General features: G+C 55.1%; 3 protein-coding genes across 5 annotated transcripts in view; all 3 read right to left on the bottom strand.

Annotated features, from left to right (window-relative positions):
- Window positions 1–3,897: 3,897 nt before the first annotated feature.
- On the bottom strand, window positions 3,898–24,620 carry HNF1B (HNF1 homeobox B; the record flags this gene model as incomplete). 2 transcript variants are annotated; one of them, XM_080356944.1, is made up of 9 exons in its annotated part: window positions 3,898–3,918; window positions 6,369–6,487; window positions 7,148–7,339; window positions 7,458–7,590; window positions 10,559–10,722; window positions 17,431–17,672; window positions 18,187–18,451; window positions 19,667–19,866; window positions 24,283–24,620. In XM_080356944.1, 9 exons carry the CDS (start codon window positions 24,618–24,620, stop codon window positions 3,898–3,900), a joined length of 1,674 nt encoding a protein of 557 aa, XP_080213070.1. The 2 variants fall into 2 exon arrangements, with proteins under 2 accessions (XP_080213070.1, XP_080213071.1); XM_080356945.1 differs by having other exon boundaries at window positions 18,187–18,373.
- A 10,053-nt stretch (window positions 24,621–34,673) lies between these two features.
- On the bottom strand, window positions 34,674–49,315 carry HEATR6 (HEAT repeat containing 6). Its single transcript, XM_080357335.1, has 20 exons — window positions 49,128–49,315; window positions 48,503–48,610; window positions 47,964–48,104; window positions 46,934–47,049; window positions 46,463–46,577; window positions 46,111–46,212; window positions 45,565–45,702; window positions 44,154–44,443; window positions 43,605–43,782; window positions 43,148–43,354; window positions 42,437–42,536; window positions 41,891–42,237; window positions 40,862–40,984; window positions 40,223–40,309; window positions 39,793–39,927; window positions 38,509–38,631; window positions 37,532–37,656; window positions 36,770–36,866; window positions 36,119–36,323; window positions 34,674–35,681 (listed from the first exon to the last, which is right to left on the bottom strand). The coding sequence occupies exons 1-20, from the start codon at window positions 49,311–49,313 to the stop codon at window positions 35,131–35,133; spliced, it is 3,474 nt and encodes a 1,157-aa protein (XP_080213461.1). The 5' UTR covers window positions 49,314–49,315; the 3' UTR covers window positions 34,674–35,130.
- Window positions 49,316–58,390: 9,075 nt separating this feature from the next.
- The window catches only part of DYNLL2 (dynein light chain LC8-type 2), a gene marked incomplete at its 5' end in the record, with an annotated part of 7,077 nt that continues 4,519 nt past the window's right edge, over window positions 58,391–60,948 (bottom strand). For both annotated transcript variants that reach the window (XM_080357113.1, XM_080357112.1), the window contains one exon: window positions 58,391–60,265. In XM_080357113.1, coding sequence (XP_080213239.1) covers window positions 60,128–60,265 — 138 coding nt within the window. In that variant the 3' untranslated portion in view covers window positions 58,391–60,127. The remainder of the gene's footprint in view (window positions 60,266–60,948) is intronic.

Below are 60,948 nucleotides of genomic sequence, written 5' to 3'. Positions count from 1 at the left end.
TCTCCCCAGGAGGTGAAGGAGAGGTGACACTCCTGCCCAGCCCTCCCACATCCCACCTCCACACCTGCCTACTTCCCGGGCCCTCCCCTTTTTGCCTTTGCACCCACATCCGCACTTCAAATTAAACGTGGTGGTGTCCCTGCGTTGTGCCGTGAAGGAGGCTGAAGTTTGTTATGAACACGAGTGCCCAGTAAAGCCTCGTGGCAGCCCATAGATCCTCCCGTGCAAGGAATTCCCTTGGAACAGCTTTGAACTGTAAAATAATCACCCAGCCCTGTAAAACTGTACTGCCCATAAACGAACTTTGTCATGTTTCTGCTAGTTTCTTTGCTCCATAACAACTGTATCGCAAACACAACGTGCCCAACAGCAACAGGAGGGAAAAAAAAACCTCTTCCAGGTGCCTCATTTGATGTTACATCCTATTTTCCAACAAGTTAATGAGACAGCCAGGGCATCTGCAGGAGCAAACACCCCACCCAGTGCTTCTCCAGTACAAGGTGAGGTCTGGGCAGGGACAGCCCCAGCCCAGCTGCTCAGAGAAGCCGTTCTGGGTGGTACTTCCATGGGCAGAAAGGTTTCCTCAGCCAGAGGTTAAATCCAAATCAGAGGAAGCTTTTTGCCAATGAACGCATTGGTATGTGTAGCACCCACACCCTCTGTCATGCTTTCTACCTTCCCATGTCCTGCTACCCAGGGGTGGGTGACAGCACACCTGCCTGCTCTGTCCCACACTCTGCTCCATGGTAGCCACCTTCTCCTTTTGTTGCTTTGCTCAGATGCGTTTTTGGTCCTAGTTTTCTTTTGGCACAGTTCCCCCTCCCCTCTCTGGTGGGGCTGCATCTCAGAGTCTCCCCAAGGTTTTCACTTACCTTCTCTGCAGAGATTTCTGTAGGGCAGCACTGTTATCAGGCCACTCATCAAACAATGATTCACACATAGTTTTCACACCCTGTGCCTCTCAGTCTGTGTCTATTTTAAGGAAATCAGGCCCCAAAAGGCGCTGCTCCCCTTGGAGCATCAGCTCCGCTGCTGCAGGTTCTCCCGTCCTCCCCACTGGGTCACCACTCCTCTGCAGCACCAAACCAACCTGATGCTGGATGTACATCAGCTGGAGCAAGCTGAGTCCAGGTGGCTTCACGAGCCACTCATGGAGCTAAACATAGTTGGCATAAGGAGAAGAATCCAAGTCATTTTACCTTGACAGGTGAGAATGCAATATTTAGGAGCAGAATTTGAAAAGGGCTCAGCCTGGCACTCAGGAGCAGGAAGGTGCAAAGGGGATCTCAGAATAAAATCTGCATCTTTGAGATCTCCAGCTTTACACTTCCAGTTTCTGTCCGCAGTAGCTAAAAATCACATAAACAAAGAAACTCGGTGGGAAGGATTTTATCAGTGTCCTGCCCCGGCTAGAAAGGGGAGCACCAGATGGCTGCTCTGAAGCAGCCCACACCTAACTTATGAAAAAAAAATGGGTGCCAAACCAAAACCAGACACTTTTGAAGGTGATCCAAATGCCTGCCCATCATCAGAAGGGCCGCCCTTTCCTGCCGATGTGCTCTGAGTCACTCAGCTGTGTTAGCTCTTCGCAATCAAAGATCTTCAAAAGCTTTACCGTGCCTGCCGTGCTCCCTCCCGCCCACCTTGTGCTTTACGGACCCCCAGGCTCAGTATCCAGAACGAAGGGGGTTTGGCTTTGTCTGGCACTCAGCTCCTAATTGGTTTGCTTAACACTCTGCTGCTAAACTCAGCAGAGGATGAGGAATAAAGTGCGCTGGACTAAGGGCAACATCATTAGTGCATCATCAGGAGGGCAAAGACACAGGTCTCCCAACCTCCCAGAGCCTCTTGCTGGTACCTGGGGCTTCATATGAACCGCTTGACTCACCACATTGAGGCAGGGGAAGCCTGGACCAGCACTGCAGGGGACAGCAGGGGACATGTCACCACTGCCAGCCTGCGTCCCGCCTGCCGAACCACGGCAGGTGAGGGCTGGGGAATTTACAGACCACGTCGCAGCAATGAGTCAGAAAAAGTGGTATTTAATTATGGTATACATTAAATTAAATGTCATTCTGAATATTGGTCTCCAATTCATGATGACTTATTCACCATAGGGCAACTCCTATTAGTCCCAGCAAGGGTTAGGGTCCCACTGCACGAGGCATTGTACAAACACAGAGCAAAAGAGCCTTTCTTGACCCAAAGACAGCATCCAGTGGTTTTCTTTTTAGCAGTGGTCATCCATCCATAGGCACCTCTGCTGCTCTCCACCTCTCCAAGTCATTCTTAGCAGTCAGCACAAGCTGCCATTCCCAAAAACTTTGCACAACTAGGGAGCATTAGATGCACTTCTGAAGGGCCGTGGGTACGGAGGAGCTTGTGTCTCATGGGAGGGGGGCGATGCCTTTTGCAGCTTCTGCAGCTCCGGGAGGCAGGACACGGGCACCCAAACACCGCGGGGCTCTGGCCGGGGGGATGGAGCCCCGTGTCCTCACCGCAGAGCGGGGCTCGCTCACAACCTGGACATCTCACTGCAAAGCTTTTCCTCCAGGAGCCGCTGCCAGGTGGGGACCGTGGGCTGGGGGGGTCACATCAGAGCCCAGCGCTTGTCCTGCTGTCCATCTGCAGCCCAGAGGTGACACCACGAGGACGGGAGCATCGTGTTTTTCCATAAGGATGGAGCCAGCAAGGCTCATCATCAACCGGCTAATGGAAAACGCTAGCGGTGGGAAATAAGCCACCCATACTGGCCATTTACTGGGCAGAAGATAAGGCAGTAACTGGGCACCCAGTCCCTTCCACACCCCAAGGAGGGGAGGACAGGGCGACGGTCTCTGAACTCCATTTGAGGAAGATCCTACCAGAATTTCTTGCGGCCTCACTCCTCTCTATAGCAGCAAATGCTACCGGCTCACCTGCGAACAGCCAAAGCTGAACGGTCTGGACGTGTCAAGCGGGCTGCCGAGCGCTTCCCGACCCCGCGACAGCCCACGTCAGAGTCTCCAAAAGCAGAAGAGTCCCTTGGGATCATCCAGGACCCGCCGGGGCTGCGCTCGGCTCACCCCGCACCCCTCCTTCCCGCGGGACGTCACCGTGGGGGACACGCGTCTGCCTGTCCCCCCGCAGAGCCCAGACCGGTGCTGCCTGCCCGGCCCCGTGCGTAGGCCCAGCTCTTTGAACTAACTCATTTAAAGTAAAAAAGAGAAATACAAAACCATCCTTAGCTCTGACCTTTACCAAAGGAAAAAAAAAAAGGAGAAAGCGAAGAGATTTCGGGAACAATATATACAGACGGGGGAATTGCACTTAATTACAGCAGTTTACATCCATTAGACAAAATTTACCTCTTTTATATAAATCTCTATGTATAGGAGTGGGGAAGGGTGAGGATGGAGCAGACTGTACCTATATTTACAGTTTAATTGGCTCAGTTCGACAGCACACGCTATTTCTCCTTCCAAATGCCAAGTAACAGACCCAAGTCTCTCTCAGTCCGTCGGGTGGAGGAGTACAACTTAAATATTATCCAGCTTCCCCTTCTGCCAGGTCCCAGCACAGCTTGTTCCTCGCTCTCGGGAGAGCCAACGGCCTCTTGGAAGGCGAATACTTATGAAAGGAAAACCAAAATCCCCAAGACACGTCTTGGAAATACTGCGCGGAGGGAAGGAGAGGCAGGGCCCGCGGCACCCCACGGGTCCGGGCTCGTCCCTGCGGGATGCGGCAGAGCGACGGGGCGTCCGGAGGCGCCGGCCCCGCTCGGGGTCGCCGGGCTCCTGGCTGCGGCGCTGGGCTTCGCTGCGGCGACCCCCCCGGGCTCGGCGCACGGGTCTCCAGCAGCACGTTGGGGAAAATCAGGTCCCGTTGCTATGAGCGAGAGCAGCGAGGTGTGGAGCATCACCAGGCTTGCAGGGGACACTGCGGAGGGAGAGAGCAGCGCGGTGACTGGTGGGCAGGTGGTGGCAGGACTATGGGGGGTCCAGGGACACCGCAAAGTGTTTGGAGGCATCACCTCTCACACCACCCCGGGACATTGGTGGTGCCACACGAGCCCTGCTTGGACCTGAGCCCTCCCCAGCACCCATGAGGGGGACACAATGGGAAAGTACTTTCTGAGCCAGATATTACCACCCCCTCCCTAAAATAATAATAATACAAAAGGGCCTGTTTGTGCCCAGCTGTGGCGGAGATGGTGCCGCGCAGCCCAGCGGCGCTGCCAAGAGCAGCCAGGTGTGAGGCTGAGCCCAGGAGCTCATGCTGGGGTGGGAGCGGGGCTGGGGACCACGGGCATCGCTGTCCCCCAGCTGCTGCCACCGGCGGGGACAGAGCTGAGCAGCCTCCGCCATCGCATCCGTCCCACCGCAGCAGCTCCTTCTCCCTCCCTCGAGATGGGCCCCCCACCTGGGGTCCCCCCCAATCACCAGGGGTAGGGGGCTGGGGGTGACCTTGCGGGCTGGAGCACACAGCAAACATCGTAACGTGGAGATAAGGAGACGCCAGGAGCCTCCTGCGACATGTCATTAGGGACGGGCCGCGGCTATCAGGTGTTTGCTAACGTAATAAAAATGGTGGCTTGGCCTCAAGCGTTGTCAAAGGAACCAGGAGGTATTTGCCCCTTTCAGGTCTAAACAACAACATCTGATAAGCGACCCCGCAGCATCAGGCTGTGAGGGGACAGCCGGGGGGACTGCGATGTCCTTCCAGCCTCTGTCCCCGCCAGCGGGACCGGGAGCAGCCGGGTTTGCAGGGTCTGGTGCGGGAGCTGCAGGTGCAGAAGAGCTGCTGGAGAATGATGGAGGCTTCGCTCTGTGCTTTGCAGGAGGATCCCTCTCCTCTTGCAAAGCGGGGTTGCTCAGGAGCAGCACCCCAGGACCCAGGGCTTGGGGTTTCGTGTGGGCAGTGCAAAAATATTTGGGCATTTGAGCCACTTGGGGGCTGAGGAGCATTTGCAGGGCAAGTTTGCTAACAAAAGGGGCAACTGCTGGGAAAAAAATACAAATCAGTGTTCAGGGATGCATTTTTCCAGCTTTAGCTTGAACATGGAATGGTTGGTAGGAAAAGAGGCCCCAGGGGCTGGGAGGCTGCGCTGGAGGACACAACCCCAGCTCCCTCTGTTGCCCTGTGCAGGGGGACAGGAGACAGATGCTGCCCCAGCACTTGCAGAACCAGCCTGCGCTCATTTGTCACGTACAAGGGGCTATGGGGGTGTCCCTGTGGCATTTTGCACCCACCCATTACAGCAGCCACAGGGGTCTGGCCCCAGCTCCCCCCTCCTGAGCCGCCAGACCTCCTCCTGCTTTAATTAAAGTGCAAAAGTGTGATGGAGGGGGAAAATCGAGGGAGCCTCCATCACCCCGGGCAGTGCTGGCGTCAGGGTCGGCTGATCGCCGGGCAGCGGGGATGGCCGGGCGCTGTCACCCAGCCAGGGACATTTCCTGAGCGCCCTGGGCTCCTTTGGGCCGGTCCCGGCATCAAAGGCCGCCCGTGGTGGGGGGGACACGGTTAATCAGGGGTGGTTCGGGCTGAGCGCCCAGCAGATGGGCCGATAAAGCCGAGCGGAGGAAATGGTGCTGCCGAGGAGCCGGGCCTGACCGCCTCCCGACCCAGCGCCAGATAAATGTCACCGCAAAGCGCTGGAGCCCCATCCCAGCTGGGAACAGTGGTGTTCATCACCCCTTCCCCGGCACGCCAAACCCCCGGGCAGCTCCCCTTCTCCCCTTTGCAGCCCCAGCCTCTTCCGCGGAGGGGGCTCTCACAGCAATCCCACACTGTATTTACTCTGTGGTCATTGCAGACATTTTTTTCCTCTCCCCTGTCAAACCCTGGTAAGAAAGTTTATCTGAATGCAAGTTCAAGGCTCTCTCTTATTTATCTAGCAATCAATAAGGGCCACATATTTCCCACAGTCCCCAGAGGTGGCTTTTAGAAAGGGACTATTGTCTGAGCAAGGCTTCGCACACCTGATTTGAACCAGGATAAGTCCTGCCTTATGTCCTGCCTTATGGGCTGGGGAAGTCGGGGCACATCGCAGCCCAGCTCCTCCACTCAACTCCAACCGGGGTCGATTCACCCTGAGCACAAAGGCACCAAACCCTGCTTGGTCCTGACCTTCCCAGCCCAATCTGAACCCCAGTAGGATGCTCCCACGCTGGGGAAGTGGCCCCAGGGATGAGCATGGTGCAGCCGATACCACCACCACAAGTCCCCACTGTCCAGCACGGGTGGACCATCACCGCAGTCCCCATTACGCCATCCCCAAGCAGATTTTCAGACACCATGAAGGGGCTGGGATGAGGTTTTCAGTGCTGGAAAAGCAGAAACAGCCCCGCTCCACCTCCACACACCATTCTGCGCACCCCGGCCATTACCTGCTTACTGGAAGACATATTGGTCAGTGTGCTGATGCTGCTGGTGTCTGTCACCACCATCGCCGAGGGGAAGCGGGAGGTATGGGAATACTGGGGAGGCTCCTGTTTGTGTGCATACACTGCGGAGAGGAGGAGACAAGCAGCCGTCATGGAAAAGCAGGGGCAGAGCATCCAAGCGCCACACTATGTATGGCAGGTTGCAGGGTGCTGGGAGGGAACGAGCATCGCGGGGACATGAGCGAGATAAAATGAGCCACTGAGAGAAACCACCACCTGCCTGTAAGCCACCAATTTCTCAGCTACCAGCTCGGCCCAGCCTGGTGCTGGAGCAGGGCTGGGGTGACGGATGAGCCCAAGGGGTAAAGCCAGATCCCTTCAGGGCACAGCAGGGAAGCGTTTGCTTTGCAGGGAGTACAATGGGCCTGGCCGCCTCCTTCGGCAAAGCATGTGTTATAGCAATAGGAACTCAGAAGGAAAAATGAAGTTTGTACAAAAAACACCGGTGGGGGCTGCAGCCCACCTGCGGGACAGCAGCGGGGCCCTACAGGGGATGTGACACGGTGGTGGCTCAGGGGAAGGAGAGGACAGGGCGAGATGTGGCCACCCTGCACCGCCTGCATCCCGCTCGCAGCCCCGCGCTGGCCAGTATCCGCGGGAGAAAGGCGGCAGCCAAGGGCATGAGCTCAGGCAGGAGACAGCAAGAGGAGAGCACAAGCCTGTTTTCCATCTGAACTTATTTCCCAAGCTTTTCCCTTCATAGCTACTGCCCGAACCCTTACTGTGCGAGTTCTGCAGCTGGGTCACGGTGGCCATGAACGGCTGCTGCGTCATATGGCTGGGCGACTGCTGCATGAGCGGCTGCTGGTGCGGGCTGTGCAGCTGCTGGGAGAACTGCACCGGCTGCAGGGCCGCCAGGCTGCCGGCAACGCTGTTGATCACGGGCACGCTCTGCGCCTGCGAGGTGTTCAGACCTGGGAGCAGGGGGAGAGCAGAGCAGGGATGTCAGCGCTGGTGGGAGCAGATGGGGTGTCCCCATCCCGCCGTGGGAAGGGGGCCCACGCGGGGCTGAGCTCGGGGTGCAGCGCTTACTCTGTGCGATGGCCATGACTCCTGAGAGCGGCGTCATGATGAGGTTCTGGGACTGCTGTGGGTTGTGGTGGGACAAGCTGTGGATGTTGGTCAGGGTGCTCACCGGGGGCAGCCCACCCCCTGAAACGGGGATCTGCCAAAGGAACAAGGCAGGACAGCCCCCATCAGAGCCGCAGCCGCGGGGATGCTCCCGGCCTCCTGCCCTGCCTGCCTCGGCAGGGACATTGCGGGGGGTCAGGAACAAACCCTCTTGAGAGGCAGGACGGCTGCAGCCTCGCTGGGACACCCCAGTGCAGCTCCCACCGCCCGGGGCTGCAGGGCCCGGCTGAGATGCTGAGCCTCACGTTAATCACCAGCAAAGCAGCAGCAGCAGGAAGGATTTTGCTGGCACCGGCTTCCAGCTCCATCAGAGCATGGCGCCAGGACACAGCACATCCCGAGACTTTGCCTTTTTGTTCCCCAAGTCCAAGCGCCCACTCTCGGGGACAGCTGAGGACTCTCAACATTCAACTTCCCACCCTCACAGTTGTAAAGTGGGAAGTATGAACGTGGACAGGTAAAGAAAAAAGACAGAAAGCAGATAGAAAGCACCTCACAGCGATGTTCCTCATCATCACTTTTGCCAACAGGCAGGGTGCTGGTGGGATGGGGCAGGCGCGCTTGGCCAGAGCCAGCTGCTGGGATCTCGGGTCAATGTTCAGGGATCGGACACACAAAGGCACTCGGAGTGTGTTCAGGGGACTGGAGCTGGTCCCCACCACAAACAGGGGCTAAGTGCCTGATTTCTTTAATTGCTGCACATTCTCCTAGTCCCTTTAATTAGACCCCTTGCACTGCACAACCTCGATCTCGAGCCATCCTTTCAGCTCTTCGTGTGACACTTCTGGACACCAGCCCCAGCGCCTTGTTTATTTTGCCCATGTGAGTTGGAGATAGCCCCGTTGCAATTGAAACAAATCCATCAATAAATTCCAAAGCCCAGGAGTGACTCATATTTCCTGATCCGGTATTTTCCACTTTCAAAGTTTCTTCAAGGCCAGGTTACACCACACTTGGCTGCACAAGTCAAACAGCTCGCGGCAAGTGCGCGCTGCTCGCCCGCAGCCTGGGCTCGTTTCGCGGTGGGTTTAGACCCAAAGCACTGAGCCCAAAAGAAACTGTCCAGAGACTGCACGACTAGAGAAGACCCTTCAGTCCCTGCATCCTGGACGGAGACCCTCCGGCACCACCACGGCTCAGAGCAACACCGGGGTGTGAAAGAGTGAACCACCAAAGCTTTCTGCAGCCTCAGTAACGCTCCTCCCTGCACAAAGCCATTGCCTTCAGAGGCTGCAACTTCCTTGGCAGCTCTTGGTTTCATGTGGGGTATTAAAGGCACATGTTTACTTACTAGAAACCACAGCCTACAGCATATTTTTATTAAATCACTAGCAAGCACTAGCTAGCCCTGCCTGAAGATCAGAGATAAGCTGGCAGAGCTGCATGCGGCCGAGGACCGGCGCGGTCCCATCGGGTGCTGTGCAACGCCCGTGCAGGAGGGACAACTCTGCACTTTTGCTGCTGCATGTCTGCCTACCGCACTGCAACAGGCCGCTTTCCCAGCTTAATCCGCTGCTTTTCCCAGTTTAACCCGCTGCATTTCCCCACGGCTTTCTCCCGTGCTGCCCAGCTGCTGTGAGCTCCCCCGGCCCCATCCGAGGGTCCCTCCAGCAAAACCCCCTCAGACGTGGGCCATGCAAAAGGAGCTGCCAGGGGGGTGCTGGCAGCCCCCGCCACCGAGCTCTGCATCGCTTCGTCCCCAGGTCCCCCACCCTGGGCGCTCACTGCCTCCTGCTGCCTTTAATCCTGACTCATTTTATGACTCCAAGGCTCAGGGTTATGAGGCTCAACACACCCCTGGGGAGATACGGGTGCTCTCGGGGTGGAGGGAGCGTGTGGGAAGGTTGGGGTTTCGCTTGGCAACATCCCCCTGCTTGGTGGGGGACGCTTGGCTCTGCAGGGTCAGTGTCGGAGCCTGAGGGGCTGCATGGGGACCCTCGTGAGTCAGGGAGCAGCAGAAGGAGAAGCAAAATTAAATCCCGCCATACTGAGGGAGGGGATGCCGAACCCGCCGCAGCCACCCAGCTGTGCCAGGAGACAGATGCGACAGCCCAAGAGGGCCAACCCTCCGAAAATGGAAGTGAAAACCGAGGAAGAGCGGGCTCGCCCCGTCACCCAGTGCCATGTTTGACTTTCGCTTTCAGCACAAAACCTCCTCCCGGAAAAAGCAGCGGCCGCACGCAAAGCTCCGGCAGCCAGCTCCGAGGAAGGGCTGCGCTCCCGGCCCGTCCTCCCCGTCACCTCCGGCCCCTCCTCGCCCCGCTCCCTCAGGACTCCTGCAAAGGGCGTTGTGCCAGCCAGGCACCCACAGAAAGGAGCAGCCCGAGCGCTCGGGCATTGCAAACCCAGCCCAGACCTGCACCCACAACCACTTTTTTGCAGTGGTTGTGCAGCACCCGTCATGGGAGGCATCAGGCACCCTGTGGGGATGGCAATGTCCCATCTCTGCCGCCTGTCACCACTGGTGTTTGCCCAGCAAAGCCCTCGCAGCAGAGCCCGAGCAGGCGGGGATGGGGACGGGGACAGGCGGGAGGTCTGGAGCTGGCAGTACCGAGTCAGATGCCCTGGGACAAGAAGGTCCCTGCTTGCAAGGAAAGTGCTTCCCCGGAGAGACTCCAGACTTGGGAAGGGCTCCGGGAAAAAATAATGAATGAGCATTTTATCAATACCCATGTCATTGGCAGGAGAAAACAAACAGTGATCCACCCAGCACACATTCAATCCGCGAGGCATGCAATCAATAAACCCCGAGCGGGGCTCTGTCAGATTTATGGGCTGCGCTCGGAAAACACGCCGTTGCCCGCCGGGGCGCGCGGGGGCCAAGTGCCGCCTTTGAGGCGGGCGGTGGGGACGGTCGCACACCCGCGCCGCGTCCCCGTCCCCACAATGCCCCATTGTTCGGCTCGGGCCGCGTGTGAAACCCGGGGAAAGCGTGTTTGCTTTGCCCGCTGGGCCCTCTTATCTTATCAGCGCCGCCGCCACAATAGCCCAGGTGTACTCACCATTTTGCCGTCGGGAGAGAGCAAACCGTGGCCCGGGTCCAAGCCGGCCGGGGAGACCTGCTGCAGGACCGCCTGGCTGGTGGTGACCATGGCACCGCCGCCATGGTGGCTGATGGCCCCGGAGGACGCGGCCGCCTCACCGCTCGCCTGGCTGTACCGCACCCCTGCAAAACATCACCAGGAGCTGCAATCACCCATGGGCACCTTGGTGAGGGTGCCCTGGCTGTGCCAACAGCCCAAAAGTGGCCCTGCCAAGGGGAACCCCCCAACCCTCCCCAGCTCCCTGATGTGCGCAGCACAAGGATGCAAAACAAATGGGTGAGCTCCTAAACGACACCTTTGAATGACAAGGGATGGCACCAGACAACATGTCCCTCCCTTTCCAGCTTCACCCAAACCCCATCTTCTGAAATTACAGCCAGAAAATGACAGTGAGGGGTGCTGAGCGCCCACGCTGCCCATGGGTCCCCACGCTGCCCATGGGTCCCCATGCCGTGGGGTGGAAAGAGCTGCTCCCCAGGAAGCCCAGCCTGGGCCAGGGACACCCGCCCTCATCCCTTGTGCTTTTGTTTGCAGCCATGGTGCAAATCCCTGTGATGTCCCCACAGCTCTCGCACACCATCCCGGGGACCCTGAGCCCTGGGGAGCGACTCTGCACAGAGCTCTTTCCTCGCAAGGCCAGCGCTGCCCAGCTCCCTACAGTGACTCCTCTCGCTTTCTTCTCAGGCCCTTCTGCATCCGATTTCCCTCTCGACAAGTGTATGATTAACAGGTTACTGCAGGAAAACAGAGGGACCAGACACATACAAACCTTCAATCAGAGCACAGCCCACCACTGCCGAGAAGGGAAATCTGGCTCAAGCACAGGTCTTCTGTACAAATATATTTAATTTGGCTAAAACGCCGTGCACTGATAACCATGTGATCAGCCATGTGTCATGGAAAGGCATCTACAGATCACAAATAATTAACTGAGGAAAACCCACGGGAAACAAAAGCATCTTTTAAGAGACTGCCTTGATGACTACAGTGAAAAGCCATTTATTACGAGGAGTCCAGCGCTGTGCTTGCGGCTGGGTTCACTGAACTGCCCCGGGATCGAAGCAGATGATGGACAGGCAGACAGCCCGCTGCTCTCCTGGGAAAGAAACCCATGGGGTGAAGCCCACCCTGCCAACCGAGACCACCAAGAGCATCGCCCACCCATGAACCTGGCCGCTGCAGAGTGGCATTGGGGATGTTTCCCCAAAATGACCATCAGCCAGAATAGTTCTGCCTATGGCAGAAGCTGGTGGCTTCTCGGCTGCCCCAGCACAGCTCCCAAACCCGCCCCGGTAAAGGATGTTCCTCCTGGGATTTGGGGGGCTCCTTCTCCCAGGTGCGCGAGGGGAAGGGCGGCCGCAGGCTGGCTTGGCAGAGGATGCTCTAAGGGCTACTCTGATAACCGCTGAATTGAGGAACAGGAAAGAAGTAAGAACTTGAGTCCAGAAGCTTCCACAAGCTCCAAAAGCACCTGCCAAAGTGCAGATGGCTACTCACACCCTCCACCAAAACTACAGCAAAGTCACTCTTTAATCACCTCCAAATTTTCCCCATCAGCTAGTTAAACATGCCCCACAGATAGGAATCTCCCCGCGATGTCTGGTTCCTGATCATTTCCCAGCAGACCCCTTTTATCCCTGATAATAAAAGAATGTCCTCTGGCAGGTGGATATTTGCCGGTCCGAGTGGACGTCCCTGCCACGCGCAGGGTAAACATTACCCAACCGGGGCACTGTCACGCATTCCTCCCGCGGCCCCGGCCCCGTGCAGCGTGTGCTGCGGCCGCTGCCGCCCGACGTCCCGCAGCGCGGCTTAAACAATGCGGGGAGATAAAATAAAGCCCTTTCTTCTGAGCATGATCTTCAAGATAGACAAGGAGCACAGGCGGCTCCTCTTGGAAAGAAAATCAGAGTTCTGCTCAATCTTCAATCTCTTTTGGGTTCAGTGAAGCTTTCAGTTAAAAGAAAAGCCATTTGAATCCCCAGATCGTGGTTTACCCAACTGAGGATGCTTGTAACCCACGAGCCAAGACACCCGAAGTCATCAAGTTGTCTTTAAAACATACGCAAAGTTAAAAGCTGATGTTAAAGCTTTTCCCTGCAAGCCAAAGGACTACGCTGTTATTGTGTGAGAAACAATAACCAACGCTGGGATTGCCAGATAATCGGGTGACCGAGATTTTGGTTCTCCAGATAAAACCACTGAAGACTCCGAGTCTTGATGAAGATTAACCCTCCTGAGCAGCGCGAGGTCGGGCTCCAGGCACGGCAGGGGTGCCCAGCCCTGGGAACCAGCTGTCCCCCACCATGGGGGGGGACAACCCCTTGTCCCCACCATGGGACCCCCTGGGATGGGGCGAACACGTGGGGACGGCCCTGGTGGTTCACAGGGGGACACAGGGGTTTCCTCCTGGGGCTCTCACAACCAGTGATGCCCAACACAACTGTTCTCCCACCCCGCGCGAAGAGATTTACTCCTCCTCAGCCTCTCCCCGCAGCCACCGGGAGAGGAGCCTGGATGGGGATCAGCGGGAACGGCCCTGGCAGCAGAGCCTTTCCTCTTTAAGGCTTTTCTGGTTTTTACTGGAGCTACAGCCGTAATATAAAAGTCTGTTTATGGGACCCAGCTATTGTGCGGCCCCTGAGCTGCACTGCCCGTGAAATGTTTTACTGCTTTCCCGTGTTTCCAGACAAGCCGCAGGGTCCAGCTCCGGAGCCTTAACCCTGTGTTTGAGCCAAGGGGGATGGGGACAGGCAGCGTGACCCCCAGCTGGTTGGGGGTCCCATGCACCCACAGCTCCCAGCAGCCAACCCCAGCACCCTCTGACTTCTCAGAGGTGCCCAACCCAGCTTTTGTGGTGGAGAGAGCAATGGGGGGATTTGGGGCAATGATCAATAACTTTGCTGTTTTCATTGCAAGCTTGTGCCATTTTCTAGGTAGACACCAGCCTGGTGTCTTTGGCAAGCGAAAGCAAAGAAGCAGCTTCGTTCTCTTCTTTAATTCATATTGCTATGATTAAATTGTACTTCAAAAAAAACCCAAAGCAAAACCAAACCTCACTGTACTTGTAAATGTATTTCCCATGCAGCAGGAGCCCTGGCCATTGCATGGCACGTCCCAGCCTCTGCTACTCACCAGTGTCTGGCTGCACTTTTGCCTGCAGCTTTGCAAACATCCCGCAAATCACCAGTGATACCCAACCCCACAACGGCCCAGGGCGCTCCACGCCTGCTCAGTGGCCGCAGGGACTCAGGGACTGCCCCCCGACTTGGGGGAAAAAGGCCATTTTGGGGGTCACGCTGGACTCAGTGATGCTGCAGCTATTGACATGGTGGGAGCAGCCGGGTGGGTGACGGGACCACTTCACCGTCCCAAACGCAGGTCCAGGCACCTCTGATTTCAGGCTGCCACTCAAATTGTCCCTAAAGTGTTAATCTTGCTAAGTTACAGAGGTGCATAGTTTATATCCATTATAAACCTGTTTATGGGGACTGGACCCTCCCATTTTGCTGCTGTCATAAAGTCCTAATTACCCCCCATAAAACGGGGAAAAGCTCCTAACAGTGCACTGTACCCACCAAGCCCCACAATGTGCCCGACAGTAAAATATTACAACCACTGGCACCGGGTCCACAATCAGAACCAGCACATACCCCAAGGAACAACGTGTAGGATCCAGATAGAAACTGAAGCACCTCTGGACCGAGGGTTTATTGACAGGCTTTTCTTTAAGAGAAAGTCAAGACGCTTAAGTTGGCCTTTGGGTTTAGAAAGAATCTCAGGGTGGTACCGAGTTATTTTTGTTATCTACATCTACAGAGATATCTAAAAAATATAGATAAATGCTGTACATTCATATGTGTGTGTGTGCACTGATTGCTCTGATACTCTGATACTGCAGCGTAGGTGCTGCTGGACAGAGGGATGCCTTGAGCACATTTGGGTGTAGGACCCCCCAGGAGGCGCTGGTGGCGACACCGTGACCCCCAACCACGGGGATGGGGATTCGGGGGGTCCAGTGGGCACCGGGCAGCCCTTTGTATGCAGGACGAGGCGGGGGGTGGCTGGCGAGCGGGGTGGCGTGTCACCTAATCTCGTCAACGCGCTGATTGTCTGCGGGGCTCTTGAAGATAAAAATGGCATAAGCCAGAGTCTACGGCACCAAGATAAAGCCCCAAGTGACCTTCAAATCAAACGGAACCAAGATCACTGATAATACCCCCTAGGAAGGGAAAAGTCCAGAGTCTGAGAGAAGCCTCCAAGATAGATAGGCTTTAAGTATTTACCTCCAAATAGTTAAAAACTACGGCTCCAGGCCTGACAGATGGGTCTCCCAGAAGAGGTTGGGAAGATGTTTGACTTTTACAGCTCTCACCCCTGCCTGGCCGTCATTGTGCCCTTTTGCAAGACCCCGCTGACGTCCCGAGGAGCGGGCGATCCCTTTGTCTGCGGGCACCGGAGCGGCTCTGCGCTGCCCCCCACCACCAGCCCCATCGTTTTGTGCCGGGGGACATCCCGGGGGGGACAGGGCAGGACGTGGGCAGCGTCCCAGCACCGTCATTAAGCTGTTAAGGCATTGAGCGCCCCAGCCGCGCGGTGCAAGGGCAGTTCAAATCCCAGCATGGGCAGCCCCGGTGGGGTCAGGCAGGCAGTGGGGACAGCCCCAGCACAGCCTGCACCCCCAGGCAGCGGGTCCCCCACCACTGCAAACGTCTCTTGGAAGAGGTTTTAGCGGCGATGGACTCAGTGATGCTTTGGGAGCTGCAAGCCCGCCAGACCCCGCTTGGACCAAATGACCCCAAAGCGTCGCCACTCAGCTCTGCCCCTGCCCGTCACCCCCAAACAAGACCTACAACCCCATGGGCACCCTCACCATGCTCACCTACTCCTCCTCAGCGAGGCTGATGGATACGACCACCAGCCACCAGTAAATTCCTACGGCCGAGCCCTCCTGACCCCTCCACTGCTGCCGCGGCCATCACTCCTGCCCTGCTCAAAAGCCCCTCCGAATGGGCTGTCACCGGCCCTATAGCCGCGGCCGGCTCCTGCTGGCCACCGCTCCAGCGGGAAAATAAAGGTTGGGGCTTAACGGCCCTCCAGCCCCGAGATAAATGCCCGCGGTGACGGGAATTGCCATCCCCTAACAGCAGAAAACAAAGGCTCGCGAGGGGTGCCTGCATGGGCGCTGCCAGGACGGGGCACATCAAAGGCAGGGGGGTTCGTTCAAAGCCCCGGCTTAATTGTCAATTAAGCATGCACGGGGGGGCGGACAACGCCATGACAACGCGGGGCTGCATGCTGGTGGGGTATTGTAAAACCCGCCGGCCGACACTGAAAACAGCTGATTTTGCTGACAATGTGCTTGTAGGGCACCTTGTAAGCAATCAGCCGGTGACAGGAGGGCAAACGTCCTCCCTGTCCCCACCATTGTGCGGGGCATTCCTGGGGCAGGGTCACATTTTGGTCACCGCCGGCTGGCCATATGTGATGAGCGGTACCCGGGAGCGGGGTCGGATGCTGCCTGTCCCCCACGGGTGGCAGCGGGGTCGGATGCTGCCTGTCCCCCACGGGTGGCAGCGGGGTCGGATGCTGCCTGTCCCCCACGGGTGGCAGCGGAGTCGGATGCTGCCTGACCCCCACGGGTGGCAGCGGGGTCGGATGCTGCCTGTCCCCCACGGGTGGCAGCGGGGTCGGGTGCTGCCTGTCCCCCACGGGTGGCAGCGGAGTCGGATGCTGCCTGTCCCCCACGGGTGGCAGCGGGGTCGGATGCTGCTTACCCACCCAGCGCTGCTGCATCCCCCGGGTACCACTTCAGGAGCTGCTCTCACTTGCTAAGGGCCAGGGACCCCCGTCCAGCCACGGACTGGCACTGTCCCCAGCTCCCAGCCTCCCCTCCCCAGGCTCCTTGCCCTTCCCTCAGGGACTCTTTGCCACATGGGGTTATTTTAATTTGCCTTTGTAATGAGCTGGGTGTGTGTAACGAGCCAGGCAGGGTCATTTCCAAGAGGCGGCTGGTTTGAGCCTCCCCGGCCGGGCTGTGCCGGTGCCGTGGCCGAGGGGGGATGTGGGGGCAGTTGGGGTGCAGCCCACACGCTGACCCCCCTGCAGCCACCTTGGCGGCAGAGGGCAAGAAGGGGGACAATGGGGATTGTTCTCCCAACAATGCCTCTCGCCCCACGGCGCGCCACCCCCACCCACCCTGATTAGCCCCCTCCCCGGGCGTTATCTCCTGCTTAAATCCCTCGGGAGATGTCTGCTCTCCCCAGCCAGCTCCTCGCTATGGGGCTGGACCACGGCGGGGAGAGGTGAAGGTTGGGGTGAGCCCTGCACCCCCCAAGTAGCTTTCTTCACCCACCTCCTCCTGCTCCAGCATGGGGACGGTGCAGCACTGCACACCCATCAATGCTGGGACACGCTGCTGCAGCTTCCTACGGGCTTTGCAGCATCACCTGCACACTCTCCCACCCAAAACCAGTGCTCACCAGTGGGCTGCACCCCAAGGCCCCAGCGCCAACACGTCAGCCTGCCTCCCTGCCCTGCCCAGCACAGCCTGCACGGGGACTCCACTGAATTCGACCAACCAAGCAAATGCTGATTTATCCCTGGCAGGGTGGAAATCCAGCCCCCGCCATGTGGCTGGCCCAGCCGTAACGCTGCAGCCACAGCCCTTGCTCCTCTCCACACCAGCATCACTTGTTTAAGCTGCAGCAGGGACCAGGATGACCATCTCCCTGCCTTGAAGGCCACCCATGCATGGCCCCAAGGGCTCAGCACCCCTTTCCCCAGCAGAAACAGGAGCCAGCGCCTGAGCAGCCCCGCCGAGGTCTCACCTGGCATTTTGCTGGGAGGCGAGGCGCTGGGCTGGTTGTGGTGGGGGGAGCCGTGGGACAGCAGCAGGTTCATGCTGTGCGGGGGCTGGCCCGAGCTGTAGGCGTCCATGGCCAGCTTCTGGCGGAAAGCCTCCTCCTTCCGCCGGTTGGCAAACCAGTTGTAGACGCGGACCTCCGTCACCAGGTTGGAGCCGAGCCCGTGCGCCTTGGAGGGTGACACCCCTCGCTGCAGACACTCAGCCCTGCGGGGGCAAGGGGACACGCTGGAACAGGGTGCTGCCGGGGGGTCCTCTGCCAGCACCACTGGGACGGGGCTTCGGGGAGGACAGGTGAATTTGGGGGCATTTAAGCTCTTCCTAAGAGCCTGCCTGCTCTTTGGAGCTACATACATTCTGTAAAAGCCAACCCTGCACCCTCTGACTTTGCTGTAACGCTGCAGCAACCCCACAGCATCCCTGAGCATCCCTGAGCATCCCTGCAGCATCCCCGCTTCAGCCTCATGGTATTCCCATGGCACCCTTGCTGCATCCCAACAGCATCCCCATGGCATCCCTGGCACAGCATGAAGCTCACTTAGCCCTGGCCACCACTCAGGTGGAGAAAACAAGACAAAAAGGGGCCAGGAAGTTCAACAAAGCCGAGCTGCGAGCTGGCAGCCCGGGGCTGCACACCAAAAGCCCAGCATCATATGCAGTTTTCAGAACAAAGGCTGCGGGGCAGGCGTGGAGGCGGCAGAAGGTGCGGGACAGCCGTTACCTGTTGCATTCCTCCACCAGAACCTCACGCTCCTCCTTGCTGGGGTTCTTTTGGCGGTCGTAGGCTTGGTACAAGATTTGCTGGGAGGCCGGCCCCCACTTGAACCGATTGCGCCGCATCTTCTTGCTGGGGGTTTCGGAGCAGACGTCGTCGAGCTGGGCAGCCCCTTGGTTCTGCTGATTGAACTCTGGAAAGAGAAACAGCAGCTGATCCTGAGTGCTTTTGTCTGTCCTATTTCCACACCCCTGGACTGTCTGGTTGAATTCTGAAAGAGAAAGGAGCAGACGTGAGCCGGCCTGTCGCCGCTGCTCGGAGGCACTGTCCCGCACCCCCGTGTCCCGTCCTGCAGCACCCCCAGCCCACAGCCCTGGCATGGTCTGGAGTGAGTGCAGTGCCCCCCACACCGGCTCTCTGCCCCCCAGTGCGTGTGGAACCCCAGGAAGGGGGTGAGGGAGTTGTCACCGTCCCTTGGGGACAGTGTTTAACAGGGAGGCAAGTGCAGCACATGCATATTCACGGGCTGGGTCTCTGACACTGTGCACTTGTTTCGGGTGGGTTTTTGGAAGCCGGGAGCCAGGCGGGACAACAGCAAAGTCCCCCGAGAGGGAACGTCTCCCGCTCCCGTCCCAGCGCGGTGGGACACGGCCCCGCGCCCGGGCAGGCACCAGAGGTGACCTTCCCCGGCGTCCCGCCTCAGAACCGGCGCTTGTCACCGCGGCAGTAAACGGAGATTAATGGGAGGGTTTTATTATTCTCAGTTTTGCAGGGGAATTCTCCCTCTTTTTATAATGGCTTTTCCCCCTGTGACAAGGGGCGAAACGAAGGGCAAGGCTGGAGCGGGCTCTGTTTGCTCTAACGTCTCAAGGTGTGTTTTCAAAGCGATGGTATTTGGTGCTAAATCCTTTTCTGCACTTCCCATCCGCTGTATTTTGCATCCTTTAGGAAGAGGGGGGCAGAGCCCTTTGCAGGGGGGTCAGGGCCCCAACCTGCAGCTCAGTCAAACACCGGCTGCTTCCAGCAACAGGGACCGACCCAGGGCAGGTGGTGGGAGAGGTGCACAAGAGCAACAGTTTGTGTACTTGGTCAAAATCATCTGCATTTCAAATAGCACATGCTGCCCCAAGACCGTGCTACACATAGGAGTAATTTACAGGGGTTTTTTTCCCCTTTTCTGTCTCTCTACTTTTTTTGCAAGTAGTTGCAGAACATGAGCAGTTTTAAGAAACAGAGAGGAAAAGGGGGCAAAGGTGGGAAAGGCATCTAACCGCTTTCCCAAATAGAATACTGTGACCAAGAGGGGCTCTGCCCTGGTTTTCCTGCACCTTAAATGCATTCTACTTGTAAAACCGTTAAGGGGAAGATGCTTGGCTGCTCTTCACCCAGCTCCGGATACATCGGGTGCCCACGGGCAGGACGGGGACACGGGGACCTCCTCTCCCCCCTCCATCTCCAAAGGGCGAGCGCTGGTGCGGGTACTTACGGCGGAGGATCTCCCGCTGCTTGCGGACGTACCACGTGTACAGAGCGGCTCTTTTCTGCGTCTTCATGGGGGTGCCCTTGTTGAGGTGCTGGGAGAGGTGGGACTGGTTGAGGCCGGTGACATCCACCACCTCCCGCTGCGGGATGTTGTGCTGCTGCATGTAGCCCTTGATCATCTTCGCCGCCCGCCACGGGTCCTCGCTGCGGGGAGGGAAACAAAGGGTTAATCTCTCCTGGGGGGAGAAAGACACCTGGTATTTGCTTCTTCCCATGATGGAAACCCATTATTATTATTCTGAAATGTCTTTCAGGACACAAGATCCTTCAAGCGCGTGTCATGGAATCAGGGACCCCCGTGCGGCCACCAAACCCCAGTCACCCACTTGCCGCTTTACCTTCTCCCTCCCATTCCTGCAGGGAAAACCATCTAAAAATCTCAATATTCATGTGAAAGAGACCCTATTTCCACCCTCCCGCAACTGCAAAACGTAGACACGGGCCATATGCAAAGGGCTGAGAAGCAAAGGTCAAACCAGGAACACAAACCCAGGCAAGTCCCTGAATGGAAAACCAAAACCAGCCTCCCCCCCAATAACTTTAACTCGTTCTTGAATATTTTTAAACACTTGAATTTGGCTCCTGCAGGATCCAGATGTAAAATGACTCTTTCCTAAATCTGCATTGCTTCGGTGTCTTTGGGGTAACTTACACCAATTTAGGGAATAACTGAAATACAACCAAAAATCAAAACGCTGCCTGCGCCTTTAGCTCCACCGAGAGCACAGCGCGGGGGCAGAGGAACCCGCCAATGCACCTGCGCTGCATTCAGGAGCCCCAGATTTATTCTGCAGGACACTGGACTAAAACGAAACGTTTTAATGCCAAAAAATCGGAGTGGAGCCTGAACCTGGTCACAGTCATGCACTCAAATAATGCGATACTGTATCGCTGCGCTTGGAATAACCGTCCGACCGCTCTCCCAATTCATCACTTATTTTGGATCCTTCAGCTTGTCACGGGAAAAGACAAAAAGAAGAAGTATATTTCTTACTTTTTTGTCCCGAATGCAGCATGAAAACAAAGCTGGTTGGATGCAAAGCAGAAGCACCCGAGAAGAGCCAGCGCGGCGGGGGCTTCGTCACACCCCCAGGCAGGAGGGGCCGGGGGCTTCTAGAGATGCTGTCCCTGCGCTCCATCCCGCATCCCCCATGCAGGGGAACCCTGCTACACAGCGTTGCAGAGCTGCACAGACACACGGACACAGCGACTCCCGGACGCCCGGCTGGGTTGAGCACGGCGCAAACAGAAAAGCCCGTTCCTGTCCCCAAAACGCCCGGCAGCGCGTGGCGGGGACACCGGCGCTGCCGTCCCTGTGCCCAGGGGCTGCCCGCGGCTTCTGCCCTGAGTGGTTCGTGTCACCCAACTGATCCGGCTATTTACTGATTAATAATAAGTTAATGGAACGGAGCTCATTAGCGTTTCTAACAGCGGGCTGCTTCACAGCTAAGCCAAGGGCATCGCTTTCCCAGCGTTAAGTCTCGAGCCAGTGCAATAGAGCACGCTTAAAAATTTAAAACAAGTAACTTGGGGTTACAGACATGATTTCCAAATTGAAATAAAATTGAGAAGCGTTTTGGCTGTAAAAAAACATGTGAGAATTAGGAAAAAAACCCCAAATTTTCCTTCATTTTCTTAAGAAAGGCTTCACCTTGATATGTCCAGCTTTTCACACTTACATTTTCAAAACAATTATTCAAGTCTTCATTTCTCAGCAGTGATTTCTCTTTACAAATCAAATTGACCGTATTCAAAAGGGTTAAACAACCTGAAACCAAACCCAAACATTTTGTTTCATGTTAAACAAAATGTTTGGACTTGACCCAAAATGAAATGTTTGAGTGTTTGTTTGGCCCTTTTTTTTTTTTTCCTTTTCTTTTTTGGTTAACCTAAAAAGCCAGCGGGGAAAACCTTTTGATTCAACACAAGCCCATTTTTTTTGGTTCTGTCACCAAAATGGAAAAAAGCCCATTAATTGTCCAATCTTTACCAGGAATTTAAGTGCAAAAAAAAATTCAAACATCCAAGCCGGGAGCGCTTTGTAATAGGGTAAAACCAGTTCAAAGCCCTGGCTCCGCACTCATTGTCCACCGAAAGCAAGGAAAAGCTCTTTTTCCTCGCACAAAATGAATCCCAACGAAGCGCAGCCACAGCGCAGCCCGAGAAAGGGGCATTTCCCACCCCACGCACGGGTCGGGGCAAAGCCCGTCCCAATCCCCAGGGACTCCCAGCCCCACTCACCCCCTTTGTCAGCCTTGAAAACAGGTAAATACACTCCACATCCTCGGAGAAATATGCCAAGAATTTATACAGATGGATTATAAACCCGCTCCCTACAGAAATGATCTATCTAATCTGCATCTCCCTGTGCACACAGGGAATCGGCGCGGGGAGCTTTGCTGCGCCCGCCGCTCCCCACACATTTCGCAGCCGCCTTGGGGTATCTGTGGCCACGTCCCCAGCAGCGGGCGGCTTTCCCGCGGCCCCCGGGATCTGGGTGCTCCTGGGATCTGTGTCCGAGCCGCGGCGGGTGGGACGGGGCAGGGAGGGAGCCGTGGGGCGTCTCGCCCCAGAGCCGGGCTCCATGTGCTGCCGGCACCTCTGGTCGGGCTGTGCAAGAACCCGCCGTGCCAGCCCGCGGTGCGGCTGCGGCCTCTCTGCCCCCGCATCGGCTGAAGCCCTTTAGGCACCGTGAACGAGCCCAAGCAAAGGTGCCGCTCGCTGAGGAGCCGCGGCAAAGCGCTCAGGACCGCGGCACCATGGCAGGCAGCTCCTGCCCATGCAGTGGGTGGGTGGCCAAGCCTGGACCACGCTGCAGTCTTAGGAAAGGGCAGCGTGGACACAGAAACAGCCCAAGACCGAGCTGGCCCTGGGGTCAGGAGGCTGACACCAGGGGAACAGGGGCAGAGGGGGTTTAGCCCCTGTGCGTGGCTGCAATAAATGGTTCCTGAGTCCCCTACCCAGCTCCCTCTCCAAGTACAAAGGCCTCTCTTAGAGCAAACACGAGCTCTTTGCAAAGGCTCCTCAGGGACATGTGCCTGCTCTTGTTTGCACCAAAGGCAAACTTTGCACAGAAACACCTGTGGGAGCGCAGCCACCCCAGGACAGATCCTGTGCACCCCCACTGCCAGCCTGGGCACCCCCGGGGACAGACGCAGGCAGCAAGAGGAGGGACTGGGGACAGGCAGGAGCACCCAGGGGTGCAGGGCTCAGGCTACGCAGGTGGGGTGGGAACCCAGCGGACAAGGCCTGCAATGATTTCTCCCTTGCACAGAGGCTCTTTAGCACCCAGCGTGTCACAGCTGAGCCCCTCGGCAGACACGGGTGCTGCTCCCCAGCCCTGTCCCCAAAAGGCACCATCTGTGCTGCCAGTACCGGGGCAGGCCTGGAGACAAGCACCGTCCACACCACACACCATGGCGGCGTCCCCGTCCCCTGCCAGGCCCTGACATGGCACTGCCGGGGCACCAGGGACAAGACCCGGCGCTGAGCCTGGGCTTTGCGGGCTGGCAGAGGGTACGGGCAGGATCAGTGCTGCAGTCTGGCTGCCACTGGGGCATCAAGACAGGTATAAAAACTGCAGTGCCAGGTGAGGAGGAACACAGAGGTGCCCCCACTGCACCCGGGAACGGCCCCCGACCTGCTTCTACCGTCCCCGGGTGCGCTGTGGGGCGACCCGTGATCGCCCCGGTGCCCCGGCTGCGGGAGAAGCGCCGGCTGCCCCGGCCCCGCTCCTCACCCCGGGCACGGCGGGGACCCGCTGCCGCCCGCGCCCCGACAGCCCCGGAGCTGCTCCGCCGCGCCCCGACGGCGGCCGCGCTCCCTGCGGCACGGCCGGGACCGGAGCGGCATCCCCGGGACCGGAGCGGCATCCCCGGGACCGGCAGGAGCCCAGCCCGCCGCCGTTGGGGGTTTCCTCCTTCCCCCCTCCCCGCCCGGTTTACAACTTCGGCAATGAATAACCCGCCGCTCCGCTCGCCCTAATCGCGGCCCTTTGTGTATTTTTCTGTTGATGATTTATAGAAATAAATTAATAACACTCCGGGCTCCACGTGCTGCAGTTTATGTTTTATCTCCCGGCGCGGACGGAGGGCGGAGGGACGGAGCCGGCGGCCGCTCCGAGTCTCCGCAGCCCGGTACCCCCGGCCCCACCGCGACGGCCGGGCTTGCAGCACCCGACGGGCCGGGAGGACGCGGCCGGCGGGCACCGGCCTCCCTGCCCCAGACGCGGCCCCTCTTCCTGCCGCTCCCCTCGGCAGCCGGTTCCCGGCGCCTCCGGCTCCCCGACACCGCGGGGACCGCGGCACAGCCCCGCCGGGCCAGGGCGCACCGGGACCTGCCACCGGGATTAACCACGGGGCTGGAAGGGCGCACTGGGACCCACCACTGGGATTAACCACGGGGCGGGAAGGGTGCACGGGGACCTGCCACCGGGCAGGACGCACCGGGAACGATCCCCAGGGAGGGCGCTTAGTGCCAGGGCCGTCGGATCGGGCACCTGCGGTCCGAGTCCGGCGCGCTGCAGAGTGCGCCCCGTCTCCATCCTGTCCCCACCGGTACCTGATCATCCTGTCCACCTCGGCCCGCTGCTCCACGGCCTCCTCCGTGTTGAGCGCCTGCAGTTCGCGGAGGATTTGCGGTGTGTCGAAGTCGTCGCCGTCCTCCGAGCCCTCGTCACCGGAGAGCTTGCCCTTGCCGTGCCCGTTGGCCAGCGGCGGGAAGGCGGCCTTGCCGTCGGGCGGCCCGCCGGGGGACAGCGGCAGGCTCTCCAGCTTGACGCCGAAGCCGGCGGCGGGCACCATGTCCTCCAGGGCACGGATCAAGCCTTCCTTGGTGGCTCCGGAGCTGAGCAGGGCACCCAGGAGCTCCCGTTGCAGGGCGCTCAGCTGGGACACCATCCTCCCGGGCGCCGGCGGCGCGGCCCCGCCGCTCGCCCCGCGCCTCCCGCCCTCCCTGCGGCCGCTGCCGCTCCGCCCCGGCCGGCGGGTGCTGCGGGGCGCGGGCCGCCCTCTACCAAGCCATGACCGCCACCATTAGGCAATATACCTTATGCAAATCAGCGCCGACAGGCCTCTCCTCCGGCCGCCGCCCGGGCCCCCGCGCCCCCGCCCCGGCCCGGCCCTTATCGCCCGCGCTGGGACGGACTTTGCCCGCGGCCGCCGGAGGCCCCGGAGGAGCGGTGGGGAGGGACGGGACGGTGGCCCTGAGCGCTGGAGCCCCCGCTGCCGTCGGGGGGCACGGTCCCGGTAGCAGCCGCCCGCCCGGGATGGGGCCGCACTCTACCCTCCAGCACCGCGGGCATCCCCCGCCCCGCACCGGCACCGCTCTGCCCGCACCCCCGGGCCGGGCTGCAACTCCACAGGGGGCTCAGCTCCCTCAGGTGCTGCACCCCACGCTGAGAGGGGTCCAAGTTGAGAAAACTCCCGCCAGACCCCACAAGGGAGTTTTCTCCATCCACCACCATGCAGGGACCCCCACCCAAGTGGGTGTAGGCTCTAAATCACAGGAGAGCACCCCGAAGACAGGGGTTTGCAATAGGGGTCTTGGCCACCACTGCAGACCAACTCTGGGGACAGGCGCAGCACAGGCTGACCAAAGTTTAGCTGTACAGAGCACAGAAGGATTCTCAGCAAGTGAGCAAAGGGGACCCTGCAGGGACAGGGGTGCTCCAGGGACACGACGTCCCCATTGAACCTTGGCAAGCATCTGGGACGGGAGCAGGGACCAGGGTTGGAAGTGGGCAGAAGAAAAGACACAAGCTGGGCTCTGGGATCTGAGTGCAAACTGCTTTTCCTGATGCTATAAACTCACTGAGGTTCCCCCTCACAAAAAAATCAACAAATTCACTTAAATCAAAGCAGGCATGAATATAAGAGACACCACCACACTCAGAATACAACTCAGAATACACACGGGCCTGTGACTCTGCAGGGGAAGGCAGGGCCAGTATCCAAAATCTCCGGTCATGACTCCCCAGCCTCCCAAAGCACTTTTAGTTCGGTAGCCCAGGTCCCTGTCACTTTTGGCTGGCACCTGGATGTCACCCTGGCTGAGGACAACAGCTTTAAACCGGCTTTTCCAGCCCAGATTCAGACTTCTACGAGATACCAAGAACTGTAGTTACTTGCCCATCTCAAAAGCCCTCAGAAAATCCTGCCAGCCACCAGCACCCATGGCAGAACCCGAGTGCTTCGCAGTGTGGCCCTGGAGCCCCACGGGAGCTGTGGGTCTCTGCCACTGCTGGCCATGTGTCCCCCTCCTGGCAAAACACTTTAGGGAGCTGGTGGCACTTTGGCTTCCAGCAGAGCCAGGGAGAGCAAAGGGAAAAGCTCTGCAGCCCATCTGGGAGCCCATCTGGGAACAGCCTGTGGGAGCGAGCGCGTTGGGAGCTGCACAGTTTGAACACCCTGGTGCGGGGTCAGAGGAAACTGTTCCTGCTCCGTGGAGCAGCGCAGCACCATCAGAGCCCCTTGCCTTTCGAGGGTAGCCAAAACTGGGCAAGAATCCTCTCTGTGTGCTTGGGAGGGAGTTTGTGGACAAGCACATGTTGGCACACAGAGCACCACCCATGGAAAACAGCACTGAAAAGCCCCCCCAGCTTGCAGCCTGGAGCCCCCAGCCTGGACACCCCTGTTCCCCAGCTCTGCTCCCCTGAGCTGGGGGCTGCACAGTTGGGGAGGTGAAGGCGTCTCCACTCCTGTCCTGCACCAGGTGAGCCCTTGCGCTGCGGCGCCCGTGGCGAGGTGGGGCCTCTACCATGCCTAGTGCTGACAAGTGGATCCTCTCCTGATTCCGGCCCTGCTCCAAAGGAGCTCAGTGCGCAGATGGGGGAGCTTCCCTCTGTCTATAGGATGCAGGGACCAAGGTGCTGGGTGAGTGTCCCCACTATATCCAGCTGTCTCACCCATGAGGGCAAGCAAGCAGCATATGCCCACCAGGTCCCTTGCACCCATAGGTACTCTCATCCTTCAGACCGTGGCGAGTCTCTGATCACCCCAAAGCTCCCCAGATCCCAGGTGAGATATCAAACCACCCCCATCTGTGGGTCCACACAGAGCTGCTGCTGTCCCTGAGCAACAACACGATGCCACCAGGACGTGGGCTCAGTCCCGCTGTGCCCCCCGGGCTGCCCCCTTCACAGTCTCCTGCCCAGGGCAGAGCTTGTGGGAGGTTCTGTGGGTGCTGGGGGTGAGCAGGAGCCGGGCTGCATGCCCAGACCCCCCAGCACGGGCTGCACCCACCTGCAGATACCCCCCACCCTGCACCAGCCTGGGAACAGCCTGGCTCTTGTTCTGAGAACGTCCCCTCTCCCTTTCAAGTGGGCTGGTGAGCTTTGACTTGGTCTTTGCACAGGCTTCATGGCATCGCATGATAATAATGTTCTGCCACAGTGGGTGACCTGGACCTTGTCCTGTTTCCACACATTTGGAGCCACCTGGCTAATGAAGTGGATATCGTTTTCTGGTCCATCTCTCTCACCCTATTGCTCTTCCCCCTTCCTCCACGCCCAGCTCCTCCGAGCAGCGCAGGCCCCTCTCTGCAATCCACCTTTTCCCATCGTTGTCCGGCACAGCTCATTAACTCCTCTCAGCAGAGGAGCGTGGCCATTCCGGCTCGGGGGGCCGATGGGTGCCCCGCAGGGCTGGGAGCACATAGTTTCCCAGCCCAGGGAAGGCACCAGCCCGAGCTTTCGCCAGGAGGTGCCTGTGGCTGGGAACACAGGACAGCTGCACAGCCTTCTTGTTTTTTGGGGTTTTTTTGGTTTTCAAGCTGAACATGGTCTGCTCTGCTCCCCAGCCCCACGAAGCCGCCTGGTTTGCAGCCAGCCCGTGTGCACTGTGGCAGAGTCGGGCTGGCCAGTGCTGGCCTCCAGCTCCTGCAGATGGAGGTGGCCTCACCACTTGCTCCCCATCGCTCACAGCACCAGACGTTCCCCAATACCAAACTGGAAACCCATCCCCTTGCAATCACTGCAAGGGAATAACTGTCCTGGTGCAATTCCCTCAGTCAGACAATCCCCCACCTGCAGCCACAGCCTCCCCCGTCACCCACAGAGGGACCAGCAGCATTTGCCCTGAGCGCGGGCAGCGGCTCCCACTCAGGCAGCAAAGCCACTCGTGCCACACGTGGCCACCACAGCCACCCCGCGGGATCAGGCATGTGCAAGGCTGTGTCACGGGGGACTTTGCTCCTGCCACCACACGGCTGCACCTCTGGCAGAGGAAACCTTGGGGCAGGTGAGGACACCTTGCCAGGGCACCCCCATGTCTCTACCAGGACATGGGACCTGGGGACCAGCGGGGATTTCTCCCACGAGCCACCATGGCGGCCAGTCGGGCTCGGCCGTGACTCACCAGCGCCGGGGGATTTCTGCCACGGACGCGCTTACGCATTTCGTATATACCTCATTTTTTTCTTACAGTTTCATTTAACGGCTGAGCGCGTGCAGACACACCGCCTCTGACCTCGCGGGCAGTGGGCAAGAGAGTTCCCACCAAAACAGGGCCATTAAATCCCCTCGCTGATATTTTTTTTCTCCTCTGCCCCCACTTGCGCTGAGATTTTCGCATTCCCTGCCTGCCTCCGCCTCCCCCACACCGAGGTGACGTAATGTTTTGAAGCCTTGTCCCATCCCCACCTTTATTAAATATGACCCGTGGTTGATCCCGCGCGGGGCGAAGGGAAGCTGTGGTTTCGGGAGGGATCAGACATGAAAGGCAGAGCTGCCCGGCCCGCGCGGGGCTCGCCCGGCACGGCCATGGGGACCCACGCGCCCCAGCCACCCCAACATTTGCAGCCCCCCAGCATCACAGTGGCACGGAGGCCACTGTCACTGTCTGAGGGTGGCTGGGTCTGTTGGCACTTTGGTTTGGGATGTAAACGCTCTCACTCATCTTCTCCCTCCCAGACGATGGCCCGAGCCGTGGCTCTCCCCTCCGAGAACGTCTTGAGCTCAGTTGCAGGCGTTTGGTTCCACATCCCCCAGCACATCTCCTGGCCACGGCCATCAGCTGTCACCCACTGTCCCCAGCACAGAGACCCCACCGGCACCAACACCCCGCGGTCACCCCATTGCTGGCCGTGCTGCTCAGCCACCTCAACGGCACCAAATTTCTCCCTTTCTATTTTCCAGCATGATCTCGCCTGACGGCAGCACCCGCTCAGGGCTGCAGCACCCGCTGGGCTTTGCCACCAGTGCTTCTCCCACCCTGCAGGTCCCACTGCACAGCAGAACATCAGCACTGGGGACGCTATGGGGAGGCCCCCATGCTGCCCCCCAGCTGCACCCATGCTGGTCCCATCCATTGCCCCGGCCCACCACCCAGGGACAGAGGGGACACGAGGCAGGAGCTGGGGACAGCGGGGCCGGAGGGACAGGGGTGCGGGTGCCACGCAGGGCTTGCCGGGAGCTGCCGGGCCCGGGCGGAGGGGTGGGCAGGAGGACACCCGGCAGCGGCGTTTGTCTGTCACGCCGATAATTAATGCTTCTCCCTTACACTTTGCAAATAACTCGCGACTCTCTTTGTCTGGTGATAAATGGCCCCTTTGAAGTTCTCCTTTCTCAAAAGCAAAGCAAAGAAACACTTTCATAATCCGGCTTCACCCTCCTGTCCTTTGCCGAGGCTCTGGGGGGGCACAGGGGTGCTGGTGGCCCCTCGCCTGCAGGTGGGACCCTCCAGGGCTGCCCCGTGTCCCCTCGCTCTGCCGAGGGCACAGGCAGGGGGGCTTAGCACCACTTTGGCATGTCCCATGGCCATGGCAGCGCGTCCTTCCGCACTGGTGTCCTGGCCACTGCGTCCCCTCCCTAGCAGCACGCTCCCAGCTTACTCTGGGACCCCCCAAAATCCCAGACCCATCATTTTCAGAGCCTGGGGGCTTCCTTCAGCCTCCCCAAGGCTCAAGCTGGAGGCAGCAGGGGGCTTCAGGACCTGCTGTGGGGACATTTGGGGGGACAGGGCACTAACATGCCCCAGAACCCACTGCGAGCCACCCTCGTGTTCCCCCGCGGCTCCAGCCCGCGCTCGGGTTCTGCTTCGCTGCCACAGCAAAACAAGTTCTGCTGGGCTATAAAAAGGCGCAGGGAGCGGGGCAGGCCGGGAGCCACGGCCGGAATCCATGCCAGAGCGCTGGCAGGTTGTCACCGGCTTACGTGTCAGGGCAAACAATGCTATCTGCCCAGGAATCACGACACCAGGAACACCACAACAGCACCCCGGCCCCAAACACGGGGCACAGGGCAGCAGATCCCGGAGAGGAGCTGGGGACGCGGCTCCATCCCACGCGAGGCCGTGGCAAACAGGGGAGCGTGGCAGCGGCACGGCTGCTCCCCAGGCAGGGCGGACATTGCGCAGATGCCATTCTGCTTTCCCGAGCTGCCGCGCGTCCTCCGACTTGTTATTAATTTTAAGACTAAGAGGAGGGAAGTGAGCTGGAACCAGCGCGGGAGGTGGGGTTGTTTTCTGGGAAAACAAAAGCAGCGCGGTGGCGCGGCACAGCCCGGGGGACGCTGGAGGAGCTGCCCACCGATGGGGGACACAACCCTGGGGGCAGCTCTTGGGTACCCCAACCCAAACCCTGGCCAGTCCCACCGCCCCGTGTCTCGCACCACGGTTACGGTGCCCGTCTGCGCATCGTCGCCCCTCCGCGCAGGGACGGTGGCACCGGCTGGGCGCCGGGCAGGGGCCACCGCTGAGCGCGAGAGCTGCCATGCTGGAAAAAGAGAAATAAACCCCAGCTCGCCATCGGCAGCACAAGGAGGTGCAGGGGGAAGAGGGATTTTGGAGGCAAGCAAACGCTGCCGGAGGTTTGCAAACGGCTTCGCACTTGCTCGCGGGCCCTTTGTGGGCACAGCCGCGCCGGCCAAGCACCCCCGGCCCCAAACGCGTTTCCCCCATCGCCCTCCCCAGCGGGGTCTGGCCCCCAGCGGGGTCTCTGCCGGGACGTGGGGGGAGCCGGGAGGGTAAAAATCAAAAGCAAATTGCAGGAGTCAATGGTGCGGAGCCACGGGCGGCCTCAGCGGCTGCCGTGTGACTTTGATTCCCCTATCATAACCCCGAATTAAAAATTCAAGCAATTACTTGCATGGCTTCCCTCCGATTAGGCTGGGCCTCGCGTTCATTAATGCAAGCGCACAGAGAAAAGCCATTAGGGCGGGTGGTTGGGACGGTTTCGCTGAGAACAGTTCCGCTCCAGGAAGGAGCCGGGCCAAAGCCAAATTTCACACATCTCGGGGGCCGCCCAGGCACGGCCAGCCCCGCCGGGGCCCTGAAAGGCGCCTTTGTCCCCCCGGCCCGTCCCCGGGCGGGTGGCACACGGAGCAGCATCACCGGGTGGTAAAAGCATCATCCCAGTCCCCACAGCACGGAGGAGAAGGGACTGAGCCCCGAACCACCGCGACGTTTCCGACATCACCAACCTGGTCGCCCCCCCAAATTATTTACCCAGCCCAACCCCAGCGGGTGTGCAGGGCCGGGGCCACATGCAGTACAGCAGGAACGGCGGTGGCAGCTCAATAAAGCTTTTCACACCAGCCTGGTACAGCCCAGGCCAACGCTCTAGCAAGATGCAGCAAGTTTTGCCCCCAGCAAGCCTGGTTTTATGAGCAAATGTCAAGTTTCACATAGTTTTCCCTCCCCTCGCAGCGCAAAGGTTTCTGCTGCCTCTCCAGGAGCAGGGAGCGGGCACACGGCAGGACTCGGCCCGTCCGTCCCCCCCATGTCTCCGTGGGAACCCCCACCCTGCAGCAGCCACCGGTGCCCGTGCCCTGAGCATGCTCGTCCTTGGCCATCAAGGAAATGTGCGGGACTGAAAACATACCAGCACGTCTAGACTGAAATACCAGTCTGGGCTCCCGGGGAGCTGGAGGACCCCCCCGGGGAGCTGGAGGACCCCCCCGGGGAGCTGGAGGACCCCCCCGGGGAGCTGGAGGACCCCCCCGGGGTGGCACAGACTCCACTTTCTCGGGGGTGGCACAGGGAGAAGTGACCCCAGGCTGTCCCCACTCGCCAGGTCCCACCAAGCCTCTTTATGTCCTCTGTCCCCATCCCTGATGGCACCGCCTGTGTCCCTGGGCTGCCTCGTGGTTTTGCTGAGCACCCTTTCCCCCATTGCCTGTGCTGGGCTGTCAAGCATTGCCCCAAAGCAGGGGTTGGTACCACGGCCGGGTCAGACCGTGCCGAAAACCCCCTCCCCGGCCGCCGCCTCCTCCCGCGGGCGCTGCCGGGGACCATCCATCAGCGCGACCCCGCAGCCGCCCCAGGAGGAGTGACGGGAGGTTGCGGAGGGGAGAGAAGGGAAACAGACAGGATAAAAATCACCGAATTAGCGGGTCCTAGGGAGGGATGGCCTGCAAGATAGCCCTGAGCTATTTTTTACGGGAGAGACAGCAGGCATGAACACAGGATCAGCCTCTTCCCGCTGACCCCGCCACTGGAAGTCACCCCTGCCATCGCCACCCCATGGCTCACCTACCCATGTGCTGTTCCTGCCACCAGAGCCCCAACCTCGCTGCTGTGACCCCCCCACCCCGGTGTCCCACAGAGAGTCCCGGGGAGGAATCCGCGTGGGGCGGTGGGCGGCAGTGAGGCCACGAGCCGGCTGGGACCCCGGGGGCCGCACTCGTGTCCCGAGAGGCTTCGCAGCCCCCACCACCCTGTGCCCACGAACCGGGGCAAGAACCACCAGCCCCACTCGGGGCTCAGCATCGGCAGGGGAGCAGTTCGGGTTATTACATGGAGGAACGTGCTTGTCCCTTGTGCCACCACCGCCGGGGCGCAGCGTGGGCTGAGGGTGCTGCAGCCCCGGGGAGCCTCTGGTGGGTGGCACCCACAGTCTGCAAGGGAACCCCCACGCACCCCCGAGCCGGGCTCTGGCAGCGCCGGGGCCGCCCCGGCGGGTCCCCCGCGGCCGCGCCGGCTCTCGGCGGTGGCCGGGGACGTGGTGCCACCTCGTGGGCCCCTTCCCTGCCCGCCCCCGGCTGCAGCGGGATGCTCAGAGCGCAACAGCCGCATGGGAACTCCTGCGTTATTGTCTTTGCGCCGAGTCCATGAAGTGAGAGTTACTGGGGGAATGTGGAAAAAAATAATCAAAACAATAAAAGAAAAAATCACTACACGAAGGCAAGGGGAGATGCGTAACAGTCCCCGCAGCCGCTGCAAGCTGGGTTTGTGGTCATCAGTGAGGAGCTTTACCCAACAAAACCAAGCACACGGGTTGAGCAGGATGTCATGGGCAGGCCAGCCCGGTCCAGCCCAGAGGTGCGATGCTGCGTGGAGGCCGCACCGGCGCTCGGGCAGCGCGCTGGGCATTCACTGACCCACGTAACACGGCTGCGTACAAAGGGCTTTACAGCCCGAGCTCTGAACTCGCTGGGTCGCTCCTTGCTGCTTTCTCAGGGGGAGCCCAGCGCTGGCGCAGCCCCAAGGGAACCCCTGGGGTGACGGGTGGGCACGAGTGCCCAGGGAAACGCTCCCTCGGGGGCTCGGCCGCAGGAGACATCCCTGTGCTGGGACCGGGTGGGCTGGGCACTAAACCCCTTTTGTTTCACCCACACAGTGACCCCGCGCGGAAGAACAGGCGGATTGTCTTTCAAACGGAGCCGATGTGGAGCTTGAATGTCCCTTGCCACCTTGGCTATAAATCATTCTGCATGTGATAAGGTAATTACCTTCTCCTTGAAACTATTCATAGGAAAACCTATAAAGCGCCTGGCTTGTAAACACAACAATAAAGAGGCAGGACAATAAAACCTTGTCCAGGGTGGGGAAGGTGCTGCCTTTTGCTGGCCCCGAGCACCTCATGCTTCACCAGTCCCCAGCCAAGGCTGCGTCCACCCCACTGCTCTCATCAGGGGCGAGTGAGCTGTACAGGGCACACACAGCCCAAACTGCTCTGCCAAGCACCAAAAATGAACATGCAACACTAAAAAGACACATAAAACCATCACTGACCTTCATATCCCCATGGGCAGAGTCCCTCCCAGCTCTGCTCCAGCATCCTCAGCACCAGCAGCACCCCATGGGGTTGGGAACAGGCACAGCTGAGCCCCATGACTGACCCAGCCCCCCCAGCAGCAGTTCATGTGTTGCCCATGGAAATTAGACCTGAATACCTGCAGCTGCCCCCTCTACCTTCCTGTAACACATCTCTCCCCAAGGAGATTGGCCACACACTATTGGGAATCCCGGCTGCTCCCATTTGCTTCTTGGGGTGCAGAAAGTGTGAGATTTCCCCGTTCAGAACACCCTGAGATGGGACAGGGGCTGCTGCCCAGCACAGCAACACCCGCGGCTGCTGCGCGGCCGTGTGCTGGGTACCGGTCCACATCCACCTCACCGCCCGGGTTTCAGCTGCTGCAGAGACAGCAGCAAACCTGGGCAAGAAACCAGGCACGGCTTCAATAGGATCTCAGATACTCAAACACTTGAGCTCCACTGAAACCAGCAGCAAGGATGGAAAAACAAAGCAGATAATGTTGTATCCCAAAGAGCTTTTACGACGGGCAGGGCTCGCGCTGAGCTCTGCTCAAACATCCAGGCCGAGGTTAGGGCGGCAGGCGCTCAGCTCGCGCAGGGCAGCTCATTCCTGGAGGCGTTAGACTCGTCCCCAGCAACATCACAGAGCTCCGTCCTCCAGCGGCGCGGGAGCACAGCAGAGCACGGCACAGCGTCACAGATGGGAAGGGAACAGCACTGCAGACACACAGAGGGTTTAGAACATCCCTGCCTGTCCCATAAAAGAGTCAAAATTCCAGCGCTGCGGCACCAACTTTGGACGTTGCAGCTCACACAGCACAGAACCGACCTCTGGAAACAAGCAGCTCTGAGCTCTGGAAGACAGGCCGAGCGGAGGCCGCGGGGAGGGCAGCCCAGGTGTGAGACCCCAGCGACACACAGGCAAAGGCAAAGCCTGTTTGCTCTAAGCTATCACACAAATATTGGCAGATTTGGGTTTATTGCAGGAACACAAGAATGACAACATTTGCAGTTCTCAGAAAAACAGAATTCTTCCAGACCCCTCCTTTACAAACATCGTTTTGAATACAGCAGCAATAGTAACAAAATGCTTTTAGATAAGCTCAGAGAACAGGCGGGTTTTATAAAACGTACAAAGGAAAAGGCTTTTGTTTTCCAAGTGGTAATGCTGTAACAGGTAAGAGCACAAACAAAACCACGTGAGGGCAGTTTAAGAGTTCACTAAACATAAAAATAATATAATTTTTTTAAAAAAGTAAAAATTATGTTCCACAGATCTTTACATCAGGCATTATGAATGATTTCAGTAAGCTTGAAATAAGTTGTTTAACACCAGCAACAGGAAACTTTTCTTCTGGATGCTCCGCGCAAGGAGAGCAGCGTTTCTGCTCCGTGCCCAAAGCGTCAGTTATTGGTCACCAAAACATGTTTCTTTCTAAGCCTCTGTTAATTCAGTGGCATTCGTGTGGTTCATCAAGACGTCTTCCAGATAAACAGACACTCTCAGCCTGGCTTTGCCCCCCAGCTGTTTCTCTATCCCACCCAGATGTTCGATAGCTCCTTTTAACACTCTCTCCCTCTCGCACGAGTCCGTGTGCGTTCCTGCTTCATTTTCTTCAGCTCCAGATTTCAGATATTGCAAGACATAGGCTTTGATCGCATCCCCGTCCCGGGTGATGCTTTCCCAAATGAGCGGCAGGTCCGTGCTCCTGGCCAGGCTGAGCAGGTGCAGCAGCGCCTGGCAGATCTGCGTCCGCAGGCTGGCGCTGTACTTGAACTCCAGGAAGTCCTCGGTGTCTTCGCTCTTCTGCAAGGCGACCACCAGGGCAGCCCAGATGTGGCGGAACTGCTCGGCGGAGCCGTAGCACTCCCTCCTGCCGGGCACCGAGAGGGCCATGGCCGACTTGATTCGGACTTTAAAATTCTTGCAGGACTTCACTACCGAGGAAAGCGCGCTGTATGCTTGTGTTGTCCAAGGAGCCTCTCCTGGAAAACAAACCAAACCAAAACAACCCTTTTGAATCAGTCAAATATACAAAACTGTCAATGTATCTCCTAAATATTTAATGAGTTCACAGTTGCTGGTCTAAACGACAGGCTCAGAGGTCATAAAACTAAAAAGTAGTTCAAAACCAGTTAATCTTCTGAAGTTTTGTAAGGGGAAAATGTCATTTGGCATCTATTCCCAGCTATAATCCCATCCTCATGTTCTTTTCTAACGTGACATCCAAGTGGACACAGCAGTTACTCTATACACCTGTATTTGCAGGATCTGAGCCTGTTGCACTGGCGAGAGCTCTGGGAAAGCCACAACAGCGAGATCCAGCTCCCTCTGCTTCCTCCCCAACGCATTTCTAACAGACCTTCTCATCAAACCCACAACCCACGGTGCAAATCCAGAGCCCACGGGACACGCGACTCACCGAGGGGCAGGGCAGGGTTCTTGAAGACATTCCCCAGCGCGTAGCAAGCGTTCCAGCGCACTTTCATCGTGGCCTCGCTCTCAACGGTGGAAATAAGGGCCTGAAGAGACTCCTCGATGGCTTCCCTGAACCTGGGGTTCGCTACGTGATACGGCTGCAGGAAATGAAGCACGTTCCCAAGGGCCCGGACCGCGTTGCTCTTTACCTGGAACACACATATACAGAAAAACCAGTCTGGCTTTCAGCTTATAGGCAAAGACTTTGTCAAGCCTGCTAGGAAATCAAGCTCAGAGCCAACAAGGAGCCCATCTGGAATCAGCCTGGTGTCTTATCAGGTGGTAACTCCCTAAATGCAACCAGACAGACCATTCCCTGCAGATGGTCAAAACAACACCACCAAACCAAAAACCCCACACACACTGTGGAAAAGTGCAATCAAACACCCTGCAGGTCAAACACCCTGCAGGTCAAACACCATGTGCAACTCCAAAGCTCAGCCCTCAGGAGAGGCTGCTGAGCTGCAGCTCCCTGTCCACCGCGGCAAAACATCCCAACGCGAACTAACTGGTGCCTTTTTTCCTCTTCTTATTTTTTTAAATGCAAGAGTTAACCACACCATGGTAGCGCCACCCTCCTTCCCCTCGCTCGTACCTTGTCTCTGTCCCTGGATGCTTCAGTCGCAGACCGTAACATTTTCAACAGGAGGAGATCAGAAAACTCCTCTTGAAAGCGCTGTCCCATGGTTTCCCTGGGGGAAGAGTCGCCCTGTGAGAGCCCAGCGCTGACAATCCGGCCCCAAAGGTGTGAGACGATCCCTTATAAACGCCTATGAACAACCTTCACTCTTCAGAGGGCTAATATGTAAGGCAGACCTTCCTACATGTGACCACTATGTTTATTAATTTAAAACCAAACTATCAATGCAAGAAAGCCGGTTAGCAATGCGTCGGGTCTAATAAAAAACAGAGGGCAACGGATTGCTCAGAGGCAGGAATATAGGATAAACCATTTCTCCTGTTAAAAATGTAACAGTAGGTTAGAATTCCTTCAGTCTTTGGCTTGAGGAAGTGTTAAATATTTATTAATTTTACTTCTGTGTTATGGGGAAAGTGAAGTAACCAAGGAACACGCAACTCCACACAGCAACACAGGAGAAACAACAAACTGAAAAGGAAACTTGGAATATACTCCAGAACTAATGGTCAGAAAGACTTAAACCCACGCAGTTTAGTAGAACTCAACCCCAGCTGGACATGGGATACTTATAACACGTTGTCATACACTGGGAGACACACAGGCTGCAGAGTGCTCAAAACAAAGCATCCAAGCCAAATTTGGGCTTTTTGTGACCCCGTGTGACACTGTGGGAATGGGGGCAGGGGGCGTTCCACGGGCCGCGCTGCACTCACGCACATGTTGATGATGAGGGTGTCTGTCAGGTTGCCCAGGGACCACGCTGCTTTGGCGCGGACGTTCGGAGACTTGTCGTGGAGGGAATTCAGAATAGCGTTTGCTGTGTCTGCCACAAACATCACGTCCTAAAGGCAAAAACTGCTGCAAAGTTAGAAAGTTTTAAAAACTCGGGTGATTTCCTCAGTAACATACACATTGTGGCCTTCCCAGGGCAAATGGTACCTGCACACACACCAGCTCTACTCGGTTCTTTTTCAGGCAACAACTTTTAAGAGGTTTCTGGTGCTCGCTGTACATCTTCGTTTGGCCCTTCGTTACCAGTCTGGGCCCGCACACTGACAAAGTTCACCCCTCTCTCAGGTAGTTGTTACTGAAAAGTTTCAATGCATTACTTAATTTCATTGGTGCTTTAGTTACTGTGGATTTTAACATAATTACCTGGACTGCCAATCTTACGCTCATCAAATCCCGCTCTTAAGAAAGTAATTGCTTCTCCAAACTCCCTGCTGAGCTGCCTGTCCAATCTTTGCTTCTATGGCACATTACACTTGCTTCTCACTCCCATGCCTATGGCAAAGGATCTTCTTTAAAATATTTTGGAATCAAATCTCAGTGTCAGCTACTGCATACATTTTTTATTACAAGCACTCAGTTAAGGCCACATTGCAAGAACTACAGAGTCTTCCAACTGAGCCAAGCTAAGATCAGGTATTTTGTGGAAACAAGCGAGCATTTTTCCCTAGATAAGCCTTACTTCTTAGTTTTAAGCAAAACTGAAGCCTTCACATTAAAAACTTGCACCGGTTCTGTTGACCACATAAAGGCAGGAGGTCTGGAGACAGAAAGGAAAAGCTAAGTACACATACAGACCAGAACCAAGAAAGTCAACTCATTCCAAAAGAACTCGCCCCACATCTTATGGTTCACCAAACCAGTTATAAAACGGCTCAAAATAAGAAAAATAGGCCAGTTCTGACCTGCCGAAGGCAAGAGAAGAGGACGTAGACTCCCAGTGCACGCGCGGCAGCGGCTTTTACCAGCGGGTTCTCGCTGTGGTTCAGGCCCAGCAGCAGAGTGACACACAGGATCTGCTGGTCGTCCTGCAACAAGGAGCAGTGATGGCACCACAGGGAAACCAAGAGAGCTCTGGCCCGCAAAGACAAGCAGCAAATGCTCTGAAGGACCGTAATATGTGGAATGTATAGAAGCTACCATTCAGAGCCCACTCTTTTCTTTAAAGTAACTGAGTGGCATTTCAGGGTGCCACGTGGGAAATGGGAATGATTCCAGCAAACATGATCTTGTTGTTGTTAGATGAGCCCACAAAGGAAACCAAAATACGACCTATCATCCAAATGCAGAGAGCATGGCCCATCAGCGGTAGAACAGACTGGACCGGCTGCTTTTTCCCGTCTTACCTCACTCTTTCCCCTTCATTAACAAGGACAGCCAGGCAGATTAAGTTCATCCTGGACAGATTGTCAGTTTACCAACCCATGACAAAAATCCTTGTTTCATCAGAGCAAAGGGTCAGAGTGGGCACTGACTTGACCCTACATGGCCACGGGGACAAGAGAGCATATGTGATCAAAGTACAGGGGGATGAAGTACACGCTGTACTTGGAGAAACCAGAGGGAGAATTCCAGAGATACTGCTGGACCGGCAATTCTGGGGCAAATGAGATCTGGCAGAGCACTCCCCATCGAGAAGGGCACAGTGACACAAAAGGAGCTGCACAATGCAGCGGTGACACACTGCCAAGGCTTTTATGTTTAAAAGCATATTTAATGTTGCAAAAGGAGAGTAAGGCCAACACATTTGTTTGCTCCTGCCAGGGCGATCGCTGCAGTTTAGTGTTTCAAAAGCCAGCCAAAAGAAAAATCCATGCATGCAAATTGGTGACCAATGTCAGCCCATGGCTGTTCGCTGGGCTGTCTCATCGAAGACTTAACCAGCAAAATAACAACCCTTCACCCCTCCTTCGTGCAATGCCGTTCTTGCCCTTCATCTCCCCTGTGGCATCGCCAAGGTGGAGTATTCACGGTGGGGCCAAATGGCTTCTGTGACCCACAGTTTAATTATCTTGACAGACTACGCCCAACATTGCTTTTCCCACTCTTCAATAGTCATGAGTTGTTCAGAATGTACAAAAAATCTGGAAGGTTTCTCTGCTCTCTCCTTGTAAGTTTTTCAAAGGCTTTACGCTACTGCAATCTGGTAGACAGGTAAAAACGCCCCAATTCCAGGAGCACGCTCCTACCTGCAGACTGCTGAAAGCTTCTGGCAAGATAGAGGACAGGGCATCGCAGGCGCTTGTCTGAAGAGTCGCATGTGGAGAGTTCTGAAGAATCCCAGGTAAAGGGCCATTTAACATCTTTGTCCAGAAAGTCACAACCTACAGAGGAAGCAGCCAGGTTTGCCTATTTAAAGTCAGCAGTTATGCTCCAGTTCTACAGTAGATTGTCTTTTTCTAAAGAAAAGAAAAAACACACAACACAGCACATCTGCCTACAGACAAAAACCGCATACAATAATAATGCAGGAAGTCTATAAAAATTGTGCATATCAGCACCTATAAAGCCACAGGGCACCGAGTCCCTTTCTGCTTTCCTGCAATTGATTTATCTGTGTCTGTGGCAGCAGCTCTGCGCAGAGCTGAAGGAAGGAGCCCCAGAGGAGCGCGCACTCACCCGGCTGAGCGGCACCCTCTGCTCAGGGGACACGGCGGAATCGGGTTTGTACTGCTGCAGCACCCCCGTGCCCAGCTCCTCCAGAAGCTGCAAGGAAACAAAAACCAACCAGATCTTTACCAGGGATGACTCAAGTACCACGGAACTATAGCAAACTTCACCCAGGGCTATACTTACTTACCCAGGTAACAAAAATAAAAGATTCAGTATTGGTTTGGACCCTATTCTGTCCCTGCTAGTGCAGAAATGAGAGGAAAATCCTTTCTTACGTAAAGTCTCCAGCTAGAACAGCATAACAAATTGCTGTGCAAAGACGAAATCTTGCTGAGCTTTCCGCTGGGTGACAGACTACGGCTCCTGCCCCAGCTGAGGCTACGTCAGGGAAAGGCCAGCACTACAGTCGTTGCATTTCCCAAGCTTCCTGGTGACTCAGCAGAGCAACAAAATTCTGCTAAGAATTCAAGATTGGAAGCAGAAAGTGCATTTCTCAAAGTGTTGGGGTACTGCGAGAGCCAAAGAGCTACAGCAGGCGCCCAGAGATGCTCTGGATATTCATCCCCACTCACCTGCATTAGCAAAGCACACTAACAGGTAAAACTGACTTGGCAAAACAATGTTGATGTTTCCTCCTGTTCTTACTTTGGCTCCATGAAGCTGAATGGATGGATCCATTTCTTCCATGCACCTGCAAGCCACTTCTCCAAGTTCTAGGAAATAGCTCTGAGCCAGAGAGAAATAACCTTTCACAAGAAGAGCCAACACCTACACACAAAACAAAGAAAGTCCATTCAGTGTCATTGCCTTCTGTTAAACGAAAATACCCCGAATACACACAGAGAGGATGTTAATGGGCTCATCAACACCTAGACCACATATTAAACTCTGATGTAACAGATACACCTTGCAGCACAACTTCTAGAATTGTACAGCTAATTAAAAACCTCCCTATTCCATTATCTTGTTCAAAAAAGGGCCACAAAAGCACTATCAGGTAGCAACACCATGAATTATTTACTGTGAGGTCTCCTGTAGCTAAAAAAACAAGTAAGAGCAACATATTCTGTATCACCCGCAGTATTGCTGCTGCATTCTGTGAAGCTGAGTTTAACAAATATTCACTGTTGCAGAGTAAAAGTGAGATTTCTGGGGATGCACCTTACAAAATAGTATTATTTTTGCAGTTACAAGAAGAAAAACAAGGTTAAGTCTCAACATTCACAGGTACTGCTTTAGTCGTACCAGCACCGCTCCATAGCTCCCTGCAGACTGTTCTTTGGCTGCAAGGTTCTTCCCCACTGTTCTCTAGCAAAACTTGAATTTAGATTCTGTATGGAGGAGTTTGCATGGGGAAGGTTTGCAGCCTTCACCAGGTCTCAAGACACGCAGACAAATAACATTTAAAATTAATTAAAGCAACAAAAATCACAGGCTGATGCGCTTGCTACAGCGGGTGTTACTATGGGGCAGTTACGCTGTGGCCATAGTCACAATCAAAATGCTATTCCCCAACGCTGCTCTGTCAGTCACGGCAGCACAGATGCTGCGTGAGTCTAAATCTCACTGAAAGAGCGAGGAGCAAAGGCAACCCATGTCCGAGGCCTGGCTGACATGAGGTAGTTTGCTGTTGTACCAAAATGTTCATTTTACAAACCTCCTGCTCATCCCCACCTGTAAGGCCTCCAGCCGAAGGGGACAGGGCTCGTAAACGCTGGAAAAGGCTAAGCTGGCATCGCTGTCAGAATAGGAGTCCTCTCTGGGCAGCACGATGATGGAAACGCAGAGGCAGAGAAGCCAGCAGGGCTCCGGACACGCCGCCGGGTTCTCCGGAGTGCCCCCCTCCGAGGGGAGCCCTTTCCTCCACGCGTCCCAGCTCCAGCGGTGAGGGGTTGCGCTGCCGCTGGCATTCAGCCCCGCGGAACTGGGCTGCTGCAAAAGTAACTGCACCTCTGGTAAAGGTGCTTGGACAGATACTATGGCCCCTAACAATGTGAGACTGGAAACTCGAACATTCACATCTGCAAGAAAGAACAGAGCAGGGGAAGAAAATCCAGTCTGTTAGTAGCTCACCAACACTTCAGCATCCTTCTTCAGTGCTTTTTGGATGAGACACATCAAAACGTACAATTTGACAGCAATGCACGTTTTGTGGGGAGGGGGAAATCCACAACTATTTTGTAATAACCAGTGTCAAATTAAAGTATAACATATCCACACCTTTATGGCAAATGTATGGCTTTATCTGGTTCCAAACTCTCGTCAGCAGCCCAGGTTTTAAACGGCTGTAAGGTGCATTTGAAACCAAATTTGCAAGGCACTGAAACACACAAAAGAACATACATGGAGCAGTGGTTACAATGTCAGCCTGGCCTCCAACAGATTTGTTCTTACATTTGCAATTTAGGTCATTTAGACAGCTAATTATCTGAGGGCACCTGAAAACAAATGCGCCAATTATCTACTGTTTCGAAAACCAGTTACAAACTTGGCTCCTAAGAACAAGTATTTAACTACTATGACCTGGCATTAAGACGATGGAATTTCAATAGTTCTTCATGACAATTGGGATTCCAGTTTCAAAGTTTTCAGAATCATTTCACAGGTTGATTCAGCTCCAAAAAGACTCCACGAAAGAAATGCAGGAACAAAAGAGTTGTGCTGGAAAGAAAAGAAACCCCAGGACTCTGTAGGAAGACTCAGCCCGTGAAGCCTTGGGAGACGACAACAGTCAACAGGGTGTTTCAAAAAGATGGACTCGATCTGAAATCACTGTGTTTGAAACCAGGCCCATCTTTTTAAACGACTCTATATTCCCCACCCCACCTTAGTCCCCAACAGCTCCATATTCGTGTAATCTTTCTTCAAGATATAATGCAGAGAAAAGCATCATCTCTTGGGCAGCATTTGAAACACGTACGGTGCAGTTACCTTGACAATCTGTGTCAGTGTTTGGGAGGAGGACTCTGCCACCAGGGCGAGCAGCAGGCAGCGGTGCAGCTCCCGCACGCTGGACGCGACAGTGACCGAGAAGGGAGTGAAAGCTCTCTTGTGGTCACTGGCATCTTCCGCAACGGAAAGAAACTGCTTAGAACCTTCCAGGATGGCTGAGAGAACTTGAAGAGCACAGGCACGGGTCTGAAACAACAAGACGTTTCTGTTACCCACTTTTAACACCTCCTCCAAGCTGATGGGGAATGTTAAGATTTATAAAAGTAATCCTTTGTTTCCTCAACCAATACATCCTCTTATTTCTTGTGTTACAGTGATCAAGCAATACAGATACAGGAGCCAAAGTACTCACTGAAGGCCACAGAAAACAACTCTAAAGATTAATAAGGGAAAAAATACAAAAATACAATGTTTTCTCTACTCAGAACTGCCTCACCTTTGGAGAAGGGTCCTTTAAAGCAATCGTCATCAAGGACACCGACTGGGGGCTGCCAATACCGGGTGCATCGGGAACAAACGCTGACCAGTAGCCGTAAAGAACTCTTTTTTCTATTGATTTTATAGTGGAGAGGAAACAGGCTAGAGCCCCTTGACGAACATTGGCTTGGTAAGATCTAAAAACAAACAAAAAGACTAATGAAATCACAGCAGTGCGAAGTAATGGATGTAATCGCTTTCCCATACAAGAGTGGCGAGCTGTGAGAAGAATTTTTTTAGACCAAGAACAAATTCTCTTTCAAACCAGCACAAGAAAATTGGAAGGCGGTAATTCGTATCACCACAGAAATCAAAAGGCAAAGTGATTTCTGCAAGAGTTTTGATTAAGAAAAAAGCACTAAGATCACGTGGAAGCGTCTGCACACATGTAAAAGTTGTGCCAGATCGACAGGCACAAAAGCTGGGCTTTAAAATGACAGGGGAGCTTAAATAGTTACGAACAGCACGCTCTGCTACCGCGCTTTCTGTTCACATCGACGACAATCACCTCACTTTGCTCTGTATCCCACCCTCAGCATCCGAATACTCCGACTCGCTGCTGCTGATCCTCTTCCAGGCGGCGCAGTGCGGGGACGGGTCCCTCCCCGCGGGCACGGCGGCCCCGGCCGCAGCGCCGCTCCCGGGCTCTGCACGGGCGCTGCTCCGCACGTCCCCCAAGTGCAATTTCAGCATGTCGGCTCCAAGCACTGATTCGTTTCCTGCATCACCCAAACCTTCTTTTCCTTCTTCCGCAAGCTCTCCCTTCTTTTGCTTCCCTTTGGACTTCTTCCTTCGGTTCTGTTGTAAGTCAAAAAATAGATTTTTATTTGAATCTTTTGAAGAAAAGACGTGCAAACATTTTATAGTTGTGAATCTCAGGAAAAAAGGTCTTAACTGAAAACAAAACTAATTGCTAATCCACCATAAAAACAGAGTTTAAGATAATAAATCATGTCGTCTGTATAGAGCATCAACATCAAATTATACACATTTCTAAATGAGTTTTCAGATGAGATTTAATTTAATCAAGAGTTATCGCAGCTATGTAGCCATCTTCCAATGCAACAATACTGCATAAAAGTGCAATTACATGAATGTGCAATACTGTACATACAGAAACTGCCACTTCTCTAGCATCTGAGAGTTTGCAAACCTTGCTTATTAGTAGCAACAGTACATCAGTACAGAAATATCTTAGTGTAAGTACGCAGTTTATATCTAAATAGCCTCAAAAATTAAGCTTTGGCCTCTTCATCAGTAAAGCAAAAGATCTGCAAGAAAACTTTTAGTTAAAAATCAGATTTCACACAAAGTGAGTAAAGAAGAGAAAGAGTAAATACTTCTCTAGTTCTTTTTAATTTACAGTAGGTATTTAACGTGTCAAAGAAACAAGTCAACATGACTATGCAACTTCATTTTCTTGAATGTCTTTCAGATAATCGGTAATCCAAAATATTTACAGGGTTAAAAAATAACCTGCAGAAGGATTAAGCAGAACAGATGGGGGAGGGAGGAGGAAATCAGCCTCTAGATGAACTTGACTTCCCTAAGAAAGAGTCAAACTATTGTGCAAGTGTCAGAAGGGAAAATGTAACTTATAAAATAAAAAGCTTTGCCTGGTCTGCAGGAACCAATCCCCTGTCTGCAGGCCAAGAATTCTTGGCTACAGATGAATAACTGATGCACAGAGCGTAACTCAGGAAAGCCAGGCTCTGCAGAGCCGGCTGCTCTCAGCCCCTGAGCACACAAAGCAGCACAGAGGTTTACAATCAACACCTTTACAGCAAAGAATGTGAAATGTATCACATGCTCAGAACACAAAGTGCCTTTTAGCCACTAATATCACCCCAGGTAACGAACAACCGCAGCAGACACACACACAACGAGCAAACGGTAGCATCGGTATAATTTCAGCTTACCCCTGTCTGCTTAAAGGCAGCCGGTTCCGATGGCTCCTGTTTGGCGGGTGACCTCTTGTCGTACTGCGGCAGCGGAGCCGGGTACAAGGCTGCAGGCATTTCTATGCTCAGTCCCGGCAGTCCGTGAAACATGCATTTCTCGAACAGTCACAAAAACGTTAGCATTCTCCCCCTTCCTGACGTACAAAGATTTACTATAAATACTTGGCTGTTCATCAGTTTTTGGTTGGGCTGGTGATCCTTCCCCCAGGTCTCTCCTCTCCCTGTCCTACTTAACAGCTACGCAACACCTGAAATTCAACCATCCCTAGAAGGATCTTAGCAGGTCCAAAAAAATGAACCTCCCGTCTTTCTATCACATTTTTGTGGGAAGTGCAGTTAAGATGCTGTGAGAGAAATTCAATCCCTTTCTCCCTCACACAACGTTGTCCCCCATGCTCTCTCTGCTCCCTCCTCGTCTTCTCCTGCTGTTTCCCACTTCACAAGCACCTGGAACATGCACCTTCCTGTGTCTGCCTCTTCCTCCAAGCGGATTTAAGTACTTACCTTTAATACTGCAAGAAGAGATCCAATTTGGTCAGTTTGCATTAGTTTCATCTTCCCACCATTGAGAAGCGACTGGATACCTTTCAGTGCATTTTGCAGTAACTGGAAACCAAAAGACAGAATTACTTTTCCTTCCCAAAACACTGAATGTTCGCCTCTTTCAAGTGACCTTCTAGGCACTTATGTTCTTGCTCAACATAATTACTGGGACAGTTACTTATGATTATTAAAAGAGACTATTTAAGCAAAATCTCAGTTGACAATATTCCAAATGTCATATATTCCAAATTCCAACATTCCAGCAGCACAATCTCCTAATTAGATTATTCTAGACAATTAGGCTTACACTCACCATGCAAAAAGTGATCTCATCTACATCAGAGGTTTTTGAAGACTGCAGCACACTGCGAAAAGTTTGAAAACAGACATTTCTGTAGGACTCATCCAAGTATGGCTGCCCAGGCACGCTAAAATGAGAGGAGACAGATGGTTGATTCACAGTCTGTCCCACAGCTTTATAAAGTTACACCAGCTCAGATCCAAGTGGTCCATAATCCTTCCTTTTTTCTTGGTTTTCTTATGTTTAATCAGAATTTCCTGTATTTCAGTTTGTGCCTCTTGTCCTTTCACCGGGCACCACTGAGAACACCACTGAGGATTTGATGCTGCTGTGGCATCAGCACGTTTGCATGTGGAACAGAAAAACGGATGAATTGAAAAAGAATCACTGACAGTAACTATAAAAACAGAGCACAGCGGCTGTGCCAGCGCTCAGATGTACGTCTAAAGCATCTGCTCACCATCTGAGCAGGCTGGTACGCACCTGAGACACAGGTTGGCCATGCCGCGAACCGCTGCCCTCCGGAGCTCCACGTCCGGCTGAGCCGAAGCGCTGAACTGCACCAGGAGCCCAGTCTTGCCCAGCAAATCCGGGAGATACTAAAACAAAGCAGCAGAAGTCATTAGGGGTCAGTGCCCTTCCCTCAGCCTCCCAGCTCTTCTGTTCGGTAGCTAGACATATCTATGCTACAAAAAGAGATTTGTCAGCTGCAATTTCAGATTCCACAGACAGATTATAGAAATGACATGAAAATATTAATTTCCAAAGGTCTTTTATGTTGTATTTAAAAAGTATTGAGCATGAGCATAGTTCAGATCGACTCCAAGCTTATCCTTTCTGCCCAGACATAAAACTCAACCAGTAACTGCCGTACCAGACTGCTGCGGTTACACAGGCTACAGACCCACGCAAGCTGGCAGCTCCAGAACCGCCGGCACCACCACCCCGAGCTTCAGCCCAACACCAGAAACTGCTCCGCAAGCTGCCAAGAGCTGCTGACAGCAGAATTCATTGCATCAAACGCTCCCGGTCATGCTACAGGAACAAGGAGCTTCGTGCAGACCTCATGGTTGATACCCAATAGTTTCTACTTTGAAATGGCTTTGAGCCCATCGCACACAAAAGACCTGATGTGGTTCCAGGATAAATTTGAGGGTCCCCAGTGGAGCCTGCTGAGTAACGAGCAACACGAAGCTCCCCGCGTTCTTCCTGCCTGATCCACAGGCACATCGGGGTGGTCAGTCTGGTGCCCTTCTTTGATAGTGTGCCTTTGGCTCAAGCCAGATATTAAGTGCTCCTGATTACTGGTATATACACCTATCACACCTCAAATTCAACTCTTCTACAAATATCAGTCACTATTTAAATGGGATTATTCTTAACATAAAAGGTGTGGTGATTTGAGAACATGGCACTTTTTAATTGTCTTTTTTTTGGTAGGAAAAAGAAAAGTAGAAACAGCAAAAGGGTGTAAATACTTTTGTGGTTACTTTCTCTTGGCTTGTAAACTCACCTTCTGACATTTAGGTCCATTATTGTAAACAAGAGCTGCTAAGGCTTGCAGAATTTCCACGTGTGTCCAAGAGTGGCACTGCTTAAGAGCAGAGATGCAGTAGGAGAGAAGAAAATTCAAGTTCTGTTCATCAACCATCACCTGACACAGCAGAAAAGGACGGTGGTCAAGAAAACATCATCATGTTGGAGTCTATACATGCAGATATATTGATTACAGACTCGGGCGACCCGGCTGTTAAGATCGCACACAATTAGAATCAGTGGACACTTAAGAAGTGGATATATCAAAACAAGTGTCCTATAGCCAAGGGTATTTCCAATGGTTTGTCATTTGTGACTGAGCTGTTTTCAGAGCAGGAACCCCTCAGCCATGCTGGAGCCACAGATCAGAACCTTAGCTAGGAATGAATAAGCAATACAGTGAAAATCCAAGAAAGTCGGCATGAAGGTCGGCTCCATAGCCCCATAAAAAGACAGAAGGGCTTCCCAGGGAGCCAGCACACAGGGAAAGGAGGGACAAGGCCAAACCTTCCGTACCTGGAATCTGTTAAGTAAGTGATGGATGAGCTGACAAAGTTTGCTGACAAGATGTTCCTGATCAAGGTGAACCAGCTGACAGGCTTGGACGAGCAGAGCACAAACATCCTGGAAAAGAAAAGCCTCGGTTTATTATTTCGAGACTACAAAGCTGGGTGGAAACCACATCATCAGCTGAGACTTCGACCACACAACCCGATCTGTGCGGATACCACAGACATCAATACGGACAATGTAAGGAAACGGATGGAACTGCAGCTCGTGAGCTGCCCCTGCTGCAGTGCAGCCGCGGCCCCACGCGGGACGTGCCGACACGGGGCTGCAGAGCCGCCCACCGGCACCGGGGGCACCGCGGCAGAGCAGCCGGAGCTGTGGCACAGACAAACGGGGCTGGGGCGAGGGACGGGAGGGGGAAACGAGCACCGTCCAAAACAATTGCTTCCAAGTTGCGTGACGTTGGACCCATGTGACGTGGACACCCACGTGACGTGGACACCCGCGTGCGAGCGCTTTCTGGGCCTCCCCCCCGCCACCGCGGCCCGGTCCCCGGCCCCGCCCGAGCGCCAGCACCGGCCCGGCCCCCCGCCGCCCCGGCCCCGGCCCCAGGGCCTCGGGCCCCGCGTACCTGGGCGCTGGGCGCGGCCGCGGGCGCCGGCCCGCAGCTCTCCGAGATGAGCTGGTCGAAGAGCAGGTGGAGCTCGGTGCGGCGGCCGCCGTCGGGCCGCTCCGCGCCGGGCTGGGAGCGCAGGGCGCCCAAGCGCTCCAGGTACCGGCGGAAAGAGCCGCCCGGCTCCTCCGGCGCGGCCGCCATCTTCCGCCCTCCCGGCAGCGGCGCTATGGCAACGGGAGCCCTTCCGGGGCGGAGGGCGGCTACGGCGGCCGGGCCGGGCCGGGCGGCGGCCGGGAAACCCGCACAGCAGTGACACACGCACAGCAGCGACACACGCACAGCTCTGTCACCCGCACAGCAGCGACACGCACAGCAGTGACACACGCACAGCTCTGTCACCCGCACAGCAGTGACACGCACAGCAGTGACACGCACAGCAGTGACACACGCACAGCAGTGACACGCACAGCAGTGACACGCACAGCAGTGACACGCACAGCAGTGACACACGCACAGCAGTGACACGCACAGCAGTGACACGCACAGCAGTGACACACGCACAGTAGTGACACGCACAGCAGTGACACGCACAGCAGTGACACGCACAGCAGTGACACACGCATAGCAGTGACACGCACAGCAGTGACACACGCACAGCTCTGTCACCCGCACAGCAGTGACACGCACAGCAGTGACACACGCACAGCAGTGACACACGCACAGCAGTGACACGCACAGCAGTGACACACGCACAGCAGCGACACGCACAGCAGTGACACACGCACAGCAGTGACACGCACAGCAGTGACACGCACAGCAGTGACACACGCACAGCAGTGACACACGCACAGCTCTGTCACCCGCACAGCAGTGACACGCACAGCAGTGACACACGCACAGCAGTGACACACGCACAGCAGTGACACGCACAGCAGTGACACACGCACAGCAGTGACACACGCACAGCAGTGACACGCACAGCAGTGACACACGCACAGCTCTGTCACCCGCACAGCAGTGACACGCACAGCAGTGACACACGCACAGCAGTGACACACGCACAGCAGTGACACGCACAGCAGTGACACGCACAGCAGTGACACCCGCACAGCCACAGCAGTGACAGCCTCAGCGGTGTCACCATCCTCACAGGTGCCCAGCCTCCCTGTGCAGATTTTAACCACCGTGGACACTCAGTGTTGCTTTAAAACCCACCGTGAGGGATCGATGTGGCCTGAGATCAGCCCCCGGGTGCTGACGGGGTCACTGTGCTGCGGATCCACCGCCGGTCGCAGCCCCGTTGGTACTCGGGGTGTCACACATTCGCGGCACTGGGGACACAAGGGGCTGGGGGCTCGGAACAGAAACCTGCTCATGTTGAGGATATGACTCCAACTTTGATTTCTTGCTGGTGGGTAACATCAAATTAACGGACTCCCCGCCATTTCCTTGTGCGGAGGATCCCAGGAGATGCTGAAAGGCCACGGTTGATGGGGAAATACCCGTGAACGGGGACAAGTGTCACCGCCCTGCGCACAGAGAAACCGCCAACACGGGGACCCGCGTCCCCCGAAAGGAGCGGGAGGGCTGCAGGCCGGGCACGGCGTCCCCTCCATCCCTGCCACAACCAGGCGGAGCCACGATCCGGTACCTCACTCAAGTTCTTACCTCCGCTTCACCGCGCTTCACCTTCCTTTCATTTCCTTGTCGGGCCAAGCACCTCGAGTCAGGAAAGTATGTGCTGTGCTCCCAGCGCCGCCGCCTTGGCTTTCTTCTCTGCCCTGGGCTGTCTGGTTATGGCTGGTTGCTCTGCTTCTTACCTCCGTCGTTCCATTTATTCCTTATTATTTGTTCCTCCAAAGTCCCTAACAGGCCTCCGAGGCGGGCACAGTGAAACACGTAGCAGAGACAGCCTCAGGCAGCACCACGTATTAATATTGTGCTCGTCTGATTTCAGAGAGCTCTTTGCCATCCCATCCCAGCCATCGCTCTGGGGAGAGCCGCTGTTTGGTATCCTGTAAGTGCTTTGCGAGCTCGTGTAAAAAAAAGACTTATTTTATTTTGTGATTTATTCTTTTTAAAACTTCTTAATACATATTTAAAGCTCTCCCTTTCTTCTCGTTCTCTGTTTTTAAAATGGTGCTGAAATTCACATTTTTGACAGCAGCCCCCGCTTTTGTGAGGCCCTAATAAATCTGTGACTGAAAGCAGACTCACACCGCTGCCTGGGTTTATAAAGCAATGAAACCAGCTGAGAGCTGGGTAAAGACGCTGTGGATTTAGGGAATAACTCACCGCAGCCAGCGATGTTACACCAAGACACATTTTACCAGCGCCTAGAAAGCCTTCGCCCCAAATAAAAGCAAACATCGCAGTATCCAGCAGTGGCCATGAGGGAAAATAGCTAAAGTCGGCAACTGTTAACCGTGCTCTGCTACTATCATGCAAATACATCTGGTTCAGCAGCTCAGAGACCGACTTCAAAGGACGGAGAAGTCATTAGAATCACAGTTCAAAGAAAAAGAGTGAGCAGCTGGCTCAGGCCATCTGGTAGGGGACATAAAATGGGCTCTTTCTTCCCCAGTCAGTCTATGAAATTTTCATTAATTGTAGGAACACCTTCCAACATTAACCAACATAATATTGTTAAAAATGTAAGTCTTATTAAATCATCAATATCCCGGTCTTAGGAAAACAATGTAGCTAGTCTGGTGGGTTCTTTCCTCCCCTGTAATACAGCATGCCATCATTACCATTTTAGGTTGGTGTTTTCAAAGCAAATTAGTGGGAATTGGATTCCTCAGCTCCTTTGAAGGTCCCAGGGAAGAATGTGGACAGGATGGCTCCCCAGGCTGCAGAGGAATCTCCCTCTCTGTTGATTTCAGGAGCCACATTTGGCTTAAAAACACGTGCAGTGAGTGTCCTCCCTGGGCTGTGCCGCTTGGGCTTGTTTCTCCCGGGCCGGGTCCCCCCAGCCGTGATGCTGCTGGGACACGGGAGAACAGGCTTACAGGGGCAAGCGGGAGCATGCTCCTCCGGGCACCGCGGCGCGGGGCTGTGGCCAGAAAAACACCAACAACGTTTGCCCATCTTGTTTGGTTACAGCTTCAACCAACCCCCGTCCCCGCAGCCCCCCAGCAGACGTCCCAGCCAAGAGAAATTCCAGCTCAGGGGTGCCAGCACAGCGCAGCAGAAACCCCCGGGCTGGCTGTTCTGATCTCAAGGCCATCAAGAGCTCCCAGAAATTTATATTCCTGCTGAATACATGGATGAGATCCTTGAAATTCAGGCAGGTGGTTTGATAATGCAGGGATGCTGACAGCTGCCACGGGGAAGCCAAATTAAAGAGGAGCCACGATAGATAGCTCAAGGGCATGGCAGATACCTGCTGGTTTCAACAAAGTGATAACCTGGGAGCTGCTGCCGGTTCTCTCTGCCTCCTCCTCGCCTTCCAGATTTGTCAGCTGTGTCTCTTCCTGTAAAAGGCAAAATGGAGGGAGTTCATCTTAATCTTGTTGCTCTGGGAACATAACTGGCCCAAAACTCAGGGGGAATTTTGGAGGGTTACAGCCCCAGGCTTTCCTGGACACTGCTGTTTCTGCCTGTCTTGCCTTTGGTTCTCTTTCTTGGGACTGTCCAAATTTACCGACTTTTCCCATCAGCAGCATTTCAAAGCAGATCGAACACCTGAACCCAGGAAAAATCCCCGATCCTCTGACATGCTCATACACGTGGGGAAGTCGATGTGGCTGCACCAGTCACCTGTGTTTTGCCTGCACTGTGCAGAGCATCGCCAGGCGTTACACGCCGGTGCCATGACCTGTGCCGTCCTCAGCCACGCTGGTCCTCCGGTGACTGGCCCAGGCTGAGGACAGCGGGAACAGAAGAACCACTCGTTCCAGAGCTGAGCTGGGTGCAGGGGCTGCCCGCGGAGCCCCTGGCTGCAGAGGGGTCCTACAAACCTGCACACACAGCCACCCCATCCGTGGGAGGGGGATTTAGCGAGCGCCCCTGCCTGCACCAGGATACGCACCATTCCCCAAAGGCATCTGCACATTCAGCGTTATCTCTGCTGGTGCCCGAGGTGCCTCCCAGCGCCTTCCCGGCTGTTTTCCCAAGCTGCCGGCCAGCTGACGGGACAAACAGCGCTGGCTCCGGGCTGCTTCGCCACTGAAGGACAGACACAAATACTTGAAATACTTTCCTAATCTCATTTTCTCACACAAACAACTGCTGGGTTGTCAGGGATGTCACTCCAAGGCAGCAGCAGCGATGGGACACCCCAGCCTGGACCCCCCAGTTGGTTCCCTGAGCCCTCCCCCTGGGTACAGGTGCCCCGGTGATTTGGCTAATTAGGATAATTCTACCCCTGCACTGAGAGCCATTAAAACACCTTTCATGTGGAAACCCCTGTGGGTTGGGGTCGCCAGCCCTCCTGGGCTCAGGATTGCGGAGCTGTTTCTCCTGGAAGGTCTGCAGGCTGGATTTAACACGGCTTTCCTCGCCCGTGCGCTGGGAATGCAGCTGAGGCTGGTGCGCAGACTTTGGAAGCGCTGCCGCCGCCGCCTCCTCGCGATCCTCTCCCCGGAGCTGGGAATGTTTCCACGCCTGCCTTCCCCGGGAGGCGCTGGGGACCCCGGGGACGCCGGTGAAGCCTGGCTGGTGGCAGCAGAGCCCGCAAACGCCTCCCACTCTATACAAAACAGTGCAGGCTTGCGTTTTTAGTTTTACACCTAAATCTTGTTTTCATCCATTGCGTGTTTTCAAAAGAGGTGCCATAAATTAACCCAGACAAAAAGTACTTTCCCAGGCCCCAGCGGGGCGAAGGCGCAGGGGCTGCGTCCTCACGGCGGCTCCCCAAGAGGCTCCGGGGAGCGAGGGACCCAAAAGCGCAGGGACGTGCCGGGAGCTGGCGAGAGCGCTCTGCTCGCTGCCGAAGCGCCAGCAACCTGCCAGGGCTGCTCACCAAACATGAGCTAATCCCAACAAAAATAGGAGTGAAATCATAATTCATCTGCATAATTCATGTGCATAATTTTATCTTTGCTGTATATTCTCCAGGGATGTATTCTAGAAAATGCTTTCTTTCCCCTCCCTTCAGCGCTCACGTCCTTCCAAAAAGTGCCGTAGATGCAAATCATTGGAGGCAGCGAGAGGTAGTAGCTTTGCTGGGTTACTAAATAAATGCTAAATTTGTCTGAGTTTCTAGCCTACGTCTTGGCAAATTATGCAGATTGAAGCTGTTGCATAGACATGCAGGCTTGTAATAATCACGGGATTTTAATTGCTTGCATTGTGAACCCTGGCTACTGATTGTATCTGCATGGAAAACTGTAACAGTTTGCACTTGCAAATGCTAAAAATGTTAAACAATAATGGCAATTAAGAGATAATTATAGTTATTCTGAAGCAAGGATTGGAGTTAAGACTCCAAGAAGACATCCCAAACAACTGGGAAGCATTGACTGCGCAGACTTCAAGCTGCTTTTTCTATGATGTGAGATCTGCCAGATTTAATTGCTTAATGATTTTCTATAAAATATTTAAGTAACACGGGATCTTTAGCCAGCCCAGGCTCTGCCTGCGTCGTACGCGTCAGTCAGAGGACGGGGCAGCGTCGCAGCCGTGGAACCCGGAGCTCGCTGAGTCACGCTATGGTTTTCTTCTGCTAATTACAACAAAGCAAAGGTGCAGGGACCCCCGGCCAGCGGAACCGCCAGCACCCGCGGTGGGGACCCTGCTGGGAAGAGACACATGGGTGCCGTCCCTCAGTCCCCCTGCACGCTGCCGTTTCAGAGGAGACTTTGCAACGTGGGTCCAGGTTTACCCCATCCAAACTGACCCACGGCAGAGCAGACACTTTTGGCCAGGTCATTGCGAACCTTTAGAGGAAATAGGACTTTTAAAACCAGATTCAGAAAGAGGTTTTGTCCTTGTGGAAGCATTCTGGGCTTTCCTCAAAAACAAAAAAGGCATTTATCTTTTTCCAGAGCCGTGTTCCGGGCCGGGTGCCAGCCGCCTGTGTGCAGGCTGCGGCGGAGGCACGGCCTGGCTCCGTGTCAGCCCCTCCGTCCTTTCCTGCCAGAGCAGGCAGCAGGCGAGCAGCGCGGCCAGACGGGGAACGGGGCAAGATGGGTGCAAGATTAATCCCCAAACCTGTAATCAAACACTTTGTGGAAAAATATCTGTGTAAGAAGGGACTTCCATTCCTCTGACTCAGCTTAAGCAGCACCAGGCTTCAGCCGGGGTCACACCGTGTGTGTCAGCAGGCGCTCAGCCCAGCCTGGGGAGATCTTCCATGGCACCCGGCGGTGCCCAGCGCTGCTCCCCCCGGGTGCCTGCTCAGGCCGGGGTAAGGAACGCGAAATCCGTTCCCCGAAGGACCCGGTGCAGCGCGGCACCCGTGCAGGGGCTGCGAAGGGTGACATGTCAGCAGAGCACACGTCCAGCCATGCAGATTCCAGCCCCGTCCCTGCGTGGGACGCCAGGGCTGCAGGAACAAAGGGCGGCTTTCACTGGCTCACCCCGCGCAGGGACCACCGTGGCGAATTCCTCAGATGCTTTTATGGGTTGCAACCAATGCACGGGGAGAGCGGGGCTCCCAGCGATCTCCTCCCCCTGAAAGCACTTCATTCACACGCAGGCTGGAAGGAGGTGAAAGAAAAGGCCGTGCATGTGTTTAAATGCAGGGAGGGCTTGGATCTCTCCCTCAAATCCTCCCCACCCGGCAGGCTGAGACTGAGGGCACACAGGCTGGCCGGGGTCTGGGCAAGCGGCTGAGTCGCACTCGGGCTGCTCTGCAATGGTCATAAATCAACAGAGACACATAAGCAAAGGAGGGAACAAAGGACATGGAGCGATTCCATGGCATCTGGCAGGGGGGGGCCACGGCGGCCGCACCGGAGGATGGCGTCTGAGGAAAAGCTCTGAGCAAGCCTGCAAGGGTCCCAGCCCCACGCCATGCAAGGGGACAAGAGCTCTGAGGAGCCCGCGAGCAAGTGCTGCTGCTGCATGGGGCAGCGAGGGGCCAGCACACGGGGACAGGGGACACGGCCGAGCATGACACCCGCCTCGCCCCTCTGCGGCACGCTGCGCTGCTCCACCATCGATTTTTCCACAGGCCACAGCCAGCTCTGGTGCATTTGCTCCATGTCCCCAGCACTAGGACAGAAAGACGTGGCCTGCAAGGCCAGAACTGCTTCCAGAGGCAGGAGAAAAACCAGCTACACCAGGGCTGGACAAAACCTGCTCCTCAAGCTTAACTCAGGCCCAAATCCTGCAGAGCGGAGCCTGGGGTTGTCCCCCCCAAGGTAGGGACAGGACAGGGATCGGTCCAGGGTCTGGCAGGGCTGCTCTCTTCTCATCCCCATAGGGGTGCTGAGCCCACCAGTGCTCAGCACAGAAACATAGTGCCTGCCGTTGGGAACAAGAAGGGCTGGGGAAGGCACTGACCTGGTGATAAGCAGTTATTTGTCTCGTTGGTAATGAGTTATTACTCAGTCTCAGCTAGACATTGCCTTAAGGGAGGAAACATCTGATCATCTTTTAATAAACAGTCGGCTCCTGCAGCTCCTGTATCTATAAAGCGCTCCAAGACACATGGCTTATGCACAGACACTGCTGCTATGAGTCACAGCCTGGAAAAGGGTGTCAGAACCGTTGCTCAATAAATAGAACAAAGCAGGGAAACCTCGGGTGGGCAGGGATGGCACAGCCCCGCGTCCTTCATGAAGTGGCACTGGCCTCCTAAGGATTTACCCGTCAGACTGGAAGTGAGATAAAAATGAATTCCGTGTTTTGTCTCTTCATTTCAAATCTCCTGCAAAAGCACTGTGAAAAGGAACACGCCTGTTGGGCACCGGGTTCACCAGCGACAGGCTCTGCTTCCACGTGCTTGGGGGTGATGAAGGCTGCAAGGAGGAGGGAAGGGGAGCACAGCCCTGCAGGCTGCACGTCCCCACAGGAGCAGTCCGCGACACCCAGGATTCCCGGGTGGGGAGGATATCACTGTCACTTTGTCCCTTCCCGAGTGTTGCAGGTGGTCACAGAAGAAGGAGAAGAATATCACACCAGGCAGGCATGGAGCAAGGCTCCCGCTAACGGGGTCACACTCCTCCTGTGGCTTTACAGCGTGCTCCCTCGCAGAGGAATGAACCCTAGATAATGTCTAGTACAACATGGAGCGCAGCTACCAGAAACCAGCCTGCCCGCTCCACAGGGCCACAAAGCTTTGCTTTTGTAAGGCCACATCTGGAAAAAATACTTGACATGAGGAACTGAATAACTTGATTTGTACAAGAGAAAACAATGTGACACTCTCCCCAGCCAAGAACCACACTGTTCCCCGCAGCAAACACACACACACACACACATATATATATCTACAGGCACCATCCCATGCCCAGCACCTCCGCCTCCCCTGCAATCAGAGGTTTCGGAGCACTTGTAAGGCAGGACAGTAACATATTAACATTTAAATAGTATTTTTGGCCAAACACATCTGGAAAGTTTCTTCTACCAGATGTTTTCCCCAGATACATACCTTCCACTCAGTGCCCCAGATCCAGATGTTTCCAAATAACTTCATGCTGCTGTTGAAAGGGAGTGGCCGTCCTTGGGACACTGGTGGCCTCCCCAGCACAGCAGCAGTTAATGCTCACAGGCATCACAGACACCTGAGCCTGGTGGAAACTGGAGACAAAGTGGAGCTGGCAATGGAAAAAGTCAAAGCCAAAAGCCACCAGACAGCTGCCAGGAGCAGGAGGCGAAGGCAGCGGGACAGAAAGCTCCCCGTTAAACCTCAGCCTGCTCTTGGCTGCGCAGAGGGAGCGCTGCTGAACTTCAGGCAGTCTGTATCTTCCAGAGCTACACAGACAATGGCTCAAGGGGACGGCTGAGGACACAGCACCGTGTCACACAGGGCTGAGCAGGGCTCAGGTTCACTGCCGAACTGCTAGAGGTGGAAGCTAGAGTTTATTTTCTTCAGCCTGAAGCAGGATCCTGCTGCAGTGACACATCCAAGGAAGCATGAAACCCACTTTCTACTTGCCTGTGTCAGTCCTGGGGCACACTGCCCCTCCTGCAGCACCCTGCATACAACCACACATTCCTGGAAGTGCTGCTTTCCCACAGACACAGCTCAGGCTGGGATTAGTTCCTGCCTCCTTCAGGTCATCGGTATCTTCCAGGGCACAGAACTCCCTGCTCACCCTCACTGGACAAGTGCAGTTTTCTCTTGGGACAGCTGGCAATGAAAAAGAAACTAGAGGCTGTTTAAATGTGTCAATTCACCTTTAATGTTTGAAAAAAATAAATGGTATTTGAGCCATTGCAGTTATGAAGGGAACAGATCTTGCTCCATGAGAGACTGTGAACAGGTTCACATTAGACTCATGCTTGGAAAAAAAACAAACCCAGAACATTCTCCTTTCAGATCCAGAGCAGACTCCTGAATAGACAAGACCACAAAAGTGCCCCAGACAGTCCAAGGCACGTTACCCCAGCGCAGACATTTCCATCAACATGAAGTTATGACAGCTACATTCTTTCTAGTTACAACATTGTTCTATCAATATTACAAAATTAGGCATACTTTGGATTTTGCACAGAGACAAGAAGGACTTTTACTTCAGGAAGTAGTCAACCTGGGTCAGCAAGTCATTTCACAATGAAGAGCTCCCTCCCTCTGCTCTTCCCACCCCAGCAGTGACTTGTTACCAACACCAAATTTATCTCAGAGACACAAGTCAGGCTCACCAGCCCCGCAATATTATCTATGCATTAGTTAGCAAACCAATATATAGACTTTAGGACAAGCACCAGGTATTTACTTGCCATCGCACAGCATTTCTGCACACCCAGATAAAAAGAACTTCCTGCAGCGTAATCCAAGAGTCAGTACATACTAAGACAACATCACTGCTGAACCTATTGGAGACCAAGACATTTGTCTGCCTTTGAAGCAGATGTTACATGAGTTTCCTTCACACAAACATCACATGTAAATTTAACTTCTTGGTACTGTGCTTTAAGAACAAAAGCAGATATCTGAACATGGAGGACGGTCCTCCAGAAATAGCTTATCAGCTACAGAAAATTAAAACAAAAAAAGAAAAGACAGTGGCCACTTACAAGTCTTCCACATGACTAGCTTGCTTTAAGGAGAGCATCAAGTTAAGGCAGTGTTGAGACAACTGGCTAAGAACATGCCGAATCGAGCTGTTGTCAGCAGTCACCAATTTGATATCCTACTCCATTTCAGGGACAGGCCACGTGGCTTTAGATCTCAGTATCAAGGTCTAAAGACTTCAGCCCCAGGATGCTGCTTTCAGCACAAGCAGCAACTCAGGCGGATGTTTGAAGTCTTCTAGACCAGGCTGAGTTGCTGACAAGTCTAGGTGAATATTTCAGCAGAGCCAATGTTTTCACACAGCGGTGGGCACAGAAAGAGCGAGGGTGCCAGCTGCAAGTCTGGTTATCACAGTCCGAGGTGGAGTTCAACTTGGGTGTGAAAGCCACGGGATCAAGAGCCACCCACCAGCTTTCAGGGCAGGTCTAAGCACCTGCCCGCGGTTACTGGGAGAGCCAGCTCTCTGCAGTCTGCAGGGTGGGGACGGAGGCTCACACTGGCTTTGCTCCTCGTTACAAGATTAACAGTCTAATAAAACTCGGTAAGGATGTCAGGGTCTTTTGGCCTGCCCAAATAAGTTTTCCCAGCCTCAAAGAAGGAGTTACCACCGAGGGAGCTGTTGTGGAATAGTTTTATTTCTTCCCACGTAAAGGCCATTGATTAAGCATTTACAGGTTTCCTAGTGCAATACAACCAAAAAAAAAAAAAAGCAGTAACAAAAAAAATGCCGCCTTCTTCTCAGGCAACTAAACAGAAGTAGATTTTTACTGCAACATATACACATTAAATATAGTATACAGTCCATGCAGCGGCATAGCCATGTTAAAGGGAGTCGTGGCTTCAGCCATCAGTGCATTACAGTCCAAACTTCACTTGCTCCTACTTCCTATCCAGACTTGAAGAGAAGAATTGCAACCTGACCCAAGTAAAAATAGATGAAGTGCTTTGTCTCGTGTGTTACATAGCTGCCAAAGTTTCTGCCAACAATGCAGTGCCAAGTTGGGTTGTATTTCTTGTCAAATTCCTGAAGAAAGAGAAGAGAGGCATTAAGGCCAAGAAAGCCCACATGAAAATAGTTTTAAGTATATACTCTTAGCTGGTTCTGTTCACACACTATCGCCTCTCCTCCCACCTGCAGCATCTTTAGATTCCCCAAAGCCAGACACTATTATATCAAGCAAGGTAGTGACTGACACAACCAGACCTCTGCACTGGATTGTTTGAAGACTCCAACACAAGCGAATTATCTCCTGAGACTTGGAGCGCCCATCAGCGCTGGGCAGAGGGAGCAGGCCTAAGAGCTCTCCCTGGTGCAGTGTTATTCAAGCCCTGCGTGTAGGCTCAGGGGAATATTCCTCCTCTCCCATTCCAAGCCCACTCACAAAACACAAAAAAAGACTTTGGCATGTCTGCCCCAGCAAGGCATTTGAGTTTAAAGGTCACCTAAAAAAAGGAAAGAAGTCTGGCTCTTCTTCACATAAAGGGGAGAAAATCTGCATTGAAACAGAGAGCACATGAGGATCTAAGAGCTCACAGGTGAGCAAGCTGAATGCTGGCTTAATAGTCAGTCTTGTACTCAGCAGGTAGGATAGGGTTAAAGACCATTCTCCTCTCTCTAATTAATACAGAACTCCCGAGATCACCCTTCCCTCCCCTGAGACAGAGCCAGAAGAACAGACTCAACATTCAAGATTAAAGCCAGTGCTA

The sequence above is a fragment of the Nesoenas mayeri genome (assembly GCF_963082525.1).
Source record: "Nesoenas mayeri genome assembly, chromosome: 20".
In the NCBI taxonomy this organism is placed as follows: domain Eukaryota; kingdom Metazoa; phylum Chordata; class Aves; order Columbiformes; family Columbidae; genus Nesoenas; species Nesoenas mayeri.
Note: the sequence above shows the minus strand (reverse complement) of the source record. Positions and strands in the feature narration are given on the sequence as shown.

Coding starts and splice junctions, on each gene's coding strand:
- HEATR6 (XM_080357335.1), bottom strand. CDS start 49,313: ATGGCGGCCGCGCCGGAGGAGCCGGGCGGCTCTTTCCGCCGGTACCTG. Junction 38,632..39,792: donor AAGCTTTCAGCAGTCTGCAG/GTAGGAGCGTGC, acceptor TCCTTGTTGCAG/GACGACCAGCAGATCCTGTG. Junction 36,324..36,769: donor CATCCAGGGACAGAGACAAG/GTACGAGCGAGG, acceptor TGTGTGTTCCAG/GTAAAGAGCAACGCGGTCCG.